Source organism: Theobroma umbraticum, unplaced genomic scaffold (genome assembly GCF_002168275.2).
Source record: "Theobroma umbraticum cultivar Fairchild unplaced genomic scaffold, ASM216827v3 scaffold_147.0, whole genome shotgun sequence".
Taxonomy (NCBI): Eukaryota; Viridiplantae; Streptophyta; class Magnoliopsida; order Malvales; family Malvaceae; genus Theobroma; species Theobroma umbraticum.
This window is the reverse complement of record NW_018397259.1, coordinates 1,080,176-1,144,258: the sequence shown is the minus strand read 5'-3', so window position 1 is coordinate 1,144,258 and position 64,083 is coordinate 1,080,176. Positions and strand designations below refer to the sequence as shown.

At 33.7% G+C, this 64,083-nt stretch overlaps 6 protein-coding genes across 12 annotated transcripts; 3 read left to right on the top strand and 3 right to left on the bottom strand.

The window, feature by feature from the left end:
* Positions 1 to 3,638: 3,638 nt before the first annotated feature.
* Positions 3,639 to 5,735, top strand: LOC110415575 (zeatin O-glucosyltransferase-like). Its single transcript, XM_021427275.1, has one exon. It carries the CDS (start codon positions 3,959 to 3,961, stop codon positions 5,387 to 5,389), a length of 1,431 nt encoding a protein of 476 aa, XP_021282950.1. The 5' UTR covers positions 3,639 to 3,958; the 3' UTR covers positions 5,390 to 5,735.
* Positions 5,736 to 6,016: 281 nt separating this feature from the next.
* Positions 6,017 to 17,433, bottom strand: LOC110415472 (tRNA-splicing endonuclease subunit). 4 transcript variants are annotated; one of them, XR_016351176.1, is made up of 8 exons: positions 17,071 to 17,433; positions 16,432 to 16,471; positions 15,499 to 15,634; positions 14,808 to 14,939; positions 14,327 to 14,721; positions 12,016 to 12,686; positions 11,775 to 11,903; positions 6,017 to 6,031 (listed from the first exon to the last, which is right to left on the bottom strand). XR_016351176.1 is itself a non-coding variant. In XM_021427137.2 (6 exons), exons 3-6 carry the CDS (start codon positions 15,615 to 15,617, stop codon positions 12,548 to 12,550), a joined length of 789 nt encoding a protein of 262 aa, XP_021282812.1. In that variant the 5' UTR covers positions 15,618 to 15,634; positions 16,432 to 16,471; positions 17,071 to 17,429; the 3' UTR covers positions 12,007 to 12,547. The 4 variants fall into 4 exon arrangements, 2 of the variants coding, with proteins under 2 accessions (XP_021282812.1, XP_021282815.1); XR_002445098.2 differs by lacking the exon at positions 6,017 to 6,031 and having other exon boundaries at positions 14,323 to 14,721; positions 17,071 to 17,429; XM_021427137.2 differs by lacking the exons at positions 6,017 to 6,031; positions 11,775 to 11,903 and having other exon boundaries at positions 12,007 to 12,686; positions 14,323 to 14,721; positions 17,071 to 17,429.
* Positions 17,434 to 18,716: 1,283 nt separating this feature from the next.
* Positions 18,717 to 28,459, bottom strand: LOC110415596 (nuclear pore complex protein NUP93A-like). Its single transcript, XM_021427294.2, has 15 exons — positions 28,270 to 28,459; positions 26,130 to 26,221; positions 25,837 to 25,903; positions 25,347 to 25,406; positions 24,203 to 24,292; positions 23,633 to 23,902; positions 23,222 to 23,317; positions 23,011 to 23,145; positions 22,690 to 22,743; positions 22,516 to 22,599; positions 21,668 to 21,754; positions 20,695 to 21,597; positions 20,140 to 20,321; positions 19,233 to 19,524; positions 18,717 to 19,091 (listed from the first exon to the last, which is right to left on the bottom strand). The coding sequence occupies exons 1-15, from the start codon at positions 28,369 to 28,371 to the stop codon at positions 19,014 to 19,016; spliced, it is 2,592 nt and encodes an 863-aa protein (XP_021282969.1). The 5' UTR covers positions 28,372 to 28,459; the 3' UTR covers positions 18,717 to 19,013.
* Positions 28,460 to 30,451: 1,992 nt separating this feature from the next.
* Positions 30,452 to 32,970, top strand: LOC110415453 (Mitochondrial glycoprotein family protein). The gene is made up of 3 exons (XM_021427117.2): positions 30,452 to 30,783; positions 31,554 to 31,885; positions 32,634 to 32,970. Exons 1-3 carry the CDS (start codon positions 30,670 to 30,672, stop codon positions 32,797 to 32,799), a joined length of 612 nt encoding a protein of 203 aa, XP_021282792.1. The 5' UTR covers positions 30,452 to 30,669; the 3' UTR covers positions 32,800 to 32,970.
* Positions 32,971 to 44,368: 11,398 nt separating this feature from the next.
* On the top strand, positions 44,369 to 53,423 carry LOC110415799 (putative calcium-transporting ATPase 11, plasma membrane-type). Of its 3 annotated transcripts, XM_021427521.2 has the most exons (8): positions 44,371 to 44,877; positions 47,416 to 47,470; positions 47,574 to 49,513; positions 49,599 to 49,757; positions 51,009 to 51,180; positions 51,278 to 51,576; positions 52,229 to 52,548; positions 53,067 to 53,423. In XM_021427521.2, the coding sequence occupies exons 1-7, from the start codon at positions 44,695 to 44,697 to the stop codon at positions 52,535 to 52,537; spliced, it is 3,117 nt and encodes a 1,038-aa protein (XP_021283196.1). In that variant the 5' UTR covers positions 44,371 to 44,694; the 3' UTR covers positions 52,538 to 52,548; positions 53,067 to 53,423. The 3 variants fall into 3 exon arrangements, with proteins under 3 accessions (XP_021283197.1, XP_021283196.1, XP_021283195.1); XM_021427522.2 differs by lacking the exons at positions 52,229 to 52,548; positions 53,067 to 53,423 and adding an exon at positions 51,852 to 52,214 and having other exon boundaries at positions 44,369 to 44,877; XM_021427520.2 differs by lacking the exon at positions 53,067 to 53,423 and having other exon boundaries at positions 44,372 to 44,877; positions 52,229 to 53,060.
* A 197-nt stretch (positions 53,424 to 53,620) lies between these two features.
* LOC110415800 (UDP-URONIC ACID TRANSPORTER 1) lies at positions 53,621 to 58,255 on the bottom strand. Of its 2 annotated transcripts, none has more exons than XM_021427524.2 (4): positions 57,678 to 58,255; positions 55,930 to 56,033; positions 54,707 to 54,935; positions 53,621 to 53,973 (listed from the first exon to the last, which is right to left on the bottom strand). In XM_021427524.2, the coding sequence occupies exons 1-4, from the start codon at positions 58,149 to 58,151 to the stop codon at positions 53,827 to 53,829; spliced, it is 954 nt and encodes a 317-aa protein (XP_021283199.1). In that variant the 5' UTR covers positions 58,152 to 58,255; the 3' UTR covers positions 53,621 to 53,826. The 2 variants fall into 2 exon arrangements, with proteins under 2 accessions (XP_021283199.1, XP_089639619.1); XM_089783493.1 differs by lacking the exon at positions 57,678 to 58,255 and adding an exon at positions 56,435 to 57,630.
* Between the last annotated feature and the right edge of the window lie 5,828 nt (positions 58,256 to 64,083).

The following is a 64,083-nucleotide window of genomic DNA, read 5'->3' as shown; positions in this document are numbered from 1 at the left end:
GTGCCTTTCGAGTCTTTAAATCTATGGAAAAACATGTGGAAATTAATGGAAAAAAGGAAAAAGAAAATTGTTAGTGCAAAAAATATGCATATACAATGGCTAGTACTTGAAAATTTTGCTATCAAAGATTAAAAATCCCTTTCATGGGGAATAAATAATTAACATGGAAGCCTAGAATCTTTTCCTTTTTGGGACAATCATCTTAGTACAAGTAGCTGAAACCAACTTATTGTGGTAGTTCGAAATTTTTGTTTTTTCTTTTTTCTTCGTGGCTTGGATCAGTGCTGTGCCATTAAACACTCCGTCCTTCCATTTTTCAAAACAGAAGAAAGATTAATCTCCTCTTCAAAGAGTTGTTAATCTAATGCTGTAAAATAAGAATGCAAGAGCTGAGTTGCTGCACACACTTTTGCTGAGCTTCAGATGATTACAGGAAATGAATTAGAATGAAGCAACGAAAATGGAGAAAGGAGGTAGCATCATTTGGGCCCTGTCTAGAATCCATCCTCGACCCTACCAATGGCCTGTTGGTATTAAATGGCCATTTTGGTGATTCCATAATTAAAATGAGCAATAGTTTTCCAAGCAATTAAAGGGACAGCAGCCTTTCAAAAGAAATTTAAAGGGGCGGCTCTGTATATGTAATTGCAGGTAGTTTTACCCCACCGAACCACCCATCATTTTCCTACGCATACCCCCATTTATTGGTCTCACTCACCTTCTAATTATCTCTTCATTACTGCTCTTACATATTTTCTCTACAGTCAATGTGAAAATCAATATACAATAGATATTATACATGCCGATCCTTACCTTGCCATTGAACATTTGGTAGGGCGAGATTATTGACCATCGATCTCTCAAGTCTAGCTAGGCTAGATCATTTTAAACGTCAAAGTGCAGTCACCATTGAGCAACAGCTAATTAACACCATCCCTCGTTAATATCTCCACTTAACATTCCTAAAGAGTCCAAAAGAGAAACAAAAAAAAAAAGAAAAAGGGAAATAACTCAAAAAGTCATTTAATATTTTACACAATCAATATAAAAAAATCCCTTGAGTTACAGGTAAATAATTAACTCCAGAGGAAAAATATATTTCCTTTTCTCTCCTTTCTTTTTTCTTTTCTCATCTTTTTGGCTTCTCTCTGTTTTCCTTTCTTCCTACCAAATATAGTGATGAGACAACGATTACCATTTATCAAATCCTTTGAGTTACAGGTAAATAATTAACTTTCGGAAATCATGCATCTTAAAAGATGATAAGACAATTAAAAGACAAACTAAGAAACTAAATAAGAAAGAACACAATATATAATTAAGTTAATACTTGCATAATTATGTACACTTGTCCAGTTTTTGTTATAGTTTGCTTCGTTGTACTGGTTATTGGTCATGCATGTTTTCTGTCAATTCTATTTCCTACGTGTATAGCTGTATGAGGTTATTGTCTTTATGCCATAACACTTGTGTCTATAGTATGTTACAGGTGTTAATCATGCCCACTGCATGTTTAACTTGTTTTTCATTTTGATCAATGCAGCATGTTTTTGCAGTTTCTTGTAACTATTGAAAAATATAATTTCAAGTTCTCTAAGCTCTGTTTTTTAATTATATAGCAGAGCATCTTTGTTATCTTGTTCTCTGTTATTGGCTAGGAATATAACAATAATTACATGAAGAATTTGAATATCAAGGGATATATTGTCGGAGTCTAAACTTACAAGTTCAGTTCAAGAAGAAACCTATATTACACTGATCAGTCTATTCTCATGTTGGCTCCAAATTTCAAGGTCCTACAGGATAAGACCTCATACGTGTCACGTGCCAATATAACTTCTTGTTGCATAGATTGTAGTGCAGAAAGGATAAGAAAAGTTTGGGAGTACTGGACTGAGCACTGACCCCATGTTGCATGAGTGCAAGGGGATAGAGTTTACAAGTCCACCTTAGAATGGATGAGCATTCCTCAGCATGACAAATTAGAGACACACATAAACAGATACATGTAAAGAACATATGGCACAGTGCCCAAGGAAACTTTGGTATCAACAAATTTTGACAGTGATGCTCTAAATCTACAATCATTATTGATGTCCTGTGGGCTTTTTCCTTTCGTTTGTCTCTAGTACGTGTAAAGTTTTTTATGTGCAGTTCAGGCTTAGATTTTTTCCAACATAAGTACAGAAGTGATTATTATCCTGATCAGCCGTGAGTGCTTACTTTATTTAGCGGAAAGTATCCATTTTGGATTCAGTCTACGTCATTTCTTTCTGTTGGAGTTTCTCAAAGGTAGTGTAGTTAGATTTGGTCACTACTTGCTTGATGCTGCTTGTTAGTGTGATCTCATCCAAAAGTTGAAGGAAATATGAAATCTATTAAAGATGCAATAATTTCAACAAATTAGAACAGTGTTCGATAATAGTAATAGCTTTGACCCTTAAGGACGCTGTTGGAACGGGTCCTCAAGCCTTCTATTGCTTTTCCTTTTTGGGGTGGGTAGGTTTATTTCCTTCGATCTTTTATTAAGATGTCCCCATCATGAACGCAATGAGCAGCCCAGATTGCTTTTTGATTCATAAAGCTAATCCTCAAAGGGGGTGTCATTTATTGCTTATTGCTTGCGCACAGCTTCCATGTCAAGGCTCGACAGCTACGGAAACGAAGTTTCAGCTCGAACTTGCATGAAGTGAGCATTATTGTTCACGATTAACAAAGCAAGAAACCTGAGCGGATAGTCTGCGTGTCAAAAGGTGCCGCATAAAACTTCATGTAGATAACCATGTAAGAAAATTAATGTTGTATCTTCACAGGAATTATGGGACATTCTTATCACATCTTTCTTGCAATGGATGATTGGAAATTTAGGAATCTCTGATTCAAATGCTGACCTAGTGGGAAGCATCCACCGTATTTCGTATGATTGTACAGGCTATCAGATTCAAAACCTATTATTCTTCCTCACAAGTGATGCTCTTTTCTCCTGCCTTGTCATGATCCCTTTTGCTTATGGGATAAAATTGGTTTCTAGTCAGTCCTCAACAAAAGAATGTCTTGGTGTGCCATATTCATAACCACAAGTCCACAACCTTGACATCTATTTTAACTTTTGTGGAAAGTTTGGTGTCAGCTGTTCAGTTATGGCCTTATAACTCTGATATCCAGAGTTAAACGGGTAGTAGCTTCTAGCTTAATACACTTTTTGGTCCTCCTTGTCAAATAACTCAAAGAAGTATATACTAGCAGTAGAATTAAGGTATTTTGTGGAATCAGCAGTCAGGTAGTGCATCCCATTGAAGAGAGACACAGCAGCAGAAGTTGATGATCCCTGCTTGCTGGAATTAACTGTTGTCGACGTGAAATTATTGCAGGCTTTTCATTTTGGATTGGCTTTACGGATTAAATATCTAAGAACCTAGTTTTTGGAAGCCCAAGGATTCCTCCAACAGAAAAGAAGTTTGAATACAGACTTTATGTTGTGGATATTCAAAAAGCCTGGCCAATGATTTCCACTGCCATTCAAAACCAATGATCTTAGACTATCAATTGGAACCTGGGATTATAGAAACAAAAGGCTTGAAGCTGGTTTGCTGTTAACTTTTGTGCTGCAAAGGACTGAGTCACATTGTTTCACTAAAGCTTTTCAGTATAAGAAAACAAGGCTTCCAAATAGATAAAGAATTTTGCATTACCAAGGGTTGGATAGTAGTACTCATATATGGTAAATTCCAAGCAGTGGACCATCAAAAGGTTGGTCTCTAGCTCTCTGTTTTTAATGTGCCATTCCAATTCCATGTTCCTAGTCTTTTATTTCCAAGGTGTCCCAATATATTCCCTTCAAATTGTGCCCAACGTATCATATTACCAGGAAAAGTTAGTCTTAAAAGATTGAGCCAACTTCTAGTTGAAGATTCTTAGAACAATAGAATCACCGAGAGTCCTTGCTTAAGTGTTACGAATGGCCAACCACACCAGCCATCAAAGCTATGGTTCAATCAACCATAAGCAAGGACCAGTTGCTGTGATTGTTGTGCCTTTCCCTGGCCAAAGCCATCTGAACCAGCTTCTCCAACTATCCTGCCTCCTTTCATCCCACAAAATTCCAGTCCATTATGTCTGCTCCAACATCCACAACCGTCAGGTCAAGCTTCGGGCACATGGCTTAAATTCTTCGCAAATTTCATTGCTAACATTCCATGACTTAGTAATCCCTCCTTTCATTTCTCCTCCACCCAATCCAAGGGCCACAACCAAGTTCCCCACTCATCTGCAGCCATGCTTTGAAGCCTTTTTGCACCTTCGCCACCCCGTTGGTGCACTTGTACGTGAACTTTCTCAATCAACTGAAAGAATAATCATTATCCATGACAGTGTAATCGCTTCCATAATCCAGGACGCTGCTTCTATACCTAATGCAGAAATTTATGCTTTCCAAAGCATCTCTCCCTTCACTTTGTTCTACAACATCTGGGAAGCCAGGGGGAAACCTTTCCAACTAGAAGCTGAAGTAGCTGAAATACAAAATAAGCTCCCCTCCCTTGACGGTTGCTTCAGCTCTGAGTTCGTAAATTTTGTGACTTACCAATACCAATTCATGAATTTTCAAGCTGGAGAGCTCTATAACACTTGCAGATTGATTGATGGTACTTACATTAACCTCCTAGCAAAACTACAGACCAATGTAAACAGAAAACAATGGGCCATTGGCCCATTGAACCCTCTAAAGATCCAGGAGCAAAACAATCCAAATAGACGTCACAAATGCTTGGAGTGGCTCGACAAACAAACAGAAAAATCTGTTCTATACATTTGTTTTGGAAGCTCAACATCCATGACCGATGAGCAGATAAATGAACTTGCAATCGGGTTAGAACAAAGCAAGACAAAGTTCATTTGGGTATTAAGAGATGCTGATAAAGGAGACATTTCCACGGAAGTTAGGCAACCCAAACTTCCTGTAGCGTTTGAGGCAAGAACAGAAAGATCAGGAATGGTTTTAAGAGACTGGGCCCCCCAGCTTGAAATTTTGGGGCATCCATCTACAGGCGGATTCATGAGTCATTGCGGATGGAATTCGTGCATGGAGAGTATCAGCATGGGAGTACCTATTGCGGCGTGGCCTATGCATTCAGACCAACCGAGGAACACCGTTTTAGTGACACAAGTGTTACAAATCGGCCTGGTTGTAAAGGATCGGCAAAGGATGGAGGACAAGGTGACATCTTCTGACATCAAGGAAGCTGTAAGGAGATTGATGGCCTCGAAGGAAGGGGAAACAATGAGGAAAAGGGCAGAGGAACTAGGAGAAGCTGTCCGGGAACAGTCTGCTGCTCAAGGTGGAGTTTCTCGTGTAGAATTGGAATCTTTTATTGCTCATATAACTAGATAGGAATTGTGTTGCGAAGGCAAATGTAAGAAGCTTCTTTGTCATTTCAAATAAAATATGGCCAATGCTCAAAAACAGTCATGCATTAAGCTAGTAAACTAGCCATAAATAACCGAAAAAAAATACTACTTCAAACAACTTTTGCAGCCAGAGAACCTTCTCAGGATTAGCATATGCATCGCCGTAATGGATATCCAAGAAGACACTGAGATTAAGAAACCAGTAGAGACCAGAGTGAATCATTATCAGATAAGACCAAACAATAATGAATTTGACTCAATAAATGTCTTCTTCAAACAAAGTTTAAAATGAGATAGATATATATTACTGTATATTATCAAAAATAAAAAATAGATATAAATTAATGATAAGAGAAACAGAGGAAGCAAGTCAGAAATCGACTAAGTTGATGAGTTCGTTAAGAATCTATTAATTGAAAAATGAACCAAACTTAATTCAAGTGATGAACCCAGCATTCCCCTCAAATTATCTCCACGAAAGAAAACAGAAATTCCTTCATTTTGTAATCAGTGGCTAACAAATATGACCAAAATGGCCTGAAACTAGCTCCAGTTGTAGTGATGGTGGTGCCCTTTCCAGCACATGATCATATGGAGCAGCTCCTGCAACTGCCATGCCTCATATCTGTTCGAATTACAAAGTATAAGGAAGAAGAAGCAGAGAAACGAGAAGTACAAAAGCACTAAACAGAGCAGAAAAATTCGTTCTGAAATTCCTTACTTTGCTCAGTACACTATTCAATATTTATATGAAAAATTTGAATGTTCAAACTTCTCTAGATCCTAAAATGTAGCAACGATTTTCAACAAAATGAATCGAGCTTGAAATCAGCTCAGTATTCACCATGAAAACCAGTGCCAAGCAATGGAAAAGAAAACAAACTGAACCAGACTTGGCTTAAAGCCTTACACAAAATGCTAAATGACATCGCGTGAGAAATAACATACAAATTTTAGTAAAACGACACACTACAATACCGTTTCATAAACCAGAAAATTAGTAAAGTGGAAAACGACTATTGCTTGTTGCGTTTTGACATGAGCGGCTACTTTACAGCTTCAAGTTGTCGTTGCAGCCCGCCAACTGATTTTCTCCTCTTCAACAGCCACTCAGCTCTTCAATAAGCAAATAAAGATCACTTCTCTAACACAACTCCTTGATCTTTAGTTTGGTAAACACCCAAACCAGATCTTAGAAACTCACACCTCTCACCACTAAGCCCTTTGGTAAAAATATCAGCAAGCTGATCTTTAGTTGAGCAATACTTCAATTCAACTTCATTGTTCTTCATAGCATCCCTTAAAGCATGAAATTTTACTTGAATATGTTTAGTCCTGCCATGATGCACGGGGTTCTTTGCAACAGCAATGGCTAACTGATTATAAACATTAAGTAAGACTCCCTTAGTCAAGACCACTCCCAAATTTGACAAAACTTTCCTCAACCACTGAGCTTGATTTGCTGCTGCAGTGGCTATGTACTCTGCTTCAACAAACGATTGAGCAACAATTTCTTGCTTTTTTGAATTCCATGAGAACACAACACTACTAAAAGAATAACAGTAACCACTTGTGCTCTTTGAATCATCCAAAGAACCAGCCCAGTCACTATCACTGTATCCAACAACTTCAAAACTTTCATCCTTCAAGTACCTGAGACTAAAATGAATTGTCCCTTTCACATATTTAATAACTCTCTTTACTGCTTTAAAATGATCCTGTGATGGAGATTGCATGAACCTTGAAAGAAGACAGGTTGCATACATAATATCTAGTCTTGTAGCAGGTAAGTATAATAATGAACCTATCATGCTTTTATACAACAGACCATTTGCATCACCAGAATCATCAACCTTACCGAATTTAGCTCCTACAGTAAGTGAAGTAGGAACAGCCTTACACTCACTCATATTAAACTTCCTCAGTAAATCTCGAGCATACTTGGCCTGATGGAAAAAGATTTCCCTATCACGTTGTTGAACTTCCATACCTAAAAAGTAGGTCATTAATCCCAAATTTGTCATTTCAAAAACTAACATCATTTGAGCCTTAAAATTCATCAAGTACTCCTTATCTAGACCTATTATTAACAAGTCATCAAAATATATGGCAACTATCAACTTAACTGAACCATCAACCTTCTAAACATACAATGTTGATTCTGTCAAAATTCTTTCAAATCTCAAACTTCTCAAATGCTGGTCATTTCTATCATACCAGGCTTGTGGAGCCTGTTTAAGACCGTACAAAGCTTTCACCAACTTGTGGACTTTAGTTTCCGATCTTTTCACGACATAACCCTCTAGCTGTTCCACAATGATGTCTTCTGTCAAAAAACCATTCAAGAATGCAGATTTTACATCAAGATGGCTGATCTTCCAACCTTGTTTAGCTGAGAATGCTACAAGCAATCTTATAGTATCAAGCCTAGCAATAGGTGAAAATGTTTCAAAAAAATCAAAACCATATGTCTGTGCAAACCCTTTTACAACCAGCCTTGCTTTGTACTTGTTTACTGTACCATCTGGATTCAACTTAGTCTTGAACACCCATTTACCACTAATAACATTCTGATCCTTTGGCCTTTCTACCAAATTCCATGTGTTGTTCTTCAAAATCATACTCATTTCAATGTCCATTGCAGCTTTCCAATTTGCATCTATATAAGCTTCAGCTAAACAAATAGGTTCTACCACAGCAACATTACATCTACTATAGATATCAGCCAAGGACCTAGTCCCTCTGACTGCTAAACTTTCATCTTCAATGTCTTCAGTCTCACTAGCTTCATCATCAACTAATTTGGTTGACAATTCCACTAGATCAACTCTTTCAACAACACTTTTTCAAAATTCCATTTCAACCCCTCATCAATCATTTCTTCTTTACTTATAAACAGTTTCTCAAACTTAGCATCCAATAGTTTGTACCCTTTGGAGACCTCACTATATCCTAAGTGAATTGCCTGCAGAGCCTTAGGATCCAATTTAGACCTATTCTCATCAGCAACCTTAGCAAAGCAGACACAACCAAAAACTCTAAGATGTGACACTGTTGGTTTATAATTATACCATAGTTCATAAGGAGTTTTTAATGCTAAAGCTTTTGTACATGTCATATTTAGTATATAAGTAGCAATATTCACTGCCCCAGCCCAAAAACTTTTTAGTAAACCCATTTGAAATAATATGCGTCTACCCATCTCCAAAAGAGTTCTATTTTTCCTTCCTGCTATCCCATTCTGATGAGGACTGAAAGCAACAGTCAACTGATGCCTTACTCCCAAATTCTCCAAAAGCTTCTCAAACTCTAATGAAGTGAACTTTGAGGCATTGTCACTTCTCAGTGTTTTGATGTGCAGCTCTGCAAAGCTCTCAACTAAATTTTTGAACTTAACAAACTGCTGTAAAGCATCTGACTTATGCACCAGAAAATAAACCCAACAAAATTTGGTAAAGTCATCAATGAAAAGTGTAAAGTACTTACTACTTTTCAATGATGCTTCTTTCATAGGACCACAGAGATTTGTATGAATGAGTTCCTACTTCTACTGAGCTTTCCACCTCCTCTACTTAAGATGGGGCTTCTTACACTGTTTTCCTAACTGATATACATCACATAGTTTCAAAGCCTTTTGAATGCCAGGAAGTCCATCTACCATACTTTTTGATGCCATCTTGACAAGTGAATCATAATTCACATGCCCAAACCTCCTATGCCACAATTCTAACATATTAACCTCACCATAGAAAGCACTATGCTTAGTTTCCATTAGATTCAAAGGACAACATCTACTCTTCATAGCTACTATAAGAATTTCAGCACCTGCTTTATCAAAGATAGTGCAAGCTTTATCTTTAAACAGCAACACATACTTGTTATCAGTCAGTTGACCAACATTCAACTCGTTTTATTGTGCTTTTGGTACAAAATACACATCAGAAATAGACTTCAAACCTTTTGGAGTTTTGACAGTAACAGTACCTACTCCAAGTATCTTTAAAAACATACCATTACCAATTCTCACTCTGGCATTAAAACTCTTATCAAGTTTATTGAACAGTTTCTCATTACCATGATGTGATTAGATCTTCCTCTATCAATCAACCAGGTATCATTTTTAGCTGAATCAACTTCAACCTCAACCATGAACAGAACTTCTTCAGGCTCAGTAATTTCTTCAGTTACTGCTGCTTTATTAACACTTTTAGCTTTTTTCACTTTGCAAACCCTCTTTATATGTCCAAGCTGATTACAGCCTCTGCACTTCACATTAGGCCTATTCTAGCGGTATTTAAGTGTATGATTGCACTTCTTGCAATGAGGACAAAGAGGATACTTGTCTTTCATTTTTCCTTACTTATCATCACCTCCTTTACTATTTTTTTTTTTTTTTGCTTCTTAAAACTCTCACCCTTGCTCCTTAAGCCTTTGGTCTTTGCAACCAAAGCATTTTCAACAAAAGCTTCACACTTGAGAGCTCTCATTTGCTCTTGAGAAACCAAGGCACCAACTAGTTCATTAACAGAGATTTTAGTTAGATCTTTAGAGTCTTCCAGAGAAGAAATCTTAGCTTCAAATCTCTCTAGAATACTAACCAAAATCTTGTTCACAACTCTCTTATCACTTACATCTTCCCCTAACTATCTCAATTGATGTTAAAAATGCTTTCCTTAATAGAGACTTAGAGGAAGAAGTCTACATGGAGTTACCACAAGGAATTAAGCATATTTTTTTGTGTAGAAGGAAAGTTTGTAAACTAAAAAAGTCACTATATAGGCTGAAATAGTCACCTTGAGTTTGATTTGGGAGGTTTTCTTCTATAATGAAAGCATTTGGTTATGAGTAAAGTAACTCAAACCATACTTTTTTTATAAAACACAAAGAAGGGAAGGCAACAGTTTTAATCGTGTATGTCGATTAATGTTATATTTTAGGGAGAATATTTTTCGATTTTCATTTTACTTGGCTTGTACTCCAAAGAAGATTAGGGTTAGAATACTTCTTTATTTACTATTTTTTTACTTGCATACAAAATAAGTTTAGGTTTAATTGACTATTGTATTTACTTTACTTGCACACCAAATAAATTTATGTTTAGTTAGCTATTATAAAATAATTTAATTTTTTGCTTCGATCTTAAATATTTTCTATACAAACAGACTTCTTTCCATTGAAGGTTGCTTCAACTTTGAGATCATGAATTTCATATCTTATCAAGCTGACTTTTTTAAATTCAGAGTTGCAGATCTCCACAAGACTTGTACATTGATAGGAGGTTCTTACCTTGATCTTCTAGAACGTATTAATGAAAACAAAAAGCAATGGGGAAGCGGGCCACTAAACTTGGTAAAAATCTATGAAAAAAGGAATTCAATTAGCAAAGGCAAGTGCTTGGATTGGCTAGATAAACAAAAATCAAATTCTGTCATCTATGTATCGTTTGGAACCACTACTACTATGGCAGATGAACAAATCAAAGAACTTGCTATGCGACTAGAATAAAGCAGGATAAAATTTATCTGGGTTAAAGGAGATGTGTTTATAGAAGAAGCAAGAAGAGTTGAGCTGGCAAAAGGGTTTGACGAGAGAACAGGAGTGCGAATGGCTCTCAAAAGGAAATTTTGGCACAGCCATCAAACTGGTGGGTTCATGAGTCACTGAGGATGGAATTCATACATGGAGAGCATTCGCATGGGAGTGCCGATAGCAGCTTGGCCCATGCACTCTGACCAACCAATGAATGCTTTGTTAGTAAAACAATTGCTTAAAATTGAACTAATTGTAAGGGAATGGTCACACAGGGAACAAAGTGACGTCATCAACTATTAAAGAAAGGGTAAGCAAGTTGATAGCATGATATGAAGGAGAAATGGTGAGAAAGAGAGCGAGAGAGAGAGTTGGAGAAGTAGGAGAAACTATACGGCAGCTAGCTGCTGTTGAAGGTGGAGCTCCTCAAGTGGAGTTGGAATCATACATAGTTCATATATTACTACATAGATCCACAATAACATATTGTAAGCTTGATGAATAGATAGTTAGACAAAAGAAAAAGTAATACTGTTTCATCATTCATGTACTACTTTTCCAGGTACAGTGGTGTCTACAAGATTTATTTATTTGTGGCTCTCCTATCCATAAATTAAATTTTTTAAAAAAAAAACGTGTTTGAGAGACTACTGTCAAAGCAAAAAAATCTTGTTCATATTATAAAACAGCTAGCAAAATGAAAAAGAATTAACAGATCATTTTGGAAGAGTATACATGTAGTTGATTAATCCAAAATCTCACCCAAAAGTCAAGAAAGTAAGTATTCAGATATATCATTAAACGAACTAAACTTTACCAACTAATTTCGATCATCTCACCAGGAAGAGTAACACTGTAACTTGGGAAGAAAATCTGAAATGCAGCAGATATAGTCCCTGAGCCATTTTAGACAAAACTAAAGGCAAAGCCCATCTTAGTTTCTTCGGTGCCTTGATCATATATGTTTGCTGAAACCAATTAAGCTAACTTATAAAATTATTATCATATCTTGCAATTGACATCAAGCATATGTAACAATAAAAGAAACCGCAAAGGTTGTCATAAACAGAAAATTCTCACCCTAGTCAACCATGAGATGCATCCTTTTGACTTATTTTAGAGGATAGAACGGTGGGTTCAAGCATTCAAAACAATTGATCTTTTACTCTATAAGATTCCATGTAGGAAGTCGCATTTTCCACCACCTCCGAAAACACAGGTTTTAAGTATCAGCATATTTTTCTGAAGATGCTATGATTTGCAGTTAGCCATATCAATGTGAGACCATATGTATGGACATCACATCAAAATCTAACGAGTAAATCATGTGCTCTAAGCTTTTATACCTCGCATAAAGTTCTTAATGCCTCATCTTGTACGTGTTTTAATGCTTAACTAAAGATAAATTAGAGAAGGTGACAAGGATAAATCCCATCTTGTATGTACAAAGATAAAGCATTCTTCTGCGACCAAGTATTAGAGAATTGAGTTCAACTTTTGCAAAAAGCGGTGAATTCCAACTGTAGGAGCGTCACTCAACAACTTGCAACTCCAAGAATATATATCTTCATACTTCTTTTGCTATACCAGTTGTGCAAAATAGCAAGAAATTTTAAGGTAAGACAGCAAGCTCCACCCTATCAAAGGAGAAGAAACTGACACGCCCATTCTCTACATGACAAAACTTCAAAGGGATGGCACCCTGCTTCCTCTCAAGGGCCTCAATTTCTACTTTGGATGGTGGATTGCCCCTGTAAGAGAAGACAAATAGAGCAAAATGAAGAACTAACATACAATTGGATAGAAAATTGAAAAACCATGTTGAGAAGCATTTCTTGGAAACAAGTACCATGGCCATAAAGGCCCCATGTAATCCTAAGTAAACCATGCAAATTATGCTACAAGGGGATTTATAATTTCCAAACTAACAACAGGCTTATCTTTTTAAACTTCCAGGAGAGAAATCTTAAGAAAAAATGGCTGTCAATATTAGTCTCACTTCTTCCAGAAGTTATGCAAATAGCTAATACTAACATTAAAATCACAATGCGACGCATTATGAGCAAAAAAATCGTCCAAGTTTCAAAGCGTGGCTTTCTTCCAATGGAAAATGAACTTTGTACAAAAATATATAGTGCTTCTCCATATAGCAATACATGTTCATTGATATCCGAGGCAGCCCGCAAATTCTAGAGAAGTAAGAACCAATCTATTCAGAAAGTTCTCAATCACCTCATGATTAGGTGTCAACGAAAAAAATTTAAAAAAGCCATCTAGGGCTAGCTCGGGCATTGAGCAGTATGTGGGCATTGGTAGAGATCTTATAGAGCTGCAGTAGTATCCTCACATTCTCTCCTATAAAGGACTAATAAGTGAGTAATGCAAATGCAATGGTAATGAAAGGCAAGCTAAGACAAAAACCTTTTGACCTAGAAAGAAAACCAACCTCAATTAAATAAACTTGAGAAATGAGACAACACTACAATATCCAGTCAACAAAATGAGTACTCATCCAAGGATGGTTAAACTCATAACAGCATATTTAATCCTTAAACCAAAATTACGTTCAAAAATTGAGGGCAAGGGAAAAGGCATCAGAGATATAGGAAAGATGATGTTCAGCAAATGAATATTAAAAATGAAGAAGGCTCTACATAAACTACTTTCTTTTTCAGCAGCTCTTATAAAAGAACTATAATGACAAAATAATCAACAAAATACTTCACAAAGGCAATCATAATCATTTCTTTGTCTAACTAATTTTAGCTGCCAGAAAAGAACCAGTATTTGACAGAAATGCAAAGAAGAATATAAGTTTCATGCGTAGATAGGTGTGATTTTGTATTCAGTTCGCTTTAAATAAAGTCATGAATAGTCTCAATCAAAAAGAAAAAAGCAAATTCTGAGAAATTCAAGAATAGAAGAAATTATGAAATGCTTACAAAGTACACTTTTACTTTTAATATATCCAGATATTGAAATGCTTGTCTTTACCATGACAATTTTACAATAAAACCAATACATCTCCGGCTTTAAGTGTCTTGAAATATGCAACAGCCTTAATGTCTTGAAATATGCAACAAGGTTTTCAATTAATGCAAATAGCAATGAGAAGCCTAAGAAATTTTAACAGAGTCATTTCATGACTAGTTCTCTCTCTAATAAAGCCAATGTGATGCTTCAAACCTAGTAAGCAACCATACAACATTCTCACATATACTTGCACCTTTAACCATCAAACTTCTAGGACACAAGACTTTATATGGATAAAAAATCCAACACAAACGCAAATATTCAATAATGTGAATGAAAGATATGCAGTAAAGCACCAGATTTAGAAGTGTAAAAGAGTTCCTCAAACTGATGGGATTAGCAATAAAATATTACCTACTTAAGTAGAGGGAAAAACTTGGATCACCCGGAGAAGACTTTCTAAACCGGCTGTTTGGAAGATAAACATCAAAAGCTGGACTCACTTCATTAATCTGCATATTATCGAACAAATCAATAATGGAACTTGTGCCTTTAGGCTCCATTTCTAGCAACTCATTTCTCTCTTCACCGCCCTGAAGTGAACAGGTTCCAGTTTTGATCTTTAGACCCTTCACAGACCAAGCGATACCATGACGCCCAACTATATAACCAAGAGACTTTAAGTGCCTATAAACCTCAAAAAGCTCCCAATAACACCCACTTTCATCTGAAAGCTTCTCATATACTTCTTTTAAGGAAAGACATATACCATTTTCATCCGAAAGATGCAATGCCCCTATTTCAATCAAAAACCTACAACAAAATATTTTTGAAAAATTACAATCAAAACCATAAGCCTACAATGAACAAAATTTTAAGTCAAGTTGGTTTTCACCTACAGAGTTTCCTCAATGAAGCAATATGTCTTGCCACTACGAACCATCCCCATAGTCACCCACATCTTACCCTTCTTTTCAACAACTTCAGCCATAGCCAAATCATTAATCCATCTAGCCTTTGAAATATCTTTCCTGAAAACAGAATTTTAGCCATTTAATCCAAGTTCATATAATCCAGATAAATAGCTAAGGCTTCATTTATTCATCACTTATGCTACTTCTAACTTTATGTTTCTTAATTGTTATAGAACAAAAGTAAATGAGGGAAAACAAAACCCTAATTGACTCAAAATGTACAAATACAAAATCATTTTATATAAAAATAAGTTACACATTTTATCCTCAAAGAGTTAGCTATTTAATTTTTATTTTTTTTTAAATATTGTTCGAATATGTATCCTAACAAGTTTTATGATTTGGATAGAACTTATGTGAAGTTTCTTCAGTCCTTTTCCTCATGTTCCCTCATGAAAATAAGTCAAAGGCTTAAATTGCTGACTTGGCAAAAAAAAGTTACCATAGGGTCCATCATAAGTCAACAACTTTAAAAAATGTTTTATTTTGTAAGAAGACCTAGGTAAAAAGAGACAAAGAACCTTATCTAAATTTTGTACTTATGAATTTTATTCCAGAAGAAAATATTTTTAGTAAAAATAACAACAAAAAAGACAGCTAACAAAACAAAGAGAACCTAAATTGTAATTTGGATAAGAAACCAAATGAGTAGTAATTCTCTTCACCATCATCCTCGTTTCTGTCTTGCAGATAGATCTCGTTGTCCAAACAACTTTCCCAATCCTCGGCATCCATTATAATTGCAGCAATTGCTGCAAAAAAAATATATATATAAGGAAACATGGCTCAAAACATTCCATAATATTAATAAAATGAACTAGAAACATTCCACTATAGCATTATGAAATTTGTGATTAGAGGTTGGACTAACTTCCAATGATTTAACCATTTAATGTTTTTATTAAAAGTGATATAATATCACCCCAATTTCTCCTTTCATCTAAGAAATGAAACTGCTTCGTTCAGATCTATAAGCACTAAAACACAAATCCAACAAGCTGACTGGAATACAAAACTACCCATTAACTTGGATGAATATTAGCTGATAATTTTTTCATCCATTGTCTATCTCTTGGTTCTCTAGGTAAAAAAGGTACACTATTGAAGAAGTAATTTAAGAATGTAGGTGAAGTAGTAAAGTTGCCAACTCCTTTTAGATTGTCCCAACTTTCTAAATAGGAAATTTTGGCCTATTCCCGTCTTCTAAACAGGAAAGCAGAAAGGAAACTTGGGATTAGACCGATTTTATTTTCCAACAGATTGTAAGCATATGAACGCAAACAATGACCAACCTTAATACTTCCAAACCCAATTTTATTCAATAGCTTTTACAGTGATCAAACACAAAAATGCCTAGTTCAAATTGCAAGCCTTTTTAATATTTAGGTTGTTCGATCGTGACCATGGAAATCAAGATAAAATTAATCTGTATCAATAAATAACAAATACCATTTTTAAATAAAAAATAACAAATACCAACATCCTAACTAAACTTGTCAGAGATAAAAATTGCAATCTAACAATTACTAAGCATTATCTTCATATTTACCTGTGAAAGATTCTTCTCTCGATGGCTAGATCTTGTTTTCCTACAATAAAAAAAGAAGATGAAGTCGGAACTTATTGAACCTTAAACCCAAATCAAGAAAACCCAAATTTGAATTTGAAGAAGAGATCCTGACATAATTTGTAAATGGTTAATTTTCACTAAAACTATGTTTACTTTGTCTAACATAATTTATTCCGATAACTCTTACACATTTAATTGATATTTTAATAATCTTTTATTTCAACTTTATGAGTTTTTACTTTCATTCTTATATATTTACATTAAGATTCTTAAAAGGCTAATTTTTATTATAAGTGTTTTTAGACTAAATATTTAAATAAGCTCTCAAACTATATCAAGAAAGTTAATTTAGCCCATATCTTTTTATTATATTCAAATAAATTCCTGAACTTTTATTTTTAATCAAATAAACTTCTCTTACTAATAGTTGAATTTATTTATTTTCATCCTTATCTATTTTCCTATTTTCCTATTTCTACGATTTTCTTTCTTAATATTCCAAGATTCATATTTCTACTATTTTTGCTATGATTAACATAAACTATATTAAGGAAATTTTCTAAAATAAAATCAACCAATACAAATGCCCAATTGATTAACAGTTTAAAATAAACTTACCCAAAGCTCCAACCCAATTAAGCCCAGGGAAGATCGGACTAGCAAAAGCCCACTGACCAGCTTCAAAACTCAGCTCCCTCTTCTTTGAAACAGCGTCGTTCTCAACTCCTCTCCAGCACCAAATCCTTACCAGCAAAAGGGCACCGTTTTGGGTTGAGAACGACAGGATAATTATCTAGGTTTGGGTTGTCCGCGGAGAGGAGCAGGAGGTTTGATTCGGTCGGTGACGGGAATGGAGAGAGGGAGAGAAGAAGAAGTGAGCGGATAGAAAGAGGGCAGAGCATCTGCCGCCAGAGAGAGAAAATAGGAGTGAGAAGTGAAGAGAGAGAAGAAAAAAAAGGCTTCTAAAGCTAAGTCCATGGGCAAAACGGCGCCCTTTTGGTGGTAAGGATTTGGTGCTGAAGAGGAGTTGAGAACGACGCCGTTTCAAAGAAGAGGGAGCTGAGTTTTGAAACTGGTTAGTGGGCTTTTGCTAGTCCGATCTTCCTGAGCTTAATTGGGTTGGAGCTTTGGGTAGTTTATTTTAACTGTTAATCATTGGGCATTTGTATTGGTTGATTTTATTTTAGAAATTTTCTTAATATAGTTTATGTTATCATAGCAAAAATAGTAGAAATATGAATCTTGGAATATTAAGAAAGAAAATCGTAGAAATAGGAAAATATGAAAATAGATAAGGATAAAAATAAAATGTGAGAAGTAAAGAATTGAAGTAGAAAGGAAAATATAGGAATATATATATATATATGCAATTATATAGAAAAATAATAAAGTTAGATAGAAACAAGTCTTTAGGTTATAAAAATATATTCAAAAATAAATATATACAGGGAAATAAATGATCACTTAATTAAAAAATATAGCATAATAGATAGGTTTAGGTGGATATTGAATACAAAAAAATATATAATGAGCATATGGTAAACGGAATGAATTTACTTAGATTAAATTGTATACATAGAAAAGAAAATATATGGTTAGGAGAAAATATAAGATGGAGGAAGAGTTGGATGTCAAATATAAAAAGGGGAATACATAATTATGTGAGCTTATATAGGTAAAATAGGAATGAATTAGATAGAATAAATATAAAAATAAATAAACTAAAAAAGTAATGGAGAAAATATGTGTTATGAATTAGACACCATTTGTAAGATTTGTTATTTTGACACTTTTGGTCCCCATTTAGACATCCTCCGAAACCGAAATTGTCTTAAACCCATCTATCAAGATTGCCCTTCCATGAATTTGTTTCCACTAACCTTATGGCTTCCTAAGATAAAATAGAAAAGCCACAATTTTACCATTTTCTATCCAAAAATAGTTGACATGCCTAACAAAATCATTAATTCGATGTTATTAAATGTTATTTAAAAGAATTATTACATTAAAATTTTTGAATATGTTAATTTTAAATTCAACAATGGTTAATGACGTATTTGATTTATAATATCAAATTAGTGACTCATTGATTGGGCTTATAGCCTGTATTCCTGCAAGCAGTATTTAGAAAGTCAAATTAAGATTCGATCTGGTTATTGCTTTCACTACTGCTTTTTTTTTTTTTCTTTTGGGGGTGGTGTCTAAATTGACTGATTATGATTTACTATTCCCGTTTTGAAGGTTAGAAGCATGAAGACGATTGATTAACAATGACAAGCTGGTCTCAGAATTGAAGGTTTATGTTTTAAGGGTCGACGGACGAATAACGTTAACCTTTCAGCTTTCTCCTCCAGGATTTAGAACAGAAATGGACATATTAACACGGTTAAATGGGTCGCCAACAGTTTCAAAAACAGACCCTAACATGAGCTCAGCTCATACCAAAATGGAAAAATTCATTACAATAAACCACACTGCTCAAATTCAACTCTGCTTATACATCTCACCTATGAAGGGAGATTTCTGCCTATATCCACTCTTTTTCCTTGGTCAGATTTGTTTCACAAGTGTCTGGCAACCGTTTCGTATAAATCACGGGGCCAATTCTGATGCATATTATTTGCAAGGAAGGTTGCAATCTGCAAACACCAAGATATGCTTGTTACACACCCATCGTAAACTACAATAATTTCTCCTTCATCGAGAAACAGCAGAATTAAGCACCCGTTGCTCATAATGGAAACATTAAGTGAGATTGCTAGTTTAAAATACCAGCTTACCTTTGCTCTCATAGCGCGAAGTGATCCATCTGTATCAGTCACATTTTCCAAACAAGTTAGAGCTACCTTGAGCAGGTCCGGCACACAAGCTTGGACATGAGGAGATAAATTTTCAAACATGTTAGAGGTAACATCAGGTGCTCGTGGATCCAATGGAAGGAATGGAAGTTTGGCAACTTCCCTTAGAGCATCAAGATACTGCCCTAGTCTGGTCAACTTGTGGATAGACAGGATTGCCTCAAGCTGTCTCAATACAGTTTGTTGCTCCAAAACATGTTCCCGCTCTTGGAGACTGCACAATTAATCCAAGTTGCCATAAGGTCAGAAGAAAGAAGAAAGAAGAAAGATAAAACAGTATAAGCATAAGATGTACAGGACTAAAACAACTGAAAAGAGTTGCTGAAATATCTCAACCATGTAAAGAACACGTGTCACAACTCACAGGAAAAGATAAAATTTCAACTGGCAATTTTAAATTTGTTTTTGAAAGAAAGTAAAATAGCCTTAGCTAAATTTAAAATGAATGGATAAATTACTAACTATGGAAGCACTGCCATTTCCCCACATATTTTGATACTATATATTTTCCAAATTTACCAGCGAATGGGTAAATAATTAACAACTAAATTAGCAAATAGAAATAAGGCACACATGTTTAGCAACTAAAGTACAGGCAGCGCAAGACTAATAATTGGAGCTTAATCTATTTCTTTTGGGGTTAATTAGTCACAATCCTAGCACACTGGATTTCAGGCAAGAAAGAAAAATAAGGAAGTTAAACAGCTTCTACAAGCATTTATCACAAATTAGGACAACACTAAAAGTAAAATACCAACCAAATTTTGACATCAGAAACACGCAGCCAAATTTTAATAAAGAAAAAGTGGAGGCATGGAATTGGAACAACCTGACTTCAGGATAATATTTGAAAGTCTCCAAGATCTCATTGCCAGAATGAATGAGGCCAGCAGTTCGACTCTCGCCATCCAATCTACCGCATGACAGGGCACAAATTGCTTCAGATAGGCACTTATTTATTGTATCCAATGCCATTGAAAACGCCCCAACTCTCTTCTGAATTTCTATAGACTGAATTTGGACAAAGAAATTATAGAAAAAAAAAAAGGAAAAAACAACATAAGATTAGCTGCAAACCTATAAAGGTGCAACATTAGATCAACACCAAATACATTAATATATGAGGATACAAGAAGGGACATCAGATGCAGAGATGATATGTTGAGGACAAAAACGTGATTAGTAAAACCCAAAAAGAAATAAAATGGTGGCAACAATATGAGAGAGGGATCTGCCTGACTACTGCAAGTACCAAGGATAATGCATGTTTGGAATTGTCAATACTTACCAAAATTTCACCTTCAATTAAAACAAAGCTTGCACTTTCCTATGCAATACCGAAAACAAAAACATTGACGAAGCAAAGAAAGAGAGAGAGAATTACTTTCTCATACAGCCCAGCATCTTGACAATGGCGGGCAGCTTCCAGCAGAAACTGTTGTCTTGCTTGATGAGCAGTCAAGAATCTTCCCAATTCACCTTCCTCTCCAGCACCTCTTGAACCAAGTAAAAGATAAATCCCACCATCTCGTAACAATAGCTCAGTAAGGAGCTGCTTCAGCATCAAGTGCCTTTGCCTTTGCTGATCCACATTACCTCTCCCAGTCCATGATACCTGTCCACCACCTACTGCAGCAGCAGCTTGTGCATAATATTCTAGTGCCATTTGAAGGTTACCAAGCCTTATATACATAGAGCCATACTGCCTAATAATGCTGGATGCTTCTGCATACGCATCCATCATCCCCAGTTTTTTTCCAGCACCAGCACCTTCATAAAGGACCCCATTGTCTGCTAACACGATTGCTATGTGTGCAGCATCAATGTTATATCCTTCATCCCCTGCTTCTTTAGACAAGTATGAAACAGCCAGTAGTAACTGGATACTTAAAAGCAAGACATACGGGTATACCAGAGGGTCCTTTCCATTCTTTGTGTAATATGATGGCTCAAATTTGTTTAGGTAAGCTTGCAAATCATCCAGACTGTATGGTACTAAACCCTCATTCAGAATAACAGATGAGGTTCCACCGGGTAAGTCGCGTACTGCTGACAATATGAACCACAGGAAATCCTCTATGGTACTGAAAAGTGATGGTAAATCTCTGAGGAGACGGTCAATTTGCCTGCGAGAACCGGATATGATAGCATAGAGCAATAACTTTTTCTTGTCATACGCAGCTCGACCAACCCGATCACCCATTCTAAACATTTTTTCACACTCCTCTGCAGCAGCAACTGCAATGTCTGCTGGAACCATGCCTCCACTGTTAATCCACTCTGTAAGCTGTTAAAACAGAAGTTTTGAGTAATGTTGATTGTCAAGTATGATGAATTAAACAGTAAACAGTATGTACCAGTGGTGCAAACTGGTGAGAAGCACGGGATGATAGGGCAACTTGTCTTGCTTCATCATAATACCCAGTCCTCAAGCAAAAATAAATCTGTTACACAAAATGAACGGATTCTTAGTGAAACTTAGTCCTTTGGGAAGGGAAACAAGGATGAATATAAATGTATAAAACTTAGAAGGGAAAAAGAAATTTGAGAATAAAAGCATTATCATCATCTGTTTATACTCATTTGCTCTTTTAAACGGTGCCCCTCTTCCATACAACCAAATAATAAAAGAATTAACACCTCAAGGCACAGTAAAAGCATCCCCATGATACCTCTCAACTATATAAAAGATACCTCGAACAAAAGAGTACACAAGTCCTCTTAACAACGACAAGGAAAACCAAATGAAAGACAAACTTATATAATTGAAAACCCTGCTCCGTGTTTCATTGAACTAAATTGATCCATCCAGCAACTTAGTCTAAAGGACTAATAGTCAGAAGTCTATAGATTCCAGATGTCATAAAAATACAGAGACAGTACATTTAGATATCTACTTCAAAGCCTGCAAAACTACAGATATCACATGCCAAAAGAAACATAAGGAAAACAAATTTTTGACATAATCATTGAAATAACAACCAAAGACTGTCTAATGCTGACATGACAAATTCTATTGTTCAAGCTCACAACTGTCTGAAACTTGTGAGTTGCATAAGTAGTTCGACATTAGACTCTAAAGCAATTTGAAAAATAGCATTAAAATAATCAGTGACAAGTTAGAAACCAGATATTTTACATTTCATATAGATGATATTCATCAGGGATTTGACTGTAAACAAAATAAGTGAATTTAAATAAAAACCTGCTGCCAAGTGGTATCAACAGGAGGCTGCCTTCGAGCATCACCTGCGTCAAAATCCAGAATTCCATAATCCCTCAAACGAATCTGGATAACAAAGAAAACAAGAACTTTTAAATAAAGAAGATTAAAGCAACAGTTAAACATGCAATTTGAAGCCAAATAGCAACAGCAGACCCGAAGAAAGGCATGAACTCTATGCAAATTCCCAACAGCTCCACCAAGAGCAGCCTACATTGAGGTAAAAAAACAAATATCAGCACTGGAGAATTAATACCAGTTTTACAAATGAAACTGGTTATAAAGCAACATCGAAGACTACAATCCATCACTGGAAGCAAAAGTCATTTGGAGAAGCAACAATGAACAAGGAACAACGGGAACAACAGCAGCAACATTAAACAAAAGTGTTACTAGTACTAAAAATTAGAACCAAGAATGATTTCTGCATCCTCTTTAACAGCAGAATAATAAAACAATGCTAGAGAATATTGTTACTTGTGCAGGATGGCTTTGCACTGTATCCATAATGTATTTCTCATGTCCCCATTCCAGGTGACGCCTCGCACCAATTACTAATGACATCTTTCTTGAAACACTTCGTTGCATTGTCAAATCCTCACCCATTATCGTCTGCCAAAATATTTAGTTCATCAACAATGGTTTATCTGACAGCAAGTAGCAGGATAACACTAGTGTGTATTGTTACCTGAATAAGATGCCACATTTTCTGCATGTTAACTGATTTGCCACTAGATGCTTCAGTGCCCAAACTCTCATACGCAGCCTTAAAAGCTGTGGCAGGCTACACAATATGCATATAACGATCATCAGTAAATAATAATAAAATTATAACAAAACAAAAGGATTGAATTAAAAGAAACTAGACCTAATGTTTATCACTGCCGGAAAGGTTCCAGAGGAAAATGAGAAAGATGGATATCACTTGACTGGCATGTTTAATAACCACATAATACATGTGCATGCACACACACATACACCATATTACTGTTAAAGAAACAAATAAACAAATTCTAAGTAGACATTCCAGTGCTTTATGATTATGGAAGATGGCCAAAATCAATTTTTATAACTTGAAAGGAAAGACAATAATCCTTACTTTAAATGGTAAGCCTTGTTGTCTTGCATTGTTCAAATTTCTTACAACTTCAGCATATACTGACACTTTTTTCTCAACAATAGGCTTGTTAGCTAAAGGTACAAGCTCCATGCCAGAGGGACCTGATGAAACCTGAGGACTAGAAGCCATGGAAACTATTTGACCTGAATGAGCACCAGCAATGCTTTTATCAATCATGTTAGTCTTGGGTAACGTTGAAATCCGGCTCAGGCTCTGTAAGAAGTCTCGTTTTTCCTTTTGCCAGTCTTCCTGCAGGGCATGAGACACTACCGATCAATCATGTAAAAGCAGAAAATCTACAGACCATCTTAGTCATCTTCAATTTGTTAATATTATGTGCAATATTTCAAAAAAAAATTATCAGGTCTTTTGGTACTAGAAGAACTACTTGATTAGCAAGAAGCCCATGGAGAAACTGTTTCCACTTATAAGTTGCAAAAAGCACTGAAGACAACTTATATTGAACAATACAAAAGATAAAAATCCCATAAGGGAAAAATACTGCAGCAAAGTACTACTCCTTTACCCTCAAAAGTGGGTAACACTAACCTCCAACACTTTCATCATATAATCATTAAAACTTCTGAGGTTATCCTTCTGAGCTTCTTGGATGGCTGAAACCATTGCAATTTCATGAACCTGAGATTAAAACATTGCACGAACAATGATCTATCAATCACCTTCAAAATTAAGCAGCAAAAGTTTACGTTAAAGAGGGCTTATTCATTAGAATATAGACAAGGCCAGGATAATAGAACAATCAAATGTGAAAAAGGACTTGCTCCAAAAACATTAGCAGCACTCAAGACTCCTTACTCAAAGTTCTTTTATGATGATCATATAAAAAAGATTATTAGACTGAACAAGCTGATGATTGTAACAAGGCAAAAAGACATAACAGCCCTGTACCTATACACAATTTATCCCCTGTAATTTCACCCACCAAAAACTCAACTCAAGTACCTTCATTACCAGGTTCATAATTAGTTTATATAATACGTCTCATTTTAATCTTTTAGAAAATCAAGCTTCCTTTCACCAAGTACCAAGTAATGAATGAAAATCTATAATTATGACAACCACCCTCCTATAAGATCAACTCTAGAGGTGATGAGAGATTAATAGAAAGACACCAAAATGCAAGAACAAAGCACAAATGTAGAATAGCCAAGCCATCTTGGAACATATCAAAAACCAAACATATACACAACCATATAAACAATAACTACAGTATGGACCAAACAAGTTACAAGAACAAGAAATATTATTGAACACTTCACATGACTTTGCAGGAAAAGAAAAACTATCCTTTTTTTTTTATTCAGTGGATTAAAGACAATAAACCCCTGGGAAAGGCGAGAACTGGAGTTCGAACCCCAACCCTGCAGGAATTCCACCCCCGAATGGGGATAAGTTCAAAGATCCATTTTGGATGCAAAAGAACATTCAAATGTGCAACCAGTTTAACTAATTCCATGCTTTATCTCCTTGTTTTACTCACAGCAAGCTTAATAGTCAAATTGCAATAATTTGCTGATTTTTGCAGCAATTGCTTAGTAAATAGCAATAATTTGGAATTCACTACATACTCTAACCCGAAAAAAATATGCGATTAGCCAGAGAATGTAGCAGTCATTGACTATTATAAATTAAAAAGAAGTCATAAGTATTCAATCTGAAGAGCAAACACTACCTGCTGCAGATACTCCTCAACACTTGTTGCTTCAGCAGGGAAAACATCCTCAAATGTTGTCTTCAGAAAAGATGATCAGTGAGAGGAAAAAATGGTTTGTGAGATTACAGTAAAAGAGAAAATAGAACTATGAAAACAAATCAAAGAACTTCGAAGCAAGATACATAACCAAAATCATCACACAATCAATATCAAAGCTCTCCAAAGTTGATAATCATACTTAGTGATGCATGCATTTTATGGACCAAAGTAGCATTTAAACAGTAAAAATACAAAAAGGTGGAACACAAACTCCCTTAATAATGCCAGAGAAAATTTGAGATAAAAATGTCCTTATTTTGACATATTACTAACAATTTATTCCCCCTATAAATATGACAAAGCAAAACAGGTAGTAATTGTACAAAAGATTTAAACAAAGTTATTGAGTTTGAAGCCACAGAATCTGAGTTATCTTTAAATAAAAAAATGGAATATAAGAGATATTTACCTTCAATTCAAACGACTTCAGATCACGTGTAAGCTGCTCAGCATTGATTCCCTCACGTGCAAGTAGCCTTCAAATGCAAAAAAGACAATCTATATATTCCACAGGTAAAACAAAAAACCTTGGGGAACTAAACAAATGTTAACCCTTCAAATAGTTGTTAAAACCCAAGTTTGCAATATAAGGTTCCAAGCTAACACATTCCTCTTACTTTCACAGCTAACAATCTGTCCGTTTAACTGACAGCGATTACGAAAATCGCAACAACCAATTAAGTAATTCAAATTATAAATTACCTTGTGGCAGCAATAGATCGAGAAGGAGCCTCAGTTCTTAAGGTTTTTGCCTTGAGCTTCTTCGATAGTGCTTCCAATTGATCTAAGTTTCTCTGAATAAATATAATTGATGAACCCAATGTCAATGAAAACCAGATGCATGGATCTATATTACTAATAAATTTCCTTTTTCAAACAATAATCTCAGCTGAGATGGATACCAACTGAAGCTTCATTCAGTTAAAGAAACTGAAGACAAAATTTTGAACATTTGATTTTCAATTTCTTTAGACCAACAAATAGGTTTTTAATACTAATACTTCTTTTCCAAAAAAAAAGGTGGTTTTTAATACTAATATAAAACAACAACTCAAAGGTTCTTAAAATACAGACACTTCTACAAAATATATTGCTATAATTTATTGACAACATCAAAGATATAGACAATTCATTTTAATATCATCAATTTAATAACTAATAACAGTAATACCAATAGATAAATCAATATTTACAAATATATCAAGATCCTGAAACAATAGATATATGGTTAAATACATTGAATATTGTGGATATCATAATCCATGACTTCAAGCAACTGAAACATGCAAAACCAGAAGGCCTAGTTTGGGGTGAACTTTTCATCCTCTATTCTTATTATAACAAAATGGATGAACAAATTCAAAGCTAAATTTCATAGCACTTTTCTTGTTATGTGTAACCAAGTTTTTTGGCCAAAATGTCTATAACCTGTTTCTTCCCCTCCAGAATATATTTCCAAAAACCAATTTTCTGGTGAAGAAAATGAATTCCCATCAATGACTAAAAGAATATTAAGTCATTTCTTATCCTCCAATCAGTTTAGTTTTGAAAGCAATAAACAGATTTGACTGAGCCAGGGTTTTCTATTTAGCTAAATTTCTCTCATCTAAAACATTAACAGATATTTAAGTTCAAAGTCTTGATTTTTCATACTTTCATTTATTTCTGCAGCACAGAAACACAGTATTAAAAGAATTAATGACATAAACCACATTAGCTGAATTAATCTCCACAAGGAAACATTTATATCATTGGGGCTTGCAGTAGGAAATACATGAGAACACATTGGTTCCGTTGCCTATGCTGTACATTCTGAATCATTACAAAAAAGCTGAGGGACAAGCCAGATTACTGGCGGACTAACATTTAGCAGAGCTTTTTGTTCTCTATTCCTTGAACAATGAAAGATAATAAAACCCAAACAGATTCGTAACTTCATGTTATTCTAATGCATTTTCTCACAACCGGACAATAAAGGACAGAGGAAACCTTAATTAGACTCAATTAAACAAAGGTCCTTTTCATTTTAACTTACACCATAAAAAAAATGAAAACTTGACGTTTTTAACAGTCTTTTCCTGTTTAAAAGCTACCAAAATCCAAATAAAGCATTGAATTGATTATGAACAATTCATCTTCCTTACTCAGATAAGTATTTCTCCTTCCCAGGCAACTGAATGAAGCATTAAGAGTTACATTCATCCAGTCAAGTATACAAGATAGAACCACATTCTCCACTCATAAAAGTAGAAAATGTTTCTGAACTATCTAAAATAAATACTCAAAGATCAGACTATCAAATACCAGCTTGAAGTTTCTTTCCTCAAACCATCTAAACCTAGAAATAAAGATTTTAGAACTCATTGCTTCAACCTCACTACTGTTGCTTCAATTTCCTTAGCACCAAACTTATCGCTTTCTTTTCGTTCCCTACATTTTCTAACATGAACTCATGATTTCCTTTCCTTGCTTTTTTTCAGCGAGCGACAAAAGCAATAGGAAATGTAAATAAAAGAGAAAAGAAGCACCTGAAAATGAATGAGGCTTAAGATAATTTCAAAAAATTTCCATTTCACAAATATATATATAGATGAACCATAGAAGACTTTCTCCACTTGAACATTTTTCCAATTTCATTACCTTTCCTTCGTTTTCTAGGCATCCAAACATAGCAACAAGCTAAAGCAATCAACATTTTCCCGTTTAACCGTCACAATAAAATCCAAATTATTTTCGTTTTTCCAACGTTTTTCTCGATTTTTAAAAATTTGAGAATTTGAAGCATCTTTTCTGCAACATTTTTCCATTTTACAGGAAAAGGAGGAGAAAGTGAAGAGAGGACCTGAAGAGGAGGAAACTGAGCAGAAGGAGCGGCTTGCTCGAGAAGCTTGGAGGAAGAGTGGAGAAGATCGGTCCAGCTACTCATGTCTTGCTCACTCGCCATCGCCCCCCTTGGTCCTTTGGGATTGTGATGGGAGGGAAAAAACTGGGTTTTAGCCTTTTATGCTAAAGCCCTAATTTTTAAAAACGGTCATACAGCTTTCCCTTATTATCGAGGGAGCAGCAGCAGGAGCAGCCAGCTACCCCACTCGGTTTGGCCTATGGACCATTGAGACGTGGGCTCCGCTCTCGTTCTTGTATTAAAAATTTCATTAAAATAAATTTAAAAGCAAGTTTAAATTGTATAAATTTATTGACATTTTTGTTTATGTTTAAGTAATAGATCAGTTTGTCTTAAATTTGGTTTAGATTTCTTTTTTACTATTATTTATGACTTTAGATTATTAAATTTAAAAGATCATATTGCTCTCTTCATTTCTTCCTTCTTAATACTTTATTTAAAAATTTCTAAATTAATTTTAAATTATTTTTTATTGGCATAAAACAAATTTATTCTTTACTTATATCAAAATATGATCAAATATTTTTTCAATCAAATAACTAAGGTGGCGTTTGGTATCAGAGATGTAAGCCACATTTCCTGCAATGTGGCTTATTAAATTACATTGCAGTGTTTGTTTTGTAACAGATCACTGCAATGTAAGATTGTAATACAATCACATTGCAGCCAATGGATGTAATGTGATTACAGTCCAAAACCAATGCAATCACATTACATTGCACTCTGCAATGTTCTTAAAGACAATTTTACCTTTCAACTTTATTATCTTATTAAAAATATTTTATAATATTATAATTAAAATAAATATATAATATAAGAATAAAAATTAAAATAAATATATAATATAAGAATAAAAATTAAAATAAAATAAAATATAAAAAATTAATATTTATATAATATAGATAAAACAAATTAAAATAAAATATATAATATAAAAAATATATTAAAGAAATGAAAATAAAATATATAAAATTATAATAATAAATAAAAATAAAATATATGACATTAAAAATATATTTAAAATATGATATTATATAAAAATTAATAATATAAATATAAATATATTAAAAATAAAATATAAATTATTATAATAATAAATAAAAATAAAATATATGATATTAAAAATATATTTAAGAAATGATATTATATAAAAATTAATAATAAAAAATATAAATATATTAAACTTATATTTTAATAATTAGGGGTAATTTTGATAATTAACATTACATTCCCACTAAAGTACTTGTAAACCAAACACTGCAATGTTATCGTCCCTGCATTTTAATCATTATTTTACTTATATACCAAACACTGTAATGTTATTTTCCCTGTAATCACATTGCTTGCAATCACATTACTTGCAATCACGTGTAATCACATTGCATTGTAATGCACCAAACGCTACCTAAATGTATTTAGTATTAAGAATTTGTTTGTTTTAATTTTTTAATTTAAAAATTATAATAAAATTATTATAAAATATAATAATTTTTAAAATTAAGCTACTATTGATCGAAAATACCCCTCTCAACTTTTCAAAAAGTATTTTCTTTGTCAATCTATTTTCCTCCTTTTTAATCTTTTTTATTATGCAAATCACTTTTTTCTAATACAAATCATGTTCTTTTTTTCATTTATCTTTCTCTATAAAAATTTAGCAACAAAATAACAAAATTTAATTTTTTTTATTCTCATAAAAGTTAAAAAAAAAGAATATTCAAAAATTAAAATTACATTTAGGTAATACTTAAAAGTTTTCTTTTTTTTACCAAAAATTATTTTAACATCAAATACATTATTTCCTCTTTTCTAGTCTTACTTGAAAAATTTAAACATTATAATCCGATCACTTACTATGTTAACAAAAATTTAGTAGTATTATTATATAAAATTTAAAAATTGTTTCATTTTTTATATAAATTTTTTATATTTATATTTAAAATAATATATAAATTCGAAATAAATTTATTTTACTTGATATATTAATTGATTGAAAATGATATAAATAATTAATTTTACAAATGAAATGAAGAAAACAAACACTAACCCAATTAAATAGCTAGGGATTCACCTTGTCTAATTCTTTTGACGGCAAGCCTACCCATAAAACAAAACCAATTAAATAACAGAAAGCAGAGCTAAAATTAATTACAAACCAATTAAATAGCATAAAGTAGAGCAAAAATTAATTGAAGAAAAATAATGAAATAAAGAAGTTGATTTTTTTATTTAATTTTGTTTGTGTAAAATAAAAAAACTGACAGGCACGGGTAAGTGTAATCTTTGCCCATCCGCCAAACAGCAAAGGCCTGAAGGTCGATCGGTTGGAGAGGAAGAGAAATGACGAGGGCTACTCAAATCTTACGCAAAGGCGGCAAAGCTCTGGAGGATTTCAACTTGCTTAAAGTCTTGCAATCTGAAATATCCCACGAACTCTCCTCCAATTCTTTTCAGGTTCTTTTATTTTTCCTTGTCTTTTTCCCTTCTCATTTATAGACATAAATTTCACTGTTTAAATTTGACGACTGATTCAGTTATTAATGGATTTAGGACTTGTTTGTTCGATGAACTTTCTGGGAATGCAATGGTTAATCATCAATTTGATCATTCTCTTGGGTTTTTCTTTTTTTTCGTTTATTGAAGAGGTGTTTACTAGAAACCGAAGGGGTCTGTTGCTTTGTTCACTGATTTTTAGGCTAAAGAGCTTATGATTGAGAATGGGCTTATCATGAAATTTAAGATTACTTAACTAAATGGGTTTTTCTTAAAATACAGGAAATTTAACTGTACATTGTTGTCATTCTTTTTCATTTTAAATCAACTATGATTTTGCTCTCCACCGTTGCTTTTGCGTTTTTTAGCACATTTAAAGAAGTAAAACGCAAATAGCAAATGAATGGCTGGCAAAAACAACCAAGTGGAGTCTCATCTATCCTCTGGTGCATTCAATTTTAATACTTGGAAATACAATGGACCCAAATGATTTTGCAGAATCTGATCTTACTCTCATCATTTAGATCTCAGTCAAGACATTATATGACTTTGAATAAAGAAAAGTAAGCACACTTATATTGTTAAAGTTTCTCACACTGCAGTGGGGATAGCTCATTTGTTTTGATGATAGTTTATAGTTCATCTTGAAGTTTAAACATCTTAAAAACTTATGTCCCGCAGTTATAGCATTATTAATTTGGGAGAAATGGGTGTGTTATATATTGAATCAGGATATCAAGAGCGGCTCTCTAGGAGATTTTGTATTGGACTGGAATTCAGCACAGTCACATGATGTTGTTTTGCGGAGAAAAAGTGAGTCTGGTGAAGAGGTTGCTGTTTCAGCCTTGTTGGGCCACGAGACACGTGATAGCGAGGGTAAATTTCCAAGGGAAGTTTTCATGAAGGTTTGTGTAAGAAAGCCTGGCTTGAGTTCTATGTTGCAGTTTGATTGTGGAGTTTCTGAGAAAGGTGTTCATGGATCTGACTTTAACATCCATAGCGCCTATTATCTCCAATCATCAACCATTCCTAATTCTTCAATCTACCGGGGTCCCTCATTCAGGTGAAAATTTTGCTGTCGGTATTCCTCTTACCAAATTCTATCTGCTCTAAAGAATGCTGCTTATTGTTCAATAATGATTGTTTTTCTGATATTCCTTTATTTTATAAATGTTCAGTCAATGTCTATGATTTTATGGGTTACTCACTATAACGGAAGTGGATAAGTGGATGTGGTGTGTTTAAGATCATTCCAGAATTTAAAACTACATCTAACTGTATGTGCACATGTGCATGTGTAGTGTGTTTCATGTGTGTTGTCTCACCTTCCCCCTTTCTTGTTGCCTTTATTTAGGCTGTTATGCTGAATAGAAGATTTGATTGAGATGAGGATTGATGTGTAACTAAACCCAACTAATTTATGATGAAGACTAGGTAGAAGTCCTGGGTTAAATTAACCAATGAAAATGAAATTTTTAGCTTTCATTAACTTTCTAAGGATAAACTCATTGATTCCAGCAAGGCCAATCACAGTTTGAAATTTGTCCATTTTTTTTGGGTGAAGATCTCCTTGTTCACAGCGTAATACGCACATGCGAGTGTGTTATAGCATGAATTTCTCAAATGGTTGTTATTTATTCCCAATGTTTTTAGTTTGTAAAATTAGTTGATAACATAATTTTGCAAGCTTGTTAATTTAAAAGAAAAAAATTGCAAGCTTGTTTTATCAACATCAGAACAATCACGTTCTGGTATTCATGGTCATTATAGATAATTATCAATCTTACTTTTTCTTCAATTTTTGCCTGTAGCTCTTTGGACCCTCAATTACAAGATGCATTCAAGGAATATCTTCTAGCCAGGGGAATTGGAGAAAACTTGACCAACTTCCTCCTCCTCACCCTACATAAGAAAGAGCAAGGTCAATATGTGAACTGGTTACAGATTCTTGAATCATTTGTAGCAAAAGACAAGTGAGATAGATTATTATAGACAGTAGGTTGAAGTTATACATGCTTCCACATTTTCGCATCACTGATGCTCTCTTATGTTTAAGTGGAAAAAGTATATTGATCAAGTAATTTAAAAAATCGTTCTCAGATTTTACCCATTGCCATTGATGATGTTATTTCAAAACTTTTTGAACAGTTTTTGTGCCATTCTTTATTACTCTAACATCAGGCAGTGGGTTTGACTCTCCACTACTATATTTGTCCAATTTTTGGTAAAGCACCTAACATCATTGTCTATATATATATAGTTATGTTAAAACACACATGAATGATCAGTAATGATGGATGTATCTTGTAGAAAGTTCTTCTAGTAAGGAGAGAGGTAGTGTTGCAGCAAGTAGAGTGAGAAGAGAAGCAGATTAGAGCAGTCTTTGAAGTTAAAAGTGCTCTTGTGATAGGAGGTGAGGGATAAAAATTAAGGAAAAGGTAAAGAAAGTGTAATGGCAGAGCACGGTGGGAAATAGAGTGGAAAGGGCGAAGTAGAGGAGAGCATTTGGAAAGAGCTTTTTGGAGAGAATATCTTAAGAGTGAGAGTCTATTAAGTTTTTCTTAATAAATTAACAAGGTTCTTATATATATTAAGTAGAAGTAGTTTTTTAGGTGAGGTTGGCTAAAAGGTGTTTATTGGACCAAATGGAAAGACCACATTCAAGGAGAACACATTCATTATGGGAATAACGTGTTAGCCCACTTCTTATATAAGGTAGTGAGTAGACATTTTAGTTTAATTGCACAGTGGAGCTCAATGACACTTTATAATATGTCAGATTTCTTGAGAATTGGGATACAAAATCAAGCTCTTTAAAGCATCTCAATAGTAAAACCAACCAGTGAGCCCTATTATTTGTTCATGATTATTTTTACTGTTAATTACATGATATTACTGTTCTATGTTTGTTCTTATTCTGTAAAACAACTCTTAAACAAATAATAAATTAATCAAAATCAAACATCTATATTTTGCTTCCTAAATATATAAGAATTCTTAATGATAGAAGTTCTTGTGCATAACTAATATAGTAATTTAATCTCATCGATAAGCATGTCTACATGAGACTTGTTATGGGAGGCATGTCTCAGTCTTAGAGAGCAATAATTGTTATACGCATTAGTTACTTTGTGCTTGTTTCAGGTGTCACTATTCGAGGTGTCGTATTGTTTTGCTAGTTAAATAATTTTTTAAAAAATTAGTTGGGAGTAGTGCACTTTCTTGTGCATGGCACTCCTTTCCTATGTTGCAAATTTTTTATTTTTGTTGTGTTTGTCTGTTTGTTACTCCATGCATGGAAAATTTTTTTTTTTTAATTGAAACATCAATAAATTTTCCATGCATAAAGTCAGGTGATGGGAATTAACTTGCTGAAAAAATTAAAGATTTTAAAAGAGAAGTGAATCAAATTCAAAGATTGAAAAGAATTAAAAAACTAAAGCCCAAAAGGAAAATAGATCTTTGCCTTAAAAAATTAAGCCTTCCTCTTTTCTTTTCTTTTTTTTTTTCATGCGCAACCCTTATTCTTCTTCCATATCTCTCTTTCTCTGTTTTTTTTAAGTTTTTTTTTATCTCTTTTTGTCTTATTGTTTCCAACCATTACCTTTCATGCTTGCATGTCTTATAAAATATTTTATACATGTTTCTACATTCAACACGGAAATGAGCAACTGTACAATGATAGTCATTGTACCTTGAGTTAGCATTTTCTTCTGTTGTTGGTGGTCGTGAAACGCAAGGCAAGTTTACATGTCTATCTCTTATATATTCGTGAATAAACACTCTCAATCTATCTAGTAGGATTGAGAATGGTGACAGAAAATCAATCTTTTCATCTTGTCTTCTTCTTAGATTGTCTTATCTAGGATGCAAAGTAGGTTGAAGACTTTTTCTTTCTTGATCTCCTTAAATTGCATTTATTGTTGGGTATTTTTACTCGCAAAATTGTTAGATGAGAGTTAATCATGCATCAAATACAAATAAAATACAACGAAAATAAATTAAAAAATTAAATTATGCCTCACATTCCTAAGATTTCTTTTATACCAAATTGAATGCAGAATTAAATTAAAAATAAAATATATATGATCATATCAAGTTTACTTAAATAACGAAGGTATATGAATCATTTGTTAAACTACCAAATTAGCCTTCAAAAAGATAAGTAGACATTTGAATGAAAATATCGATAATGTTTCAACTAAGCTAAAGTAAGCTACAACTAGCAACAATGGTGGATCTACCTTATAATTAGTGGTGTCACATGACTGAATCTTTGCTTGTCCCCAAGCAAAAAAGAAGAACTAAAAACAAAACAACTAACTAGAGATGCAATTCACCAAAGCATGAATTCTTTTTTTTTGTTTCCCAAAAATTATCTCACAATTTTAACTCAAGGTGAAATATAAATAATCATTAAATTCATGCTCAATTCAATTGTAAGTTTATTTTCAAATGGATTTTACAGTATTTATGTGTGTGTGAATGATCATTTTACAAAGAATATCATACAATCCAAATAAGATTATGCTAATGCAAAATTTAGCTAAGTGTTAGAATTTCATGGGTATGCTTTTCATCTTTCTCTACACTAATGTAGACAAACACTTATTCAAATATCAATAAGTCTTTATTAAGCTTAGAATATAAAGCTAGGGTCTAGGTATGATAAAGGATGTAATGTGACTCACTATCACCCGAAGCACATAATTATTTTAAGACCTATAGAGCGTTATTGTCTTTTACCAGGTACACCATTTTCATCAATTTTTTTTCGTTTTGTTCAACACTTCATCTTTCTCTTTTCTTTTTGGTTATCACAATTCTACACCCCCAAACTTTTTTTTATTGTAGGTAGTGGGGTGAGTTTTAACAATTTTTTGAATTTTTTTTTAGCAACTTCACCTTTCTACCTTTTTCAACATTTAGCTCAATCTATATTTCCTAAAACAATATATATGCTTAGGAGTGGGGGTTGCAAAATTGGAATTTTGTTTTAAGGCTAAGCTTATTATCATATGGTTAAAGTAGGAAAGGAAAAATTAAGTTCAAAAGGGTATACCAGGGATAAAAGTTTAACAAGGTTAGCTTGAAAGGATCAAACAGTTCAAAGATGGCCTAAATCATGTCCCATCCTAAGTGTTATACAGAATTTCGCCTCAAGAGAGAATCAAACAAATTCTATAATCTTTGGCTTCATTATATTTTTATCAACATAAACTTTTTCTAAATTAAATGATAATTCTAAGTAAAAGATTTAGTGTACAAATTATTGGAAATCGCATTGTACAAGTAAACTAACAAAAGAATATCACAATCACTCAATTCATGTCTATATCAAACCAAGAATCAAAATAGAAAGATAATCAAAATATCATCTTAGGATTGGTAATGTCATGGCATAGGCAATTTTCATCTCAAGCATTCCTAAAATAGATCCTAAAAACAAAAAACAATTACAAAAATACTCTAACCTAAAAACATCACAAAAACTAATAACAATAAAACCCTCCCCCACACTTAAATTGCATATTGTCCTCCTTGTGAAAAGCTTAAAAAAAAAAGAAATTAAACTCCCTTATCAATGGTAGTGGTATCTTGAAAGCTCTAATTTTCTTTCTCCTCATCTTCATACTTTCCAAACCTGCATATACAACAAAATAAGCTAAAGAGAGGTTATAATTACTTATTTACAATTTGTGTATGCTTACCCAAGTTCTCAAATTGAGTTCTTCTTGAATAATGCAATTTTGGTATAGCCTTCAAAACATGTATAACATTTGTGAGTTCATCATTCTAGTCTTTTGTTGTTGCATCTTGAACCAAACAAGCTTCAAGGAATTTCTTTGGATTTTCTATATCAATAGCTTCCTTAGGTAACTTATAAATTGTATCTAGAAAAGGAATGGAAGGCGCATATGGCTTGATTTGTGGTGGTGTAGATACTTCCTCCTCTTACTTAACTTCTTCATCTTAGACTTGTTTGTTGGAAGTATTCTCTTGATCTACTTTATCTCCATCATTGACCACATCCTTTCCGTTTACCTCATCTAGATGTTTAGCATATTCTTCTCTTTTAAGATGAGGCTTAATGTCTTTTGGTAAAGTTTCTTGAGGCCTATTATTGATGTAATTAACAAGTTAGCCCAATTGAGTCTCAAGATTTCAAATTGATTCTACTTGACTTTGAATGATGGCATCATTCTTTGTCATGAATTGCATCAACATATCCTCTAAAGTTAACTTCTTCTCAACTATAAGGGCTCTAACTTGTAACTGGAAATCATCCTAGAAAATAAGTTGTGATAAATATATACGACCCTGATCATTACTCCATGAAAAATTTTGGTGATTCCACTATGAGTTGTGACTTTTGGAGTATGAATTGTTTTGCTACCCATTGAAGCTACCATCAAATTGCATTGATTCATAATAGGTTGGACAACAATTGCTTGAATGCCTATCTCCACAAAGCTCGCACACCACAAAAAGACTTTGAAAAATATTAACACTCCAAATATCAATTTTTTGAGACAAAGCATCTATTGGGATAGTCAAAGCACTAATAGTTAATTCATAATCACTAGTAACCCTCCTAGACACAAATTATTTAGATAGCCACTGATAGTTATAATAATTCATCACCTCAACCAAAGTACCTGAAAATGAAAAAAATGAATTAAGACTAAATTTGCTTAGTATTAGTATTAGTAAAAATTTTAGAAAACAATTCCTTGGGAACAGCACCAAAAACTGATCAGTTAAAATTCTACTACATAAGTATGCGTATCAAATATATAGTATAAAGCAAGTAGAGTATCAATCCCACAGAGAATTGATCTAAAATTTTACTAAGTACTAAAATTGGAACAATTTAATTTTATCCAAACAATCAATATCAAATAACTAAATTAATTAACTAAAAATAATTAACCAAAATTTAAACTAAAAAGAAAAAAAAATTAAAGTAATAATCACTAGAGTAAAAATCAAATCAAACAAGCCTAGAATTACAATATCCCTCACACTTCATCTAAATCTTACGTCTCTTCCTCAACTTATTTCAATGGAGTAACTTGTTAACCTAGAGTCCTCAATTATTTATAAGAGTCTCCCAACTAGTCTTATAAAAATATCTTTTTAATCAAAATACTATATGCCTATGTGAATTGAAATTAAAATAGACTCATTAAGTTTAGGCTCTAATCTGGCTACATATGGCCTATAGGTATAACTCTATCTTATATGCAAATCAATTAATATGATCATATGCTATCCTAATTTTAGTCTATACTAAACTCCCTTTTCCAAGTTTGTTTAGATTTCAAAATCAATTTTATTAGTGGCCAAGCAATTAAAAGTATTAGGAACAAATTGAAATAAATAATTCAATTTTGTAGAAAATAAGCAAGAATGAGATTAAAAATTCAGATCACATGTGAGTTCAATTGCAATTGTAAAAAAATAGTTTAGTTCATAATATCTAATAAAAACTTCATCCAAAGAAAATTAGTCATTAATCCAAATGAAAGAAAATAAGAAAAACACCAAAGTAGAGAGAGAAAACTAATAATTAAAGCTTTGTGATCTTGATTCTCCCACCAACTCTCTTATTTTCCTACTTTGTTTTTGGGTCTTTTTCTCTAGAGAAATTACTTACTGCCTCTTCTCTAGAACCTCTAAAAAAGGCCCTTTAAATTGTTAATATAAGCCTTACAAGCTGATCTATGGTTGTATGGGAATTATAATTTTGAAATATTCATGTATGATATTTTGTTATTCATAATAACATTGAAGTAGTTCTTTATCCATAAGTTTGTGATTTAATTAATTTTTGTACCTATGTAGATAACGTCCATGAAACTATATATTCCTTGCAAAGGAATTGTATTAGGATACAATTAGAAGATCTTTATGCATTAAAGCATTGTTTCTAAAAATTTCTGATCATTGTATTATTAAGACAGGGCATCAATAATGCTCAAATATTGACACATGTTATGTTCTTTACTTGTGAAGTAAGAAATCGGTTTTATAGGTTGAAGTACAGAGATACTTGAAACTAGTATGTGGGTGCTTACAATGGGAAAGCGAGTTCACTAAACATGACCCGTCATGAGAAGTGCATTTGGTACCTCACTCAAGTGTCTATGCAATACTTTTCATGTGTTAGTTCTGTAACTACTACCTAGACTTGAGACACCAGGTTGTTTTGTATGAGGAGTACTATGTTTTGATTTCATCCTTATGGGTGCCTAATCAAGAATGCCAAAACAAGATGTTTTTAAATATAGTATGAACCCTATGAAGGTAAATGAGTGATCAAGATAAGAATCATCACTACAAGTGATTCAAGGGAAAATATCTCATTAGTTTTTAGTTGACATTAGCTTAATCAAATCCTTGACCAAGGTGATAAAGAGATTATGAAATGAGTTTCATAAGTTTTCATATAGCTAATGATCTAACTGCAAGAACAAATATGGAGATCAATTAAGAGTATGCACTATACCAAGCTCTTATCATCTTCGGGATATATGATGAATTAATGAATTACATTGAAAAATTGTACATTGAAAGGTTGTCAAAGAATCTTTTGACTCTCCTAACAATTGGATAACTATGATGCATTGCTAGTGTAACGACTCACTCCTACAGCCGTTACCGGCGCACAAGTCATGTAGGCACGCTTACACAACCTTGCAAGCCTTCCAAACATATTACCCTCACCAACTAAATTCTTTCCTTTGTCATATAATAACAATGCTATATAACCAGAATTTCAAATTTTATTCTTAAACACTCATAATAATTCTTGACATGAGATTTAAAATATAGGTACAACATATCTTAAAATGTAAACTTTCAAACATTACACCATTTAAATTTAACCAATAGTATCCAAGGGCTTCGGCCAAAACTAATTTTATGATACATCGCTTTATTTAAAAATATTAGACAACTTAACATCTATACAGCGGAGTGACACAAGGCTAAGGCTAGGAGACATCAATTACCTACATAGGGAACTGAAGTCCTCTCACCACGATTGCTCCCCACAGTTTACTTATCTGCCATATCAACTAGTTGGGGTGAGCCTTTCATACTCAGTGAGTGAACATGCAAGGAAACAAGCATTAAAGTAAAGCTTTTAATAATAATAATAATAATAATAATGTTTGATGAGATAAACTATGCACAGAGTTAATAGATTATGTGCAAATCAATAGAAAATGCTTAAATTTAAATCTCAAAATGTTTAATCACTTTTGCAGTGTAAAAATCTCATGCTCGAAAAAGTCAATTAACCATGACAATCTTAAACAATATAATTTCCCAAATGTCATGTAAACTAATAAATCAAAGCCATGGTTTTCTCAAACAAATATAATAGTAATGCCTTGCTCAATTAATAAAAACATATCAAATAAGGTATCCTCAAGTAGGTCTAATATAGCTCGTAGGCTCTCTTTGGGATATCAATAACATCAACACCTACTCGTGGGAACTCCCCACACCACCGAATATAAGTTGGGGCTTTAGGTCCCCTTTTACCTACTCGTGGGTAACTACTAAAGATTATAACTACTAAAGACCTAATTAAAAGAATTTAAGTAGGTATTGGTTAAATATTATAATTGTTATAGTATTAAGGACTTATTTTATAAATTTTAATAAGTTGAACCTAGATATAAATATCACATTATAGCCACTCTTCTTTTTCTCTTGAGTGTTGCCCCTCTTGAGAAGTTTTTTTTTTTTTTTTGAAAACTTCTCCTTTGATTCTTTGCTAGAAATCAAAGAAGAAAAGAGGACAAATCGTTATCCACTCGGTAAAACAAGCCCGTGACATAAAGCTCTCTCCTTGAGAAGGATCCATTGTAATCGTGTGTGCATCATTGAAGGCTAAGCGATTAAGTGGTTGAGATTCTTTCACACAAAAAGTGTTCACGTTTTGTCACCAAGAAGACTCCATTTGATTACGATATCACTTGAAAGGTATTTTTTCTTTTCTGATTTTATGTGGTGCTTAACTTTGCATTAAACAACCAAAGTGATCCAAAGGTAGGAGGCATGGTTTTTATTTTATTTCAATTTTAGTTATTCTGCTACGTTGATGCTTTAATCATGTCATTCTTATCATAAACAGCCTTTAAAAGCCTTAACTTCCAAAATCCATTAAGCTTGTCATTTTTGAAAAATACGTTGAGCGCCATGGCTCTAATTTTCCAAAGTCGTGGCTCGTTTTGCCTCAATTTTGTTCTTTTAGTACAATACTTTTACTCCGATAAAAATTTTGACTACTTTCTGATTAAAACTGAGCAAAGTGGTAAACATCAAAGTTGTAGTCCTAACTCTTAACTTTCTAATGATCTAAAAAATCATGTCATTTGGACTTCTGTAATATGAGATATGCTTGAAAAATCAAAATATATGCAAACAAAGCAACAGTCCATTGTACACTTTTCTTTATTAATTGAAATTATTTTTTATCCTACTCCTATGAAAACATAAAAATAAATATAAATAACATAAAACTAACATTATTAATTAAAAATGAGCATTTAAACATAAATTAAACTAAACTAATAAAATAACTAAAAAAACCTAAATCTGATATTAAATCTAGTCTAACTTAGACTAATTAAGTATTTAATCTCATATTAAAACGACCCCACTCATTTTAAAATTTTTTACTTAGTTGTATTAATTAAGTTAGAGTTTTATATAGTTAATGATATTAATGAACTCACCAATAAAATATAGATTACACAGTTGAATGAGTGACGAGTGGATGATTGATTGTTTGGTGACATATATTGAAAAAGATTATTAAATGATAGGTTGAATTTATATTTTTTTAATTTAACTTTTAATTTATAAATTTTAATATATTTATATTTTTTAATTTTTATTATTATTTTAATGATAATACCATTTAAAAAAAATTCATAAATCTGTCTCTGACTAACAACCATTGGGTTCGTTTAGTTAATGGTAGATACTTACATGTTTGACTATGGTACAAAAAACAAAATTAATGGCATCTGAAGTTTGGACCAGAAAAGGACACTTGGTTTGAATATCCATGCCTCTTGCACATGGGGGCCTACCACCCTTTGGTCCATTGAATGGGTGCAACACCACACACACATGCCTTTTTTTATTTCTAAGTTCTATATCGTACGTTAACGGGAATATTTTTTGTTACGGTTTTACCTACATGTACTCCTACCATCTCTTTATCATTGAAATAGGTTAAATTTTGTTAATTAAAATTTTTTAAAATCAAACTATCAAATGTAATCCTGTTTTTAATATTTTAAACTTTTTGCAAGCAAAACGTAAGTTGTAAAAACAACATCAAAATAAATGTGGGTGCTTGCTTAATTTAGTGGCAATCAGATCCAAAGTCAGGGTCGGCACAACCTAGTGAACCCAAAAAGTAAATAAAAAAAGGTCGGCATCTTGTTCTGTAGGCAGGCAACTTTTTTTATAAATTGACCAATCCATTTGTGCGATTTTTAAAATCCTTTGATGTGATGTGCCGCCCTGTATGGCGTCAACGCAACTCATGTGCATTGCTCTTAAAGCATACGCTCGTACCATGTGCCCCAGTTTAGATTTTACTACTTACTAATTTCATTATATTTTTTTATTATTATTATCTTATTGGCCCCTATACAACCTCAGCCCCTTTGTAAGTTACATACGTGGCCACCTCCTATATTTTCTATATATTTATTATTGAATTAAATGAATTGTACGCTTTATTTTATGTCCTGTGGATGCAAAGATCAAAAAGCATCTAACCAAATACCAGACATATGAATAAACTATTGTAATTCTTTTGGTTTTTTTTTTTTATATCTAAGGTCTATCTTGTTCAAAACAATAATACAACAATTATACATACCGAGACAATAAAGTAATTGGACGTTACAACTTGGAAATATACCTCAATCTGTATGATATGTGACTGTGTGATTATTAATATTTAAATTTAAAAAGTTATTGAATCAGTAATACTTGGATACAAGGTATAAACAAAAGAGATCTAAATGGCAAAAAGGGATAAGATACTTACATTCATTGGTGACTTTCATAAAGTTCTAAATAGTTTTAAGAATAATTTGTCAAAAATTACATAGACTTTCACTATGAAAAATAGAAAAAAAAAAAAAGGCAAAAGAGTGGTTGGAAAAGTAGATGTAAAGAAAGGATGGACAAAGACTAGGTTGGTTTGATAAGGGAACACAGGGCAAAGAGGTTGATAGAAAAGGGTTGTAGGAGTAAATTCAATTTCTGAAATTTGATAAATAGTATAAATGAAGCATATACTTCTTCCTTTTCCATTATTTTCCCCATTTTATCTTCTCATCATTTCTTTTTTGTTCAAAGTAGCTTATTCTTCAACTTTTTTTAGTAAAAAATATAACCAAACTTGTACTTGGATATAAAATAATAATTTAATTTATCATTAATTATTTCAATATCCTTTTTGAGTAATTGACCTTTTTGGAAAAACAAATCCTTTCTCTTATATTATAAGTGCAATTGACCTCTAACCCTTTACCCTACCAGCATGATTGATTATGGGAAATGGAAGAACCACTCTTCTATTCTTTATTCTCCTTCTATTGTATTAATTGTTTCATAAAAAGGTCATTCTGAGAAAAAGTAAAATCGTCGTTATCGACTCTTTCCTTAAAATAATTATTCTATCATGATTAAAATAACATAAAAAGGTAATTAGATAAAAATACTCTAAACTAATTTTAAAAATGACTAGCTTATGTAAGATAAACCCATCTTAATTTTTTGTTTCTCTCTACTCATTTACCTTTTTCCTTCTTTTTTTGAATTTCCTCTACCATTGAAAGACAATAGAGGGTGACAATGGTTGATTAGTGCCACCATGACCAGATTCGACTGTGAAAATGTCAAATTTGACATTTCACAATGAGATCTTAGTGTGAAAAGCTCCAATTTGATGCTCTAAGGACCAAATCCAATCACAGGGAACACCAAATCAATGTTTCATTCTGTCAATCGCATCTTTAGCGCTCGATTGATTGAAAAGAAAGAAAAAAAATTAAAAAAAATAAAGATAAAATTAAAATAAAAAATTTTCAAGTTTTATTTATAAATTATTAAAAGTTAATATTTCAAATTAAAATTTTAATAATAAATTTTTAATATCCTAACAATAAAAATAAAGTAAATACAATAATCATTTTAAAGTTTTAATTATAAATTTTTAATATTTAAAAAATAAAATAAAATAAATAATTATATTAAAATTATAATAAAAATTTATTAATATTTTTAATAAATTATCTAAAAAAGTAAATATTTGAAACTAAAAATCCTAATTTATAATAAAAAATATATTTTTATATTTTTATCACTTAATGTTTTTTATTTTAAAATTATTTTTATCAATAAAAAATAATATAATAACATTTTTATTTTATAAACTAAATTATCGCTGTCTTATTTTATTTTCGTAAAATAATCACTGCGCGAAATTTGATAGGAAGCTCTTGACCACCACAGTTATATAAAGCAACCATAAGTTTGTCAACATCAGCTATGTAGAGAAAACCCTACAATTCTCCAGCTTGGTCAGTTTAGCCCTTCCCTTCGAGCTGCCTCTCTTTCTAAAAGCTACTTTGTTTTTTTTTTTTTTCTTTTTCTTCTTTTCTTTTAAGGTCAGTTTGTGAGATCTATTTAGGGAATCGAGGAAAGCAAAACAAAATCAAAAAGCTAAACCAAAAAAAGCAATACTTGATAATTCTGTACTAAAAGTGTGGACGAGTGAGAGTGAAAAGGGGTGAAGTCGTTTCTTTCGTTTTGATAACCGGAAATATGGATAAACTGTTGAACTTGAACTTGAAGGAATTTGAAGTGGAGCCGAAGCACTCGTCGGAGGCAGCGTTAAGGCGGTGGAGAAAGCTTGTCACTATTGTTAAGAACCCTCGCCGGAGGTTCCGCATGATCGCTAATCTCGACAAACGATCCGAGGCCGAACAGCAAAAGCTCAAAATCAAGGTTTTATATCTAACCCCTTCCCCTCCCCACTCCCCCCTCTTTTTTTTTTTTTTCTAATTTCCCCTATTACTTTTCCTTTTTCAAATTTTCTGCTGGACTGGAAAATGCACACTTACGGGGATAATGGAATATATGTATATATATATTTGTTATTATTTTAATCTATTTTTGGAAACAAAGAAAATGAGAGCCATTCCATTGGAATTTGACTTGTTTTATATTTCTGTAGTTTTGCTGGTTGTCTGTCTATTTGTTTGTTTGTTCGTTTGTCCAATTACATTTGAAAATTTGTCCTTGATCTTCTGAGGAACCCAAGGGGGCGGCCGAGATTTTGCTTTTGGGCAGCTAATATTATAATTGTTAAATTCGATGCAGCTGACCTTTTTCCCTCAACAAATTTGCAAATATAGAAAGAACCGTCAGTGGGTCACAGCTTTGGTAATCTTATATCAAGATTTAAATTTTCTTTTTTAGGGTTGTTTTGCTTGTTTAGGCCAAATTAGATTAATACTAGTGTACAGTAACATATTTAAGGAGTTTTGATCGGGTGGATCAGATCCTTGTCTAGATCCTAATAATTCGGGAACATATGGGCCACATTATTGCCGTACTTATCTGCACGGACGAATGCTTTCTTGCCACGTGGGCCCCAATGGCCTCCAACTATTCAGATGGTGACGTGGCGATCTGTGATCCGTGTGCCATGTAGTACTGTAATTGTCCAACATGTTTAGGCTCTTCATGAAAGCCAAACTGGACGCCTGGAAATCTGTGTTGCGTAGCTTTTTCAACAGTGAAACATTCAAAACTATTTTACGAATCAGCTGAGTGTTTTTTCTTGGTGGTGTACTACTGGGTTAAGATTTATGTTTTTGACTATTTAATTTTTAATACTTTTATTATCATCCAAGAGTTTTAAAATCATTTCAGCAATCAGAATTTGAAATTTTAATTTAGGGATTTTGGGATTCAAAGCTTAGGATGAGAGAGAGAGAGAGAGAGGGTATATTTGACTTCAGCGGAATTTAGAGCCGCATGGGTAAGCGGTTACTCTAATAAAAGTTTAGGTGGTGTTATGTTAAATATATTAATGGCACTTTCAGTTCATTTTTCTTGATGTTCTCTGTAGTCGCTTTCTTGCTGTGGTTGTGGCGTAGAGCCAGGGTCTGAATTTAGTATTTCTTTTAATCCACGCCACTAATTAAATATGCCTTTTGGACTTTCGCTACCACTAATGTGGAACGAAACTTCCTTGAAGTTTCCTAAAAGATTTGGTGTATATATGTATTATGTGTATAAGAAACTAGGGGATACCCTTGGTTTCAAGGATAACGATGGCCATAAATTTTGTCCCATTGGCTCTGCTGCAAGAAGCATGCCCCTCGCGTCATGTTTGCCCCACTTCACTTATCTCTTATCCATTAAAATATAAATAGCATAATTCCTTGCCCAAGTGGCTCTTCTTTTTTATTTTTAATACTAATAATGCTGCTCTCTTAGTGCCTTCTAAGCGTCTTAACTGCTGTGGCAGTTAAGAGTTGTCTTTGAGGTTCACCTAACTGTAGTACATATCTTTCTTATTAAAAATTCCCTACTATGTGATGTGATATATTTGTATGTTGTTCAACATTGGGATATGGAATCTAATAAAGTAATGCCCCGTCAACCTGATATTTGATTTCTTTAAAGTTTTCTGCAAGTGTGAAGAGAATCATGTTTATGGTGGCAGATGTGTTCAAATTTTGCTAAAAAGGGAATATGAAATGACAATGATTAAAAACGTGTCATATTCATCTAAGCATTTGTTCTAAAAGCATTTCATGCAATGAGAAAGCACTTCTGGTGGTGCTATATCTTCATGTTGATGAGGGTACAATCCTATTCAAATGCCCGGGCCAAATTTCTTCTAAAGTAGGTCCGTGTAATTCTTTTTTATTATCACCCGAAGTAAAAATGTTAAGCTACAAAGGCATGCTGGAAATTGAAAGCTGAAAATAAGAGGACATAGATATGGCTGATGAAATGAAACCGGGTAAGAATACCTTATTCTTATCAGAACATATTTGGACAAGCACAAATTCAGTCTTTTATCACTATTTATCTTTCTTGAGGAAGATGAGTTTCCTTTAAGCATCTAGATAATTTGCTTTTAGCTGCAATCATATAATATCATCATTCATGACAAGTTTGGAACCATTTGAAAATGTATAATTAGTAAGATTTTTTTTTACTCAGAATTTCTAATGAGATATTGGAACTTCAAATAGTGTTGTGGGTTGTGAAGATCATTTCCCAGTCACCATCTTAAACACCAATGATAACACAGCCATTTGCATGTCCTCTCAAAATGTTACTTGAACATGAAGAATGACAAATTATGGCTTATTAGTCTGCCTTACACATAAAAACAAATGTCTTTGAACTGCATTTGGTTTTAGAAGTCCTGCTAAAATGTTGAGTATTATTGTTGCAATGAATTTCTACTATGATTGTTACAAAGTCGTTCTTTGACCTTATCCATTTTTCCCCACAAACCAGGAGAAAATTCGAGTCGCTCTTATTGTTCAGAAAGCAGCTTTGCAGTTTATTGATGGTATGATATGCAGTTTTGTAGTTCTAACAAAGCCTATATGCTACCTTTGTATTGTTATCAGTGCACTCCCGTATTACTCAACTGATTCTGTGATCATATTCAGCTGCTGGTCCACCTGAATACAAGCTTACCAATGAGGTTAGAGAAGCAAATTTTGGAATTGAACCAGATGAACTTGCTTCAATTGTTCATGGTCATGACATTAAGCGCTTGAGGTTGCATGGTGGTGTTGAAGGGATCGCAAGGAAAGTCGCTGTCTCCCCTGATGAAGGTGTCTACTCAGACAACATATCTACTAGGCAAAAGATCTATGGCTTAAACTGTTACACAGAGAAACCTCCAAGAACATTTTGGATGTTTGTGTGGGATGCACTGCAAGACTTGACCCTGATTGTCCTTATGGTTTGTGCAGTGATATCTATAGGTGTAGGACTTGCCACAGAAGGGTGGCCAAAGGGCATGTATGATGGATCAGGAATTCTACTTAGTATAATCTTGGTAGTATTGGTTACTGCTATTAGTGACTACAGGCAGTCCTTGCAATTTAGAGAACTTGACAGGGAGAAAAAAAAGATTTATGTTCAAGTTACAAGAGATGGGCGTAGACAGAAAGTTTCTATTTATGACTTGGTAGTTGGGGATGTTGTTCATTTAAGTATTGGAGACCAAGTTCCAGCCGATGGGCTGCTTATATCAGGATACAGCTTGCAGATTGATGAGTCAACTTTGTCGGGGGAGATTGACCCAGTGGACATATATGAACAACATCCTTTTCTTCTTTCAGGAACCAAAGTTAGAGATGGGTCAGGAAAGATGCTGGTTACAGCAGTTGGGATGAGGACTGAATGGGGGAAGTTGATGGAAACTCTGAATGAGGGTGGAGAAGATGAGACCCCACTTCAGGTGAAATTGAATGGTGTTGCTACAATTATTGGTAAAATTGGCTTGACTTTTGCGGTGCTCACATTTGTGGTTTTAGCAGTGAGGTTTCTCGTGGAGAAAGCACTCCAAAATGAGTTCACTAACTGGTCTTCAACTGATGCATTGACACTTCTAAACTACTTTGCTATTGCAGTAACTATAATAGTTGTTGCTGTTCCTGAAGGATTACCATTGGCAGTGACTCTGAGCCTGGCCTTTGCAATGAAGCAATTAATGGCTGAAAGGGCATTGGTAAGGCATCTCTCCGCATGTGAGACAATGGGTTCCGTAAGTTGCATCTGTACCGATAAGACAGGGACACTAACAACAAACCATATGGTGGTTAATAGGATATGGATATGTGAGAAAATTAAAGATATTAGTGGTAATGAGAGCAAAAACCTTGATGAGCTGGAGATATCTGAAGGAGTGTTCAGCGTCCTTTTACGTGCTATATTTCTAAATAGTAGTGCTGAAGTCGTGAAGGATGAAAAGGGGAAGAACTCCATTTTGGGAACACCAACAGAAACAGCGTTGTTGGAATTTGGGCTGCTTTTGGGTGGTGATCATGATGCCCAACGAAGACAGGTTAAGATACTTAAGGTTGAGCCTTTCAATTCATGCAGGAAGAAGATGTCTGTGCTGGTGGCTCTTCCGGAAGGTGGGATTCGAGCTTTTTGTAAAGGTGCATCAGAAATAGTATTAAGTATGTGCGACAAGGTTGCTGATTACAGCGGAGAGCTAGTTCCTTTATCTGAAGAACGAGTAAGAAATATCACAGATGTCATAAATGGCTTTGCCTCTGAAGCACTAAGAACTCTATGCCTGGCTTTTAAAGATGTAGATGACACTTATCCTAAGAATAGCATACCTGAAAGTGGCTATACCTTGATGGCAGTTGTTGGGATCAAGGATCCTGTGCGTCCTGGAGTCAAGGAAGCAGTTCAAACCTGTTTAGCTGCAGGAATTACTGTTCGCATGGTCACTGGTGATAATATTTATACAGCAAAAGCGATAGCTAAAGAATGTGGCATACTAACAGCAGATGAAAATGCCATACAAGGACCAGAATTTAGTAGAAAGTCTCTTGATGAGATGAGGGACATTATACCAAATATTCAGGTTCTAAATTAACGTTTGTAAAATTTCACATTCAATTTATTCCTTGGGAGGCGTACATTTTCTTGAACATTGTTATGGATTTCAGGTAATGGCACGGTCAAAGCCTATGGATAAGCTCAATTTGGTCAACCAATTAAGAAATATGTTTGGAGAAGTTGTTGCAGTGACTGGTGATGGGACCAACGATGCTCCAGCTTTGCATCAGTCAGACATTGGACTTGCTATGGGTGTAGCCGGAACAGAGGTTTGTGTGAATGCGCAGTTTTATTTGATTCTGATGATTCTGAGAAATTTGAACATGTTTGGCTTTTTGTCTGTGCTGACTTTTTTTTTTATTCTATTTGGCATCCTATGTGATTTTAATTTATTGTTTATTCTCTTAGTGTTATCAATGGAAATCATCTTTCTGGCTAGGAATATATTTGTTTTCTGTTCTGGTATTTGATTTACCTCGGGACTGTGGAAACTGGTTTATTATAGGAAATAAGCAACTCTACAGGATTATCATTTCATTTTTGTATTCATATTTTCAACCCCCTATTTTCTCAGTTGTCTCGACTTTCCTGAATTAGTTTATCGGTCAAGGAAAGGACAAGTTATTTTCCAGTGGTGAGAGTTATGAATTTTATTGGCTTCTTGAACAAGGTTTCTGAATATGTTGATTCCGACTTCCATTTTCTAAAAGATGCTTAGGTGAAGTTCTTGAGCTTTAAATTTGTCTCCATTCCTCTTCTTACTTAGATACTGGTCCCTTTCTTTGAAAAAATGCCTGTATAATTTTGTGAATGACTCTTCTTTTCCAAAGAGATTTTCGGAATCATTGTGCTTCTGATGAATTTTTTGCTACCATTTGAATTTATTCTCTTAGTTTCTTTGTTCTCAACATGCTTATGTTTTGAACAGGCCATGTTCTCATCATTCTTATTTTCTCCTCAACATGCTTGTGGAAGATACTTCTGCCTTTGCAAAAAAGTTTCTTCAACCTTCTTTTGGAAGAAAGGCTTGTGTAATTTTTTAAATGGTCATTTTTTTTTTATGTCGAGATCTTTGGATAATTACTGCTTCTGATAAGTGTTCTTGGATTCATTTAAACTCAATTTCTTAATATCTTTGTTCTTGACATCCTTGTGTCTTATTAGGCTGTAAATATTGGAATCTAGAACTGTCAACAAATAACTGTTCTTATGCAAGTACAACTAATGTTAAATGCAATCAAGTTTGTCATCAAGTTTTTCATTGATTACATGATATGATTAGAAATTGTCAGCATAGTCCCTTTGCAAGTACATCTAGTTGTGGAGGTCATTCAGACTGGATTATAATGTTTGTTAGAGGCTGTTAACTGGTCTTGCTCTTTCCTTTTTATGAAGATATCTGCTATCAGACTGATATTTTTGTAGTTTGGGCTGGCTTTGTTGCCATATCAAGCTTGTTTACATTCTTCTCATTCCATTCCAACTTTGATATTGTTAATACCTTGATACTGTCTGTACAGGTTGCCAAAGAAAATGCTGATGTCATCGTAATGGATGATAATTTTGCTACTATTGTGAATGTAGCTAAATGGGGACGTGCAGTATACATTAACATCCAAAAGTTTGTGCAGTTCCAATTAACAGTTAATGTAGTTGCTCTTGTAATCAATTTTGTTTCCGCATGCATCTCAGGTATGCTGGATCATGAAGCTAGCTTTTGTCAGACGTGTTGTAGTTGTAATGATTAGACATCGTCCTCATCATTATCTGACTTCTGCACAACTTTCAGGATCTGCCCCCCTCACAGCTGTACAATTGCTTTGGGTTAATATGATCATGGACACTCTTGGGGCATTGGCACTGGCTACAGAACCTCCTAATGATGCATTAATGAAAAGACCCCCAGTTCCAAGGGGTGCAAGTTTCATCACCAAACCAATGTGGAGAAATATTATTGGTCAGAGTATATATCAACTGATAGTCCTTGGTGTTCTCAAGTTTGATGGGAAGCAGCTTCTAAGGCTTACAGGTTCAGATGCCACCAGTGTGCTGAATACTGTGATATTCAACTCATTTGTGTTTTGCCAGGTATTATATTTTAGATTGAACTAGCTGAGTAGCTGTACTGAAAGCTTCTTCTTTGGCCTTCCTTTTTATGCGCATGTTTAGATGGATTATTCTTCAGCATGACAAATAGTCTCTCTTTATGAATTAGGTAGGACAATTATTTGGTCACACCATCCCTCTTAACAGTTGCAAGTTATCTGTATTTCCAAGTGCGCTAATTTTTAGGAGCTTAGGGCTGTAATTATTAGGTAAGAACTTGTCAGAATAGTTTTGAATAAGACTGTTTAACTACGCAGCTGAACATGGACTGAAATCGCAGACTTGAATCGCTAGGCAAAGAACTAAAAATCATAGCATAAAGATTGTCAGAGAAAATAATACGGACCATCTGGTTAGATGTGGTACCATTCAATTTGACTAGTAGGAACAAAAACAGACATTCCTTGGAATACGGCCTGATTGCTGCTCAGCTTTTGATGTGGAAACACCTGGCTTGATTTGCTTGCAACATTTGACAAGTCAGAAGTAAAGAATATAATGTGAATTTGATTTACTATCGGCATTTTTTAATATTCTTATTTCATTTGGCTGAGATGGTACTTTGGAGAAGAATAATTGATAATTATGTTGTGATTATTGAGGGTTTTTTTTTTTCCCTTTGGGATTATTCCAGGTGTTTAATGAAATTAATAGTCGTGAAATAGAGAAGATAAACATATTCCGGGGCATGTTTGACAGCTGGATATTTATAGCGGTCATGGTTTCAACAATAGCATTCCAAGTGGTCATAGTTGAGTACCTTGGAACTTTTGCCAGCACTGTACCTCTAAGTTGGCAGCTATGGGTAGTTTGCATCTTAATTGGGTCAGTTAGCCTGATTGTTGCTGTTATTCTGAAGTGCATCCCTGTTGGAAGAGCAGTTGTTAAGCCAAAGCACCACGATGGTTATGATGCACTTCCTAGTGGTCCAGAGCTGGCATGATTGCCCAAAAGGTAAACCAAAATGTCATTCTTGAGGCTGCTTGAATGGCAATAGACTTGGTTGTTGACAAGTTTTGATTTTTGGGATCACAAATTTTATTTTATATTTTCGTTTTTCTTCTTTATATCCTTTGATCCCCGGAGTTCGAAAGGAGATTTTAGATATAGTGCTGGAGGGACTTTAATTTTTAGGCGCACACCTGACCACACCTCTCTGACTTCTGACGAAGGACGGATACAGGTTGATACAAGTGGCATCAAATGACATCATTGACGTGCCAAAAATTCTCACTAATTATATTATTTTTGCTAGAATTTTATGTAATTAATGATGTTAATGAATTCATTAATTATTTTAATTATAACACTGTTTAAAAAAAATTTCGAATCAGCTCACAAAAAAATATAATATCCCGATTAATTTTCGAAGTATGGCTTGATGCCATGTTTCGTTCCGACACAAATGAAAAAGGGGTTATATCATCTGGTGTTAGTTGCTGGTGTAAGCCTTGGCTGATCTTTTTGTTCAGTAGCATCATCATGGCAGGTATCTAACGTCCTTTATATAGCATCAAGTATGCTGAAGCTTTGAGCAAGTTCTGAGAACATTGGTGTGGACAGAGCGATACTTGTATCGGTATAATCGAAGGGTTTGCTGAAGCTTGGCCTTGGCAATGTGGTTTGATTTACGTCGCTTTTTCTTCAACCCAATCATGCCACAGGTAAAAGGAATAGGGTTTGAGCAGAGTTTCAAGTCAATGTTTTGATCATCGAACCGTAGTGCTCCGTTTGGGTTGGTTTTGATGGCCGTTTATTCTCTTTATTATGATGGGTTTGTAGTACGCATTTTCTCCTATTAATAAAATTATCTTGCCTTTCAAATGCAAAAAAAGTGCTCCTATGGCTGCGGTTCATTAGGTGAAAACCACTCACACATGGCATTGGTCTTCTCAGCCCGACGCTTCTTCTCCGGTTAGCAATGGCTAAACATCATGCAAGATTTCACCTACCCGATATAAGGTGGGCAACTCTCCAACATTAAGCAGAATAGATGAAGCTAAAATAGGGCACAAGGTCTTCCAAATAAACAAGAAAAGAGAACAATAGCATCCAATACAAAGGGAAAATATGCCTGTATATACCACAAAAATAACTCCCTTAGATCAATTAGAATCTCTCTCCCTCTCTCTCTCTGCTCAATACTATTCACCAAGAATCTACCCCATTAACTTCAGTATGCTCTTCATAGAAACCAAAATAAACAGAAAATTGGTAAATGAGATGAATCATTTATCTACACCTACGCTTCGCTTCTCCATACGCAACAACGCCAAGGACAGTCATTGTATAACCAGCAATGCCCACAACTGTGACAGGATTTCTGAACAGAAGTATTGAGATAACAACAGCCACAGCACCTTTTGCATTGCCTAATACCTGATCACATTATCATCCCACAGGAAGATGAGAGGATGCAAGAACAGAGTGAAACTGCAATTGTCCATATTCTTGCAGGAGAAATACAAGTGAACTATGAATTTCCAATTGATGACAAGCTTTTAGTTGGGCTTTCAGCTGCATAGATATTAGTACGAGGGAATGCTTGAGTAAGGATATAGAATGATGATAAAGTTTGATGTGAGCATCTCCAACTTGAGATTCCTTTTAGGCCACTAGAGAATACAATGGGCTAGGTCTATGCTATTCTTTAAGTCTGATCCTTCATCCTCAATCATTAGTGAAGATGTGATTTTGAATCCTAGATCCTTCCTATATCCGATACAACAAAAAACCTTTCTTGAATGAAAAGCAGTTTCTTGGTTTTGTATTAGCATGCTTGTATAACCTAAAGACTGTAGGCAACATTTCAAGAGAGTTCAAATGATTGTAAAAACTTGGTCATTGTGACCTAAGCCAATTATCAGGGATAGGGTTATTATATACAAGTTCACAAATTATAGATATACTAGTGCTTCTACTTTGTGCAAGTTACAGATAGTTGTTCATAACCTCAACTTAATGAGAATATTTTGATGAGTTTATCAATTTAATGAGAATCCCTTGATGTATTGACTTGGGTCATTGTTTAGTGCTGATGATCAATCTTTACTACTATAATCAATACAAATAGATGTTAAAATAAACTAGAGGAGGACGGACGAGATTGAACCTGGAGTGTTAATGCACTTGTATGTTTAGTCACCAAGAAGTTTGACAAATTAGCTGAATATGCCATTGTTGAATTAACGAGAAGAAGCAGCCACATGTATCTATGTTGTCTTCCAAGTGATAAGGTGACTTCTAACACATTGGGCTCCATTACAAGTGCTGCAGGCACTAAAACTAGAACTGCAATTGGGGACATATAGAGTAGCAAATTCATTGAATTCAACTTTTCCCTGTAAGAATGAAACAATAGTGCAAACAGTTCTGTCAAGAGGGAAAAACAAATAGAAATGCTTATGAGGCAAAAGAAAAAGATCCAGGGTCGGTGGCGGGGGAGGAGAGGAAGAAGAAAGAACATTAGATATCATGCCTCACTTTGAAATGACAGTAAAAACTACCAGCACTTGTATGATTCGTTAGTTTGGGGATGAAATTTTGCACTCTAAAAAAGGTAAAAAAACCAAGTATCATAGCATCAATCATCACCTAAAAAAAATTGATTAGTCAGAAATAGTTAAGGTCCAATAATTTTGCTTCAATTAATTGTTTAAGTTGGAAGGCCAAGGTGAAGGGCATGTTAATTCTAAGGTTTCTTCTGGGAATCAACAAGGATCCCTTTTTGGTCTACTTTCATTTCTTTTTCCACTACATACCAATGAAGCAAATAATCAACAACCAAAGACAGTTACATACAAACTAATTGCAGGAAGTTTTTCTTTCATCTTTTATTGTTGTCAAAGTCCTCTTTGATAGAAGCTGGCAACCTTTATGCAGTCATTCGCTCAAGAAAGGCAACAAAGAAAAGAAATATCTAAATCCTTTCAGTCAGCTTTTTTGGCCAGTTATTCTTCTATAACTCATGCTTTCAAAAGTTTTCCTCCATCTAACCCTTTTTTGCCCCAAAAATATGTTTCTATAAGGAAAAAATGTAAGAATTGCACCACTCATAGCTGGTGAAGGTCGAATTCAACTAACACATGACATGACAAACTCATCCTCTTTAGTGGATTGCAATGGTAGACAATGACAATTGATTCTACTTGATAACAGCATTCAACTACATGGTCTGACAGTAACAAGAATTCTAGGCAAGTTAACTTTGGTTGAAACTGAAGTGACTGCTTCCCCTCATGGTCCAACTAGAAAACTCAAGGAAAAGGAAAAAAACAGATAAAAAGAAACATGCCCATTGCAGATCATGAACAAATAGAAATAAAAGTGTTATACCCTTCTGATGAAAGCAGGATGCCCTGGAGAACAGACTTGAAGGCCCTTGCAGCAGTTGCACTTATGCACATAATGAATCCAAACCAGTGAAAACCTGGTTCACCCTGCCACCAATAATCAAATTCAAAGAACAAACTTCATTAAACCAGATAGAGTGTTTTTGGGGGAGAGAAAGAGGCAAAGGTTGCCTTAAACTACAGAAAGTGACTTAGAATTCTTAGTTTCTTTCCTAGTTAACAAATCATGAACTGCATGAGCAGGATTTTCTGAAAAGTTCCTTTTCCTCCCTTTATGCAAAGTGAAGGGATGACAAGGTGCAAAACAGCCAACTGAACTTAATCCTTAAACTTGACCAAACTCATGAAGATAGCTTTATGCAATGAAACAATGGTTAGTCTATTTAAACATAATAAGCAAACTTCCTTCTAGAGCAGTCTACATAGGCAATACCTATGCTAGAAAGGCAACTAGCTAGAGAAATAAATGTCTAAGAGCATTAACCTGCCTTTGACTCCCAAAAACACTGTTGGGGCATCCACTGTGAACAGTGAACCATCTTCCTCCTTTTTGTTTTCCTTTGTCATTTTGTTTTGGAGGAGGCTGAAGGGAGGGAGACTATTGTCCTTAAAACAGCTAGAAAATGTTGCAACACTGGGTTCTACTAGATCAATGGTCAATTATACATCTAAGAAGACATTACTGATAAACAGAGTGGAGATTCTCAAGCCAGGTTGCTTGTTTTTTGCTTCTCACTATTTGTTTCCTCATCTAGAAAGCTTCCAACTCTCAAGTTGTGTTTTGCTTCTCTCTATTTGTTTCCTTATCTACAACGCTTCCAACTCTCAAGCCAGTTTGCTTGTTTGAGCTATGAATCTCACGCCATACTCTGGATAGGGTAAATTACAATGCAGTCAACATCTCTCATAAATATACTTTGGTCCTGAGTACTGTACCACTTCTATTCCCAAGCAAGTAATTTGCACCTTCACTGCACACCTATCGCAGAAAATCATCATGCATATTTGAATTACTCTCTGAGTTGCTCAATGTCACAGCTGAAGGTCTTGGCCTACCCAAATGAGACAGCCTATCTATAGTTATCATCACAAGGGATGCAATAAACCATCCTACAAATAAACAAATTAAATAAATGCAATCAATAATTTGGTTCTGAGATACCGGTCATATAACTTGCATCTAGCCACAACCACCTCTGTACCGTCTACTTTACTTCTGCTTGTTCAATGTTTCCAAAGTTTCAGGATATCCCATTCTTCTGGCCGCAGCTTGATGCAGTTACTACGACTTACAGAACAAGGGCAGGGCTGGAATATGTCTACCCGGACGACACCGACATATAATGCTACAAATCTTTGCTGGTTCGATTGTTTCAACTTCTGAAACTGATTACTTATCTAAGCATAATTTGTATGAAATAGTATAACATAGAAGGAAGTGCGGGATTTATCCTATAAATTGACTAATGCATCGGGCTTGTTAACCTCCCATAAATTATATTATACACCACAAGAAAATCTGTGTATGATATCTGATAGCGAGAGATTAAGGCATACAAGTAGAACAAATTAACATAGATAGATAATATTAACAAAATCGTAGATCTATCATCTCATCATCACAGACACATTAAATGAAAAGAAAATTATAACAAATCTAACCAAGCATAAAAATAAAGACTTTCTTTCCTTTATCATCAAAAGATCCGAAAAGCAGAAAGAGAAGCATACCCCACTAGCAATGACAACCCCAGCAACAACAGGAACAAGAGCACCGTAAGTAACCCAAGCTTCCCTCTTGAAAGTCATCAAGTAAGCAAACAAGGCAGTGAAAAAGGGAGTGGTAGCACCAACAGCCTGGTTGAAAGACACGGGGAGGTACCTTAAAGAAATGTTACCTCCAACAACTGAACAGCAAAAGACGACACTTAAGGTTGCAATCTTTAGGAGCTGAGGTTGGGATTTGATTGGTTGGAGAGGGGCAAGTTTCATGAAGACAATGGAGATGTAACTGAGAAAAGCACAAGCTGACATGTGACACATTGTTAAAAAGATTGGGAATTTGAAACCATAGTTTGAAAGTAAGTATTTGTTTAAGAGAAGGACTCCAATGTTTGAGGAGTACCATAGGACTATAAGTGATGTTATGAAAAGGGTTTGTTTTTTTGATGATGGAGATGACGATGGCTGTTGGGTTGATGACATTTTTGGAGTTTCGGAGGTTGGAAGGGAAAGGGGTTGGATCTGTTGTTGATGATGATGATGAAGAAGAAGAAGACGTTTTCATCTGAGCTTCAATGGAAATTTTGGATTTTTCACTTTTTGCATTTTTGTTTTTGTCTTTTTATTATTTTTATTTATTATTACCAAGCTAGCATTTGTTTTTTCTTCGGGTGGAATTATCATTGTAATTGAATTATTCTTCATATAATTTTTCACTTAATGCATGAATAAATGACTTGGAAAATGAAGCATTAATTAAATAATTGAGAATATTGATTCAAATAATTCAATTAATTTAAAAATAAAGATTAAAAAAAAGTTGTAATGTCATATCACCTCTATCTAAGATTAAAGTTAAAAAATAAATAAAATAAAAATAAAAGATGCTTACCAACAACTTAAATAATTGCAAAAGAGTGAAAAAAAATTAATTATTAGAGGGACGCGTGGCAAAGTAAAATTATTAGCGGGAAGATCCGAGAGCAGAGATCATAACGTCACCTGGGCGATCATTTTAGTTTTTTGAATGAATTGAGAGGGATTCTGCCGCGTGTAATCGGCACCTACACTTGAGCAGTTTCTGTCGGTGATACAGGCTTTTTCAAACACTTCAATCCACCTCTATTGTACACGTGTCACCATATTAACGCCATGTTAAAACAAAGGGCTTGGAATTCTTGATGCCACGCTCCTTTCCTTCCAACGTTGTTTTTCTCGAAAATTTAAGTAAATTTGGGATCCGTTTGTTTTATAATAAAATAATTTTAAAAAAATATTTTCAAAATTGATATTTATTTAAAAGATGAAAAATTAATTCTAAATGTTAAATATTTTATTAGTCAACGAAATTAATTACTAGCATAAGATATTTTTCGAAAAACAAAAAAAACACTTTTAAATATAAATTTTATAAATATTAATATTTAATTTAAAATATTAATATATAACTTTAAAAAAATTAATTTAAAATATTAATATTTAAATTATACAATACTATTAAAATTTAAAAATATTTTTTAATGAACCATTCAACATAATTAAATTTTTTATTTATAAATGTAATAATCTTATTAATAATTATAATAAAAAAATTTTCAATGATCATCATTGGATGAATACACATTTATAATATATTTAAATATTATTAATAATTATAATAAAAAATATTTAAATAATCGTCATTTAATGAATACATATTTATAAATATAGGGTTTGGATATCTTATATAATTGATAAATATTTATATTTTTATAGTTATAATAAAAAAGTGAAAAGATGAAATTTTTTTGAAAATTAGAGTTTATTTTCATTATAGATATGTGGTTAAATGATTTGAAAAATATCATTATTGATTTTGTCTATTTTTATTTCTATTTTTAATTTTGATCCTAAATAAGTAAAAATCAAATATCAGTATTGTTTTATAATCAACTCCTATTTATTATTTTAACACTTAAATAACTCTACCATGATGAAAATATTTTTCATAAAATGATCCAAACAATAAAAAATATTTTCAACAGTTTATCCAAACAATAAAAAATATTAAATTTTTTTATAAAACATTGCATATAAAAAAGATTTCGTCTAACAACTCATTTTCTGATTACCAAACGAACCGCAAGTTGAACTTAGTTTACTTATATCATTTCGATACTTGATTTAAACATATTTGAAAAATACAAATCATTTGTTTATGAATTATAATGTAAATACTAACTTATCAATCTCAATCTCTTTTTATTTCATATTTTTCGATAATAATATGATATTTAGTATAATATGTATCATACGATATTAATAATTATATTTATAAATATTTATAATTATAAATACTGATTTGGACTATTAGAAAGTTGCCGGATTGAGCAAATTCTAGTCATCCTAACGGCTTTGGAATTTTCACTCCAACATTTGGCATCATTATAAGTAGAAAATAAAATAATAGTGGCAAATGCAAGGTGCAATTGACCAAATTCTTTTAAACAATGAGTTTGAATTAATCATTTCTAATTAATTACTTCATTTACCAAAGTTTGTTGCGTGCGGCCTTATCCTTAGGACTGGGCAACGGTCGGTTGGGATCGCCCAACCAATCGCAACTGTCTGTTATTGTAATCGACGGTTGTTTTTGCAACCGTCGGTTGTGCTGATCGGCTCGGTCGTCGGGGGAAATCCTTTCCCCTCAAACCGACCGAAAAATTGAGCTTTTTCTTTTGGGCAAGGTCACCCATGGGCCCCCGCCCGACTGCCCTGGCACTTCACTACTTCCCCCCCCCCCATCGCCCCCCCACTCGGTCTTGACTTAATTCCCCCTCCCCACCCACTGACCTAACGAAATCCCCCCTCCCAAGAGTCCCGACTCCCGACCTGATTTCCCCCCACCCTCCCCACTTGAGTCTTGCGAGGCGACTAGCAGATTACCTAATTTCCCCCCACCCCCGCTAGGACCTAATTCTCTGCCCCGACGAGTCCAGGAGGACCAGGACCTAATTCCCCCCGACGAGTCCATTGAAATTAATGTTGCTCATGAATCATTAACCATTTTAGCCCATAAATCACAGCTCAAGTCAACCCATTGATCTCACCCTCAAAAATCGACCAAACTGACCGAAACCGAGCTTCTAAAAAACCGACCGAAACCGACATTGCATCATATGCGGTTCGGTCGGTTATAGGGAAAAAAGTTTTAGTCGATTTTGGTCAAAACCGAACCGAAACTGACAAAACCTACCAGTGCACACCCCTACTTATCCCTTGTCTTCAAAGTTTTTAAACCATATTTCTCAAACTTTCTATTTCAACAAAACAATTAATAAAACATCAAATCATCTTATTTACGTTTTGTTTCAAACTGTTTCTCATTAATTCTTTCCTTAATAACTTTTGGGTTTATACAATATTTAAATTTAGTAATTGAAAAGTTAAATTATACAATTAGCCCCTATATTCTATAAAAATATAAATTTAATCTTTCTATAATAATTTGAAAATATTGATCTTTATATTTTGTTAATTTATTAATTTCAATCTCTAATTTTAATCACCGTTAAATTAAACTGTTAAGTATGTTAACGTGACATTTTAATTAAGCTAACATGGCACTTCTTACTAATATGACATTGACTATATATTGATGTGATATGATCATGCTAACATGGTACAAATTCTAACATGGCAAAAAACTAAAGTGGCATGATGCTTATGTGGCAAAAAAATTGACGTAATAATTGTTGAATTAAAAAAAATATCCTCATTTTTTAATTTTGAGTTATAATTTTATATGAGTCTACTAATTTTTAAAATAAATAATCCATTCTAAACGTATAAATGATGTTGACGATAAGTGTAAAATGTCATAAATTACTCTTTTTTCGTTTTACCTCTTTTTCATTATTTCTTTTATTTTTTAAGTTATCGACTGGCCACCCTCACGCCCCCCACCCCTGTGCTTTGAAGAAGAGCCGGAGTATGGATCTTGTGCCCCCTAAACCCCCCACTCTCCAAGGAAGCACAAATCTCATGCATGCGACTACCCTGGGGAATGCGAGATCTGCATTCCCTTAGGAAGTGTTAGGGGTGGAGGGAACATTTTCTCAAGGAAGAGTGAGATCTGCGCTCCGTTAGGGAACATAGGATTGGGGGAGCTCGAGGTTGGGTGGGAGAGGAATGGAGCGTGAGGTGAGGGAAATTTAGCTGGAGCCAAATCTAGTGCTCTAGCTGGGGAAGAGGTAAGGGATAAGTTTTTTTTTTAAATAAAAAATTATAGTTTATATAGAGAAGTACTTTTAAAATTAATGAAAGATAAAAATATATTTTTAGTATTGTCATATTATCAATCTAATGAAACTATTAATAGTGGATTAACGGTTAGACTTACGTGTCCAGTACAAAATATTCTTTTGAAATGGACTGTTTAAATTGAAAATTAATAAACTTACATAAAATTATGACTAAAAGTTAAGGATGACGGTATTTTATTCAAAAAAGTCATTTTTTTTCTTAGAAAATTTTGTATTTTATTTCTGATTGAACTAAACCTTAAATTAAAATGCTAGTAAATTAAACATAGATTATTCTATTTGGGGATTATGAGCATAGCAGTTGGTTTCCATCCATATTCCGATGCGAAAACTCCCCCAAAGTTAGGGGATTATAAGGTACAAAGGCATTGGATGAAGATTGCTCTTAATCTACAAGCCAAGGATTGTTACTGACCATTGCCTCAAAAGAAAAGCAAAAGGCAATGGCGAAGATCTTCCACTTGAATTCTTGATAAAAGATAAAAGGCACTTGTGAAGAGTTTATGCTTTCCAACGAAAAGAAAATGATCACTCTTCAACAAAAGAGGAAACAACGAATGAGGGGGGAAGCAAAAGAAAATGAGGAGGAAACGAGGGAAAAGTTCAAAACAAAAAGATAGGGCTCTGGTATGGGATATTGTGACTAAAGAGCAAAGATGCCTACGATCTCATCAAATTTCAAGATGGAAGAAAGGAAAAGAATGTGAGAAGTTACATACATGACTTTGTCTTTTTTGGTGATAAGTCAAGGCTTCTATGAGCTTTTCTCATTTTGAAATCAAAGAATTAAATCGATCTCGTTGTATATTTATCTCAATGTTTGAAAGATTTTACTACTATGTAGTTATAATGAAATTAATCCCTTCATTTCAAAAAAAAAAAAATGGTACCGCAATAACAATGATAAAAATCTTAGTTATTGAGGCCTTGATTATCCACCATTTTTAAGAAACAAGCAAAATCGAAAAGATTAAAAACTTAACCAAGCTACAGACATTTAGCTTAATTGATTATCCTCCACTCCATTAAGTACTTACCAAGGTTACATTCATGGTGTTCTCCTTAAAACCTTCGACCACGCTTTTTACTTCCAGGGTCTTGGGTTGGTATTTTGTGGTTTTTGCTTTGTTGATCCTTGTTATATTTCTTAGTTTTGAGTTTGTTGGTGTCTAATTGTAGTGCTTGAGCATGTATCTGTAGCAAATTGCTCATAAGATGGACAACTTTATGTTGATTCCAAGTTTAATTTACTAGCATTTTAATTTTAGATTTAGTTCAATCCAAAATAAAATAGAAAATTTGAAAGAAAAAAAATGATTTTTTTAATTCAATAATTGTCACACCAACTTTTTTATTAAGTAACCATTATTCCATGTTAACTTTTAACCATGTTAGCATTGATGTCACGTTAGCACATAGTCAACACCTCGTGTGTCATGTCAATTTAATTAAAATGTCACATCAATATATTTAATGATGTTAGAGTTAAGAATTAAAATTAACCAATTAACAAAATATAAGGAACTAATTTAAATAAATTATTGTACAAAAACTAAATCCTTAATTTTTGTATAGTATAAGAACTAATTGTATAATTTAACTTAATTAAAAATATATGACAAGATAATTCTAAGTGTTTATTTGGCTCAACTTTTTTTCAACTCATTTACCTTTTAAAAGTAATCGAATACGATTTTGAAAAACTCTTTTAAAAAACAAAATTTTAAAAAAAAAAAGAGCTTAAGGAAAAACACCAAAGAAAAGTTTTCACTTCTCTTCTCTTTTTTTTTTTTAAAAACATATTAATCTTTTAAGAAATTTTTTTTGTTTTAAAAATATCTTCATCTATTAAAAATAATCTCAAAATTATTTTTTTAAAAAATACCTTGCTCCCTCAATCGAGGTTCTTCTCCTCTCCTTCTCTTGGCAAATCAACCCTCTCTCTCTCAATCAATCTCCCTTTCATCTCTTCCTCTTTGCAAAATCACTCCCTTTTTCTCTCAATCAGTCTCCCTCTCCTTTCATTCTCTTTGCAAATCACTCTTCTAAAAAAAATATCTTTATTTATTAAAAAAACCCTTTATAATAATTTAATCAAAATTAAAACTTAT

Coding starts and splice junctions, on each gene's coding strand:
- LOC110415575 (XM_021427275.1), top strand. CDS start 3,959: ATGGCCAACCACACCAGCCATCAAAGCTATGGTTCAATCAACCATAAG.
- LOC110415453 (XM_021427117.2), top strand. CDS start 30,670: ATGACGAGGGCTACTCAAATCTTACGCAAAGGCGGCAAAGCTCTGGAG. Junction 30,784..31,553: donor TCTCCTCCAATTCTTTTCAG/GTTCTTTTATTT, acceptor ATATTGAATCAG/GATATCAAGAGCGGCTCTCT. Junction 31,886..32,633: donor TACCGGGGTCCCTCATTCAG/GTGAAAATTTTG, acceptor TTTTGCCTGTAG/CTCTTTGGACCCTCAATTAC.
- LOC110415800 (XM_021427524.2), bottom strand. CDS start 58,151: ATGTCATCAACCCAACAGCCATCGTCATCTCCATCATCAAAAAAACAA. Junction 56,034..57,677: donor GGGTTGTCATTGCTAGTGGG/GTATGCTTCTCT, acceptor TATTGGTGGCAG/GGTGAACCAGGTTTTCACTG. Junction 53,974..54,706: donor CAAGTGCATTAACACTCCAG/GTTCAATCTCGT, acceptor TAATGTGATCAG/GTATTAGGCAATGCAAAAGG.
- LOC110415472 (XM_021427137.2), bottom strand. CDS start 15,617: ATGGATGCCGAGGATTGGGAAAGTTGTTTGGACAACGAGATCTATCTG. Junction 14,940..15,498: donor TTATCCAAATTACAATTTAG/GTTCTCTTTGTT, acceptor TTCTGTTTTCAG/GAAAGATATTTCAAAGGCTA. Junction 12,687..14,322: donor TTTTCCCTCTACTTAAGTAG/GTAATATTTTAT, acceptor CTTCTCTTACAG/GGGCAATCCACCATCCAAAG.
- LOC110415799 (XM_021427521.2), top strand. CDS start 44,695: ATGGATAAACTGTTGAACTTGAACTTGAAGGAATTTGAAGTGGAGCCG. Junction 47,471..47,573: donor AGCTTTGCAGTTTATTGATG/GTATGATATGCA, acceptor GATCATATTCAG/CTGCTGGTCCACCTGAATAC. Junction 51,577..52,228: donor ACTCATTTGTGTTTTGCCAG/GTATTATATTTT, acceptor GGATTATTCCAG/GTGTTTAATGAAATTAATAG.
- LOC110415596 (XM_021427294.2), bottom strand. CDS start 28,371: ATGGCGAGTGAGCAAGACATGAGTAGCTGGACCGATCTTCTCCACTCT. Junction 23,146..23,221: donor AAATGTGGCATCTTATTCAG/GTAACAATACAC, acceptor ATATTTTGGCAG/ACGATAATGGGTGAGGATTT. Junction 19,525..20,139: donor AAATATTATCCTGAAGTCAG/GTTGTTCCAATT, acceptor TTAATTGTGCAG/TCTCCAAGAGCGGGAACATG.